The following is a 72,089-nucleotide window of genomic DNA, read 5'->3' as shown; positions in this document are numbered from 1 at the left end:
AATAAAATAGTAAAACGTTTTGTATTTGGTCCTATATTCCTGACACGCATTGACTATGTCAAGCTTGTGACTATACAAACTTGTTGGATTCATTTGCAGTTTGTTTTGGTTGTATTTCAGATAAGATTTTTGTGCCCAATAGATATGAATGGTGAATAATGTATTGTGTCATTTTGGAGTCACCTTTAATGCAAATAAGAAAAGAATATATTTCTGAACATTTCTATAATAATGTGGATGCTACTATGATTTCGGATAATTCTGAATGAATCGTGAATAATGATGAGTGAGAAAGTTACAGAGGGTTAAAAATCATACCCCCAAGCGCATTTCATGTCTTTATTGAAGATAATTGTAACACTGATTTGTGATTGGTTGAAAAGGGTACAGTCCAAGGTGAGGCATGATGGGATTATACTTAAATCCTGTCATTTCATGCTGCTGTTATTTGGCGGATTGTTTGATTTATTGAGCTCAACCTTAATTTGATTTATTTTCAGTTATTACCAGTTTAGGTACCTGTCTACATTCTTTTTGTCATTTTGTTTGTATATATATGTTCAGTTTTTATTTCTTTAACCTTTATTTACAATGACGGCCTACCAGGGAACAGTGGGTTAACTGCCTTGTTCAGGGGCAGAACGACAGATTTTTACCTTGTCAGCTCGGGGATTTGATCCAGCAACCATTTACAGTGGGGCAAAAAAGTATTTAGTCAGCCACCAATTGTGCAAGTTCTCCCACTTAAAAAGATGAGAGAGGCCTGTAATTTTCATCATAGGTACACTTCAACTATGACAGACAAATAAAATTAAAAAATCCAGAAAATCACATTGTAGGATTTTAAATTTATTTATTTGCAAATTATGGTGGGAAATAAGTATTTGGTCACCTACAAACAAGCAAGATTTCTGGCTCTCACAGACCTGTAACTTATTTAAGAGGATCCTCTGTCCTCCACTCATTACCTGTATTAATGGCACCTGTTTGAACTTGTTATCAGTATAAAAGACACCTGTCCACAACCTCAAACAGTCACACTCCAAACTCCACTATGGCCAAGACCAAAGAGCTGTCAAAAGACACCATAATCAAAATTGTAGACCTGCACCAGGCTGGGAAGACTGAATCTGCAATAGGTAAGCAGCTTGGTTTGAAGAAATCAACTGTGGGAGCAATTATTAGGAAATGGAAGACATACAAGACCACTGATAATCTCCCTCGATCTCGGGCTCCACGCAAGATCTCACCCCGTGGGGCCAAAATGATCACAGGAACGGTGAGCAAAAATCCCACAACCACATGGGGGGACCTAGTGAATGACCTGCAGAGAGCTGGGACCAAAGTAACAAAGCCTACCATCAGCATGGGCATTGAAGATGAAACGTGGCTGGGTCTTTCAGCATGACAATGAAAGTCCATGTTGCCCAGCAACAGCCCCAAAACATCACTGCTCTAGAGGAGATCTGCATGAAGGAATGGGCCAAAATACCAGCAACAGTGTGTGAAAACCTCGTGAAGACTTACAGATGACAGAGGTCATTGTTGGCAATGACCTCTGTCATTGCCAACAAACGGTATATAACAAAGTATTGAGATAAACTTTTGTTATTTACCAAATACTTATTTTCCACCATAATTTGCAAATAAATTCATTAAAAATAGGATTTTATGGATTTTTCTTCTCATTTTGTCTGTCATAGTTGAAGTGTACCTATGATGAAAATTACAGGCCTCTCATCTTTTTAAGTGGGAGAACTCGCACAATTGGTGGCTGACTAAATACTTTTTTGCCCCACTGTAGTTACTGGCCCAGTGCTCCAACCACTACCTGCCACCCCAGTTAGTTACTCCTGTGCTGTAAATAAACATCCAACCTGGACTTTGCACTTCCAGTTCTTGTTGCCTCCTCACCAAAGGCTCACACACATGGCACTAGACATTTTCCCCCGATTCTACATGGAAATTCGGTGCGCAGTAGGTTTGCAAACTACGTTCAGAGGTGCAAATTACACCAGTAAATGCTATTGGTGTGTCTTAGTCATAACCGCCACCAATAGGGAGGCTTCCGTTACAGTTGGAAGCAAGGATAGAGGAAACCATGTGTGCTATATCTGATGCTCTTACCTTTTCATCTTTGTTTTAGTCTTTTAGCTCTTAGCCTGATTTTAATAAGCTGTTGTATTTATCTATTTATTGACAATACATTTTTGGAGTAAAACTGTTCCTGACGTTTTTATGTGCCCAGTAACGGCCAACTTCACCACGGTACTGCAAATCAATTACAGTAACATTATTGGATACTGTCAAATACGCTATGGTAACATACTATTCCTTCCTAACTTACTGGCTAAAAGTAAGTTACTGTAAAAACAGTTGTTTTTTTACAGTGTGTTGCCTACAGAGTAGAACATGCCTGTGTGTCACTCTTTCGTCACTAAGTTACAAGTGATGCCAACCTCTATCCGGGGGTGGCATGTAGCCTTGTGGTCAGAGTGTTGGGCTAGTAATGGAAAGGTTGCTAGATCAAATCCCCAAGGTAAAAATCTGTCCTTCTGCTCCTGGACAAAGCAGTTGTTCAGTGGTTGTCATTGTTGTAATGGCTGTTGGATGAAGGAGAGGACCAAAGCACAGCATGGTAAGTGTTTCTCTTATTTAATGAAGAAACTAAACAACAAAGCAACAACCAAAACAGTTCTGTCTTGTGCAGACACACAAAGACTGAAAATAACCACCCACAAAACACAATGGAAAACAGCCTACCTAAATATGGTTCTCAATCAGGGACAACGATTGACAGCTGCCTCTGATTGAGAACCATACCAGGCCAAACACAGAAATAGAATATCATAGACAAACTAGCATAGACAACCCACCCAACTCACGCCCTGACCATACTAAAACAAAAGACAAAACAAAGGAACTAAGGTCAGAACGTGACAATTGTAAATAAGAATTTGTTCTTAACTGACTTGTGTAGCTAAATAAAAGATCTGCTCAACTTTTGATGATATTATTGATCTCTGTGGTTTCACTTTGCCATTGATGTGACATAGTCTGTGGCTGACCGGGCCTGCTCGTGTGTACTACCAATGTTTTAATCTTTCTTTTCTGTTTGTGTTGCACTCCATGATCAGAGATGAAAGGCTTTTAGAGAGGGGTGGAAGGCGCCCTTCACAGTGGAGTAATATTGAGGGGTATCCTGCAGCAGCCTTAATGGAGCAGAAAGGCCCCCTTCCCTCCCTCCCTCCCCTAACCTCCTACCCTGCCACTACCAACCCTGAGACGCCATGGGGCCCCTTCATCAGATAACGCCAGCAGTGACAAGCCCTGCTCTGTCTACTGCCTGTCACACACTGAGGGGGGCCATTCCTCCTCCTCAGCTTTGCACAGCAAACACACAAACATGCATGAATGCACACACACACACACGCATGCATGAGCACACACACAATTGTACTGGACAGGTTTAGGGACTAACACAACTAATTATGTATTGTACACAGTTGAGCTCGTCCACCTTCAAAATCCTGCAGCACAAGGTTTTTATCTGTAAATCAACAATTGCAGTCTTTATGCTTCAAGTTCAACTAATCAAATCTGAATGGAGATTATCTTCGTTTTTTTTTCATAAACCCTCTACATCCTTCAGATACAATCTTGTTCTGGCACAAATGTTATTCCCTGAGCATATGTTTTCAATTTATGACTAAGAACAAAGTACAAGAATGACTGTTTCCCAAGAAATGTAGGTGGCTTTAAATTCAAAGGTATCTCTTCCTAGAAAAAATATCATGTTCTGACACCATCCTCTCTGACACCTGTTGCTGTGCAAAAAAAAAATGAAGTGCAAATGAGACCATGTACAGTAACGTCCTCCTTTTCCCGGGAATAATGGGGTTGATATGCATGTAGCTGTTATTATGATCAGAGTATGTAATACTTCTATGTTTTGGTCATAATCCTCGTTATTGCCCACACTATGGACCCAAAAAGAAAAAGACCACAATTGATGAGGGATATACACTACAGTTCAAAAATTTGGGGTCACTTAGAAATGTCCTTGTATTTAAAAGAAGTGCACATTTTTAATCTATTAATATAACATCAAATTGATCAGAAATACAGCGTAGACATTGTCAATGTTGTAAAGGACTGTTGTAGCTGGAAACGGCAGATTTTTAATGGAATATCTACAGAGGCACATTATCAGCAACCATCACTCCTGTGTTCCAATGGCACGTTGTGTTAGCTAATCCAAGTTTATAATTTTAAAAGGCTAATTGATCATTAGAAAACCCTTTTGAAATTATGTTAGCACAGCTGAAAACTGTTGTACTGATTAAAGAAGCAATAAAACGTGCCATTGGAACACAGGAGGGATGGTTTCTGATAATGGGCCTCTGTACGCCTATGTAGGTATTCCATTAAAAAAAATCTGCTGTTTCCAGCTACAACAGTCATTTACAACATTAACAATGTCTACACTGTATTTTCGATCAATTTGATGTTATTTTAATGGATGAAAAATGTGCTTTACTTTCAAAAACATGGTGATTGCTAAGTGACCCCAAACTTTTGAACGGTAGTGTATGTCCAAGTACTTACTCTCTGCATGCAGAGATTGTGGTGCACCAAATAGTAGGTCTAACTAGTGAAATACCACCCAGGTAGCAACCATTATTGTGCAGAACTATTACTGCAAATGGAGAAATCCATCGTGTTTCACAGTCCTATCAGATATCATCGTGGGCTGGTTATGTTTACACAGCAGTATCCACATTCATGGACTCTGAAGTGGGTCACATATACAATAGAGTATGTATTACAGGAAAAGAGCTGCTCTAAAAACAAAAAAAGTGAAATTCAGCCTATTGTAAACCAATCACTATACCGCCAGACGTTGGCTCTTTATGTGCCCCTCAATAGCATCATTAAACATAAAACCTGGCCACATAATGCCCTCACAATAAAAGAAGGACGGACGGACAAAAGACAGACAAAAAGACAAAACAGTATTTGCTACAAATCCCTGCTGCCTCATGACAGTATCAGTATTTACCATAGATGCTATACTAAAACAGAGCAGTCATCAATGACCTGTCCTGAGATGAAGTACCTTGTGTTTATTCCCCCGCCATTATGAATTCACTGGTGTGTATTGACCCCTGTCATCCCATCAAGGCTTTTCATCACAAAGCTGTGTTTCTGCTTCCTGAACAGGCAAAGGGCTATTATGTTATATAACCAGCTTCAACCAGAGGCTAATCTGCATTCCTGGGACAATATTTTTCTAAAAAGTTGAAAGCGCTTCAGCTCAGCTTTAGTACATTATGCAGTTCACCAGCCCTGTGGAATCTCTTCTGGCTCTAAGTACAGATGCAGTAGAGAGGAGAGAAGCTGAATTGTAAGTGACTTGTTTTTAGAGCAGGTATGACCTCCAAGTTAGCTATAGACAACAAGAAAGGATGCTTGACAAGCCGTTTGTTAAAGCCTACTGACCATGGCTGTGAAAAGCCGTTTTGGGGGGCATTGTGCTCAAACTAAAAAAAGAGCACCCCAAAAACAAAAATCCCAATTGCGGTCACAGACTTGTTGAGCAAATATTAGGCTACTTTGATTATTTAGTTACATTAAATGGTCACATCTTAATGGAAAATTAAATGACATAAATAAATAACCCTTAGTCTCAAAGTAATTTCATAACTCAAATAACTTGGGGGGGGGGGGGGGTTCTTATATTTGTCCTGTTCATACAAATGTATAATACAAATACATTTTTTTGCATATGCCAACCCCCCCTGAGACACCGACAGGGAGTGGGTGTTATGAACTTGAGTGAAGACCCAAAAGCGGTTTTAACAGAAAACAGAGTTCTTTAATGAAAATACAGGAATGGCATAAATCCTCTTCCAACGTTGTCAGGGGAACAAAAAGAACGTTAGTATAGTGCAGGATGCTTCAGCCAGGCAGACTCCGACAGGACAGGACAAGGTGGAAGCAAACGAGACGACAGCTTGCTTCTGGCATCAAAAAACACAAACAAGAATCAGACACTGAAAGTAGCAGGAACAGAGAAAGAAATAGAGACCTAATCAGAGGGGGAAGAGAGAACAGGTGTGAAGAGTGAAAGAGCTAGTTAGGGCAGATGTAGAACAGCTGAGGAATGAGAGACAGAGAAGGTAACCTAAAAAGACCAGCAGAGAGAGAGAATCAAGAGAAAGGACAGGAACAGACATAACAAGACATGACAGTACCCCCCCACTCACCGAGCGCCTCCTGGCGCACTCGAGGAGGAAACCTGGCGGCAACGGAGGAAATCATCGATCAGCGAACGGTCCAGCACGTCCCGAGAGGGAACCCAACTCCTCTCCTCAGGACCGTACCCCTCCCAATCCACTAGGTACTGATGACCACGGCCCCGAGGGCGCATGTCCAAAATCTTACGAACCCTGTAGATGGGTGCGCCCTCGACAAGGATGGGGGGGGAGGGACGAGCGGGGCGCGAAGAACAGGCTTAACACAGGAGACATGGAAGACCGGGTGAACGCGACGAAGATAGCGCGGGAGAAGAAGTCGCACTGCGACAGGATTAATGACCTGGGAAATACGGAACGGACCAATGAACCGTGGGGCCAACTTGCGAGAAGCTGTCTTAAGGGGAAGGTTCTGAGTGGAGAGCCATACTCTCTGACCGCAACAATATCTAGGACTCTTGGTCCTACGCTTATTAGCGGCCCTCACAGTCTGCGCCCTATTACGGCAAAGTGCCGACCTGACCCCCTTCCAGGTGCGCTCGCAACGCTGGACAAAAGCCTGAGCGGAGGGGACGCAGGACTCGGCGAGCTGAGATGAGAACAGCGGAGGCTGGTACCCGAGGCTACACTGAAAAGGGGATAGACCGGTAGCAGACGAGGGAAGCGAGTTGTGGGCGTACTCTGCCCAGGGGAGCTGTTCTGACCAAGACGCAGGGTTACGAAAAGAAAGACTGCGTAAAATGCGACCAACAGTCTGATTGGCCCGTTCGGCTTGACCGTTAGACTGGGGATGAAAGCCGGACGAGAGACTGACGGAAGCCCCAATCAAACGGCAAAACTCCCTCCAAAATTGAGACGTGAACTGCGGACCTCTGTCGGAAACGACGTCAGACGGAAGGCCATGAATTCGGAAAACATTCTCGATAATGATCTGAGCCGTCTCCTTAGCAGAAGGGAGCTTATCGAGAGGAATGAAATGAGCCGCCTTAGAGAATCTATCGACAACCGTAAGAATAACTGTCTTCCCCGCTGATGAAGGCAGTCCGGTGATAAAATCTAAAGCGATGTGAGACCACGGTCGAGAGGGAATGGGAAGCGGTCTGAGACGGCCGGCAGGAGGAGAGTTCCCAGATTTAGTCTGCGCGCAGACCGAACAAGCGGCGACAAATCGACGCGCGTCACGTTCCCGAGTGGGCCACCAGAAACGCTGGCGAATGGAAGCGGCGTACCCCGAACGCCGGGGTGGCCGGCTAACTTGGCAGAGTGGGCCCACTGAAGAACGGCCGGACGAGTAGGAACGGGAACGAACAGAAGGTTCCTAGGACAAGCTCGCGGCGACGGAGTGTGAGCGAGTGCTTGCTTTACCTGCCTCTCAATTCCCCAGACAGTCAACCCGACAACACGCCCCTCAGGGAGAATCCCATCGGGGTCGGTGGAGACCTCAGAAGAACTGAAGAGACGAGATAAAGCATCAGGTTTGGTGCTTTTTGAGCCCGGACGATAAGAAATAACAAACTCGAAACGAGCGAAAAACAGAGCCCAACGAGCCTGACGCGCATTAAGTCGTTTGGCTGAACGGATGTACTCAAGGTTCCTATGGTCAGTCCAAACGACAAAAGGAACGGTCGCCCCCTCCAACCACTGTCGCCATTCGCCTAGGGCTAAGCGGATGGCGAGCAGTTCGCGATTACCAACATCATAGTTACGTTCTGACGGCGATAAGCGATGAGAGAAAAACGCGCAAGGATGGACCTTGCCGTCAGAGAGAGCGCTGAGAAAGAATGGCTCCCACGCCCACCTCTGACGCGTCAACCTCAACAACAAACTGTCTAGAGATGTCAGGTGTAACAAGAATAGGTGCGGATGTAAAACGATTCTTAAGAAGATCAAAAGCTCCCTGGGCGGAAACGGACCACTTAAAGCACGTCTTAACAGAAGTAAGGGCTGTGAGAGGAGCTGCCACCTGACCGAAATTACGGATGAAACGACGGTAGAAATTAGCGAAGCCCAGAAAGCGCTGCAGCTCGACGCGTGACTTAGGAACGGGCCAATCAATGACAGCCTGGACTTTAGCGGGATCCATCTTAATGCCCTCAGCGGAAATAACGGAACCGAGAAAAGGGACAGAGGTGGCATGAAAAGTGCACTTCTCAGCCTTCACATAAAGACAGTTCTCCAAAAGGCGCTGGAGGACGCGTCGCACGTGCTGAACATGAATCGAGAGAGACGGTGAAAAAATCAGGATATCGTCCATGTAAACGAAAACAAAAATGTTCAGCATGTCTCTCAGGACGTCGTTAACTAGTGCCTGAAAGACAGCTGGAGCGTTAACGAGGCCGAAAGGAAGAACCCGGTATTCAAAGTGCCCTAACGGAGTGTTAAACGCCGTCTTCCACTCGTCCCCCTCCCTGATGCGCACGAGATGGTAGGCGTTACGAAGGTCCAATTTGGTGAAAAACCTGGCTCCCTGCAGGATCTCGAAGGCTGAAGACATAAGAGGAAGCGGATAACGATTCTTAACTGTTATGTCATTCAGCCCTCGATAATCCACGCATGGGCGCAGGGACCCGTCCTTCTTCTGAACAAAAAAAAATCCCCGCTCCGGCGGGGGAGGAGGAGGAGACTATGGTACCGGCGTCGAGCGAAACCGACAAATAATCCTCGAGAGCCTTACGTTCGGGAGCCGACAGAGAATATAATCTACCCCGGGGGAGTAGTTCCCGGAAGGAGATCAATACTACAGTCATACGACCGGTGTGGAGGGAGAGAAGTGGCCTTGGAACGACTGAACACCGTGCGCAGATCGTGATACTCCTCCGGCACCCCTGTCAAATCGCCAGGCTCCTCCTGTGAAGAAGAGACAGAGGAAACAGGAGGGATAGCAGACATTAAACAGGTTACATGACAAGAAACATTCCAGGATAGGATAGTATTACTAGACCAATTAATAGAAGGGTTATGGCGCACTAGCCAGGGATGACCCAAAACAACAGGTGTAAAAAGTGAACGAAAAATTAAAAAAGAAATGGTTTCGCTATGATTACCAGAGACAGTGAGGGTTAAAGGCAGCGTCTCACGCTGAATCTTGGGGAGAGAACTACCATCTAAAGCGAACAAGGCCCTGGGCTCCCTAACTGTCTGAGAGGAATATCATGTTCCCGAGCCCAGGTCTCGTCCATAAAACAGCCCTCCGCCCCAGAGTCTATCAAGGCACTGCAGGAAGCAGATGAACCGGGCCAGCGGAGATGGACCGGAAAGGTAGTGCGTGATCCAGAAGGAGAGGCCTGAGTAGTTGCGCTCACCAGTAGCCCTCCTCTTACTGATGAGCTCTGGCTTTTACTGGACATGAGGTGACAAAATGACCAGCGGAGCCGCAGTAGAGACAGAGGCGATTGGTGATTCTCCGTTCCCTCTCCTTGGCCGAGATGCGAATACCCCCAGCTGCATAGGCTCAGCATCCGAGCCGGCGGAGGAGGGTGGCAGTGAAGCGGCAGGTGGCAGTGATGTGGAGAGGGGAGCAACGGAGAACGTGAGCTCCTTTCCACGAGCTCGGCGACGAAGATCAAACCGTCGCTCTATGCGAATAGCGAGAGCTATTAAGGAGTCCAGACTGGAAGGAACCTCCCGGGAGAGGATCTCATCCTTAACCTCGACGTGGAGACCCTCCAGAAAACGAGCGAGCAAAGCCGGCTCGTTCCAGTCACTAGAGGCAGCGAGAGTGCGAAACTCAATAGAATAATCCGTTATGGATCTATTCCCCTGACATAGGGAAGACAGGGCCCTGGAAGCCTCCTCGCCAAAAACAGAACGGTCAAAAACCCGTATCATCTCCTCCTTAAAGTTCTGATACTGGTTAATACACTCAGCCCTCGCCTCCCAGACTGCCGTGCCCCACTCACGCGCCCGTCCGGTAAGGAGAGAAATGACGTAGGCGATGCGGGCTGCGCTCCTGGAGTAGGTGTTGGGCTGGAGAGAGAACACCACATCACACTGAGTGAGGAATGAGCGGCACTCAGTGGGCTCCCCAGAGTAACACGGCGGGTTGTTGATCCTGGGCTCCGGAGACTCGGAAACCCTGGAAGTGGGCGGTGGATCGAGGTGGAGTTGGTGAACCTGTCTTGTGAGGTCGGAGACTTGGACGGCCAGGGTCTCAACGGCATGTTGAGCAGCAGACAATTCCTCCTCATGTCTGCCTAGCATCGCTCCCTGGATCTCGACGGCGGAGTGAAAAGGGTCCGGAGCCGCTGGGTCCATTCTTGGTCTGATTCTTCTGTTATGAACTTGAGTGAAGACCCAAAAGCGGTTTTAACAGAAAACAGAGTTCTTTAATGAAAATACAGGAATGGCATAAATCCTCTTCCAACGTTGTCAGGGGAACAAAAAGAACGTTAGTATAGTGCAGGATGCTTCAGCCAGGCAGACTCCGACAGGACAGGACAAGGTGGAAGCAAACGAGACGACAGCTTGCTTCTGGCATCAAAAAACACAAACAAGAATCAGACACTGAAAGTAGCAGGAACAGAGAAAGAAATAGAGACCTAATCAGAGGGGGAAGAGAGAACAGGTGTGAAGAGTGAAAGAGCTAGTTAGGGCAGATGTAGAACAGCTGAGGAATGAGAGACAGAGAAGGTAACCTAAAAAGACCAGCAGAGAGAGAGAATCAAGAGAAAGGACAGGAACAGACATAACAAGACATGACAGTGGGGCTACCATTGTACAGCATCCCTGGAGCAATTAGGATTAAGTGCCTTGCTCAAGGGCACAGCAACAAATGTATGGCGCTTATCAATGACCAAATCTGCCATTTTCAACAACTTTAACCACGAACTGCAGGCAGTGAATTCAGAACAACAAAAACACCAACAACAAAGACTTTGGGGGGAAATATTACTACCACCCAAAAGTCCACATTGGGGACTGGAAGGGCAAAGGGGCATGTGCTCTGCTCAGGTAGAGCCCTATCTGAGCACGTGCCTGCTGCTGACTCTGAGCCTTACTGCAAGGTCACTCAAATGTGCTTAAGTCATGGAAGATGATATCCCCCTTCAAATAAGGCTTGCAGATAAGATAAAGTGGATGTGAGAGGGAGTAGAGGAGGGAGAGGTAGGAGGGAGACCACTGAGTACACATCCTGTCACCAGTGTGTGGTGTGGGCAGTTCTCCTCTAATGGTTCCTGCACAGCTTAATCATTAGACTACCACACACACACACACACACACACACACACACACACACACACACACACACACACACACACACACACACACACACACACACACACACACACACACACACACACACACACACACACACACACACACACACACACACACACACACACACACACACACACACACACACCATGCACCGGAACAGCCCTGAGCTCTCTGCCTCTCCTCTCTCACACGGCCATGCAAAACAGATGGGGCCGAAGGAGAAGTAAAAAAACAAAACAAAAAACAGCACCACTGGTCTCTGTTCAACCTCAAGGGGATGCATTTATCACTGGGCACACTATTAAAGCAAACGACTGGCTGACGTTCTTCAACAATGGCCATTTTGTCTCAGCCACATGGTGTTCAACTTCAGTTCAACCAAAGTGTTATACGCTGCATGTTGCTGAAAACCAAAAAATATTAAGAAACCAACGTATGACTTGACAGATTTTAGCCCCATTACCTCCCTATGGCATAGCAGATTATAAGACAGTTGGCTGTTTGTTTGTCATCTGTTGCATCTCAATAAATAAACTCAGAACAGGGCATGTCTATGTTGTCTATGCGGTGAGTAAAGGTCAGGAATCCCATTGGTTCGTCTGTGTGGGAGTGGTGGTGTACTTTTAGCAGTACACCACCTCCTCCCCCTCTCCTCCCTCTCCCCATCCCGCTGGGTTTTGGACCGTACTGCCGCCCCTCTATGGGCCCCCACTGAAGCCATCCTAATCTCCATTGTTCTTGTGGTGGCTGCCTCCCTGTGAGGCAAGTCTCTATCAACAGCATAGCCTGCTCCCTCCCTATAGTCCCCCTTACTTCTCTCCTCACTGCTTTTTCCTAGATCCCTCTCCCTAAAGCAAACAGATATCAACTATGACACCAAACAGGGCTGAACAGGGTCGGCCTCCGTTCAAACCTCCCGTAGCCCTCCCAGTGCAACCCAACCTGGTTCTGTGTGTGGTGTGTGTGTGTGTGTCTCTGTGTATGTATGTGCCAGTGTGTTTTGCATGTGTGTATGTACTGTTCAGCTCCACTGGTTCCAATGGGAGAGGGATGAGCTGCGTGAGTGAGTCTGGTGATGTCATGTTGAGGTGGGTGAGGAACAGCACACACATGTTTATAGTGAACACATGGAAGGGATTGGATGGTATCTGGATCTGTGGCCTCCTGAAGTATCATATACTGAGAGAGAGAGAGAAAGGTTGTTTTTACACATCAGCCACAACATTCCCTTGACAGCCAAAACATGTGACTAAACTAAATACACTGGATGTGCTTCAGTTAAAATCATTAGAGAAAAATATACAGACTGTCAATGTAACTGGAAATGTACACAAACCATGTCTATCCATATACGGCTATAAATTCCCTTTGACATAGTAGCTTGGATTCTGTAGTGGCCCTAACTAGTGCTAAGAGATTAACCCAAATGTCTGTTATTTTCCATTCGATTATTTGAATTCCATTGTGTTTTCTTTCTTGAGAGATAAATCAGATCAAGCCCGAACTGTGCGATGTAGGCGGGTTGTTGTTTCCAACAGGCCAATATTTTTTTTTAGCACAGAAAACATGGTAATTAACTACAACGCCCATAATCCATTGCATGCGTACTTGTCTGGTCTGTGTCTCTACCTGAGGTATCTCTACCTGAAAATACCTGATCTAAGTGATTGACAGTTGGTATTCAACAGTCATAAAAGTTTGTCTTCTTTACTTCTAAAATAGTGATTTTGTCAGGCAACATAGGCAGAAGCTCTATAGAGATGAGATGATTATTTGGAATGAAATAATAAAGTCATCAAATAAAAAAATGCAACATTCACAAGAAATATTTATTAAAGTAAAGTAATGTGAATAAATGATGGTGATAAGCTGTAAGTGATAAGCAATACGTGATAAGCTGTAATGGACAGTCACTACCATCAATGGACTTGTATTATTTATGTGTATTTTATGTTGTTACAGCATTCAACCCACATAATGCATGGTGCATTTAAAGTCTAAAAAAACAATCAAACCAAAATCAAAAACTGTGATAAAAAAATAATGTTTTAACCGAAACCGAACAGACCTCAAAAAGCACCCTACTAGACGTGTAGGCTTCTTTTAAAGAGACAAATTAGAGACCTAGGCCTTTCCACTCTATCAGATAAGGATAAACCTAGAAAACAGGCCTGGTGTGAGGCTGAGCATTCCACCGCTGCTGCCTGCTACACACAAGGCTGCCTTTGTCTGCCCACTCCATCTCCACATGGTGGGTTCTCTTCCTTTGGGCTGTGGTGTGCTGGAGGATGTATGTGGTGTGCTGGAGGATGTATGTGGTGTGCTGGAGGATGTATGTGGTGTGTTGGAGGATGTATGTGGTGTGCTGGAGGATGTATGTGGTGTGTTGGAGGATGTATGTGGTGTGTTGGAGGATGTATGTGGTGTGTTGGGGGATGTATGTGGTGTGTTGGGGGATGTATGTGGTGTGTTGGGGGATGTATGTGGTGTGGGGACCACCCAGTTGTGGTATCCAGAAGCAGAGAGAGGTTTGGCAGGGAGATAGTGGGGACTGGAGGCATACACTGTTCCACCACCACTCACCATATCCACAAACCTCTGATGACATTTAAGTGCATTTATACTAGAGTGGTTTGGAAAGGGCTGTTACAGGCCGTGAATTCTCTTTGTTGTGATTCCGTTATTAAAGATGTTTATTGAGAGTGTGATGGAATCATTTTAAATTATAGGTACAGACTAAAGCGGGATTTTGCTTAGATTAAGTTTTATTCTGTGGGACTTAAGCCCTTGACTGAGGACAAGTGCGTTACATTGAACTCTAAACATTGATAAAATGTCGTTCCCTGCTGCATGTGTGCATTAAAAACAATATCCAAACCAACTCCTCTCTCTCTCTCCCTCCTTCTTTCTCCCTCTTTCTGAGTAAACATATTCTTATTAGCTTTCAGTCTCCAGAATAGAATGCAATGCTCAAATTCACTATCAAATCTGTATGCATATGTGACTGGAACTGTCATGTCTTGTTATGTCTGTTCCTGTCCTTTCTCTTCACTCTGTCTCTCTCTGCTGGTCTTTTTAGGTTACCTTCTCTGTCTCTCATTCTTCAGCTGTTCTACATCTCCCCTAACTAGCTCATTCACTCTTTCCCACCTGTTCTCTCTTCCCCCTCTGATTAGGTCTCTATTTCTCTCTCTGTTCCTGCTACTTTCAGGGTCTGATTCTTGTTTGTGTTTTTGATGCCAGAAGCAAGCTGTCGTCTCGTTTGCTTCCACCTTGTCCTATCCTGTCGGAGTCTGCCTGGCAGGTGCATCCTGCACTATACTAACGTTCTTTTTGTTCCGTTGACAACGTTGGAAGAGGATTTATGCCATTCCTGTTTTTCATTAAAGAACTCTGTTTTCTGTTAAAACCGCTTTTGGGTCTTCACTCAAGTACATAACAGAAGAATCTGACCAAGAATGGACCCAGCGGCTCCGGACCCTTTTCACTCCGCCGTCGAGATCCAGGGAGCGATGCTAGGCAGACACGAGGAGGAATTGTCTGCTGCTCGACATGCCGTTGAGACCCTGGCCGTCCAAGTCTCCGACCTCACAAGACAGGTTCACCAACTCCACCTCGATCCACCGCCCACTTCCAGGGTTTCCGAGTCTCCGGAGCCCAGGATCAACAACCCGCCGTGTTACTCTGGGGAGCCCACTGAGTGTCGCTCATTCCTCACTCAGTGTGATGTGGTGTTCTCTCTCCAGCCCAACACTTAATCCAGGAGCGCAGCCCGCATCGCCTACGTCATTTCTCTCCTTACCGGACGGGCGCGTGAGTGGGGCACGGCAATCTGGGAGGCGAGGGCTGAGTGTATTAACCAGTATCAGGACTTTAAGGAGGAGATGATACGGGTTTTTGACCGTTCTGTTTTTGGGGAGGAGGCTTCCAGGGCCCTGTCTTCCCTATGTCAGGGGAATCGATCCATAACGGATTATTCTATTGAGTTTCGCACTCTCGCTGCCTCTAGTGACTGGAACGAGCCGGCTTTGCTCGCTCGTTTTCTGGAGGGTCTACTCGTCGAGGTTAAGGATGAGATCCTCTCCCGGGAGGTTCCTTCCAGTCTGGACTCCTTAATAGCTCTCGCTATTCGCATAGAGCGACGGTTTGATCTTCGTCGCCGAGCTCGTGGAAAGGAGCTCGCGTTCTCCGTTGCTCCCCTCTCCACATCACTGCCACCTGCCGCATCACTGCCACCCTCCTCCGCCGGCTCGGATGCTGAGCCTATGCAGCTGGGGGTATCCGCATCTCGGCCAAGGAGAAGGAACGGAGAATCACCAATCGCCTCTGTCTCTACTGCGGCTCCGCTGGTCATTTTGTCACCTCATGTCCAGTAAAAGCCAGAGCTCATCAGTAAGAGGAGGGCTACTGGTGAGCGCAACTACTCAGGCCTCTCCTTCTGGATCACGCACTACCTTTCCGGTCCATCTCTGCTGGCCCGGTTCATCTGCTTCCTGCAGTGCCTTGATAGACTCTGGGGCGGAGGGCTGTTTTATGGACGAGACCTGGGCTCGGGAACATGACATTCCTCTCAGACAGTTAGGGGAGCCCACGGCCTTGTTCGCTTTAGATGGTAGTTCTCTCCCCAAGATTCAGCGTGAGACGCTGCCTTTAACCCTCACTGTCTCTGGTAATCATAGCGAAACCATTTCTTTTTTAATTTTTCGTTCACCTTTTACACCTGTTGTTTTGGGTCATCCCTGGCTAGTGCGCCATAACCCTTCTATTAATTGGTCTAGTAATACTATCCTATCCTGGAATGTTTCTTGTCATGTGACCTGTTTAATGTCTGCTATCCCTCCTGTTTCCTCTGTCTCTTCTTCACAGGAGGAGCCTGGCGATTTGACAGGGGTGCCGGAGGAGTATCACGATCTGCGCACGGTGTTCAGTCGTTCCAAGGCCACTTCTCTCCCTCCACACCGGTCGTATGACTGTAGTATTGATCTCCTTCCGGGAACTACTCCCCCGGGGTAGATTATACTCTCTGTCGGCTCCCGAACGTAAGGCTCTCGAGGATTATTTGTCTGTTTCGCTCGACGCCGGTACCATAGTCTCCTCCTCCTCTCCCGCCGGAGCGGGGTTTTTTTTTTTCAGAAGAAGGACGGGTCCCTGCGCCCATGCGTGGATTATCGAGGGCTGAATGACATAACAGTTAAGAATCGTTATCCGCTTCCTCTTATGTCTTCGGCCTTCGAGATCCTGCAGGGAGCCAGGTTTTTCACCAAATTGGACCTTCGTAACGCCTACCATCTCGTGCGCATCAGGGAGGGGACGAGTGGAAGACGGCGTTTAACACTCCGTTAGGGCACTTTGAATACCGGGTTCTTCCTTTCGGCCTCGTTAACGCTCCAGCTGTCTTTCAGGCACTAGTTAACGACGTCCTGAGAGACATGCTGAACATTTTTGTTTTCGTTTACATGGACGATATCCTGATTTTTTCACCGTCTCTCTCGATTCATGTTCAGCACGTGCGACGCGTCCTCCAGCGCCTTTTGGAGAACTGTCTTTATGTGAAGGCTGAGAAGTGCATTTTTCATGCCGCCTCTGTCCCTTTTCTCGGTTCCGTTATTTCCGCTGAGGGCATTAAGATGGATCCCGCTAAGGTCCAGGCTGTCATTGATTGGCCCGTTCCTAAGTCACGCGTCGAGCTGCAGCGCTTTCTGGGCTTCGCTAATTTCTATCGTCGTTTCATCCGTAATTTCGGTCAGGTGGCAGCTCCCCTCACAGCCCTTACTTCTGTTAAGACGTGCTTTAAGTGGTCCGTTTCCGCCCAGGGAGCTTTTGATCTTCTTAAGAATCGTTTTACATCCGCTCCTATTCTTGTTACACCTGACATCTCTAGACAGTTTGTTGTTCAGGTTGACGCGTCAGAGGTGGGCGTGGGAGCCATTCTTTCTCAGCGCTCTCTCTCTGACGGCAAGGTCCATCCTTGCGCGTTTTCTCTCATCGCTTATCGCCGTCAGAACGTAACTATGATGTTGGTAATCGCGAACTGCTCGCCATCCGCTTAGCCCTAGGCGAATGGCGACAGTGGTTGGAGGGGCGACCGTTCCTTTTGTCGTTTGGACTGACCATAGGAACCTTGAGTACATCCGTTCAGCCAAACGACTTAATGCGCGTCAGGCTCGTTGGGCTCTGTTTTTCGCTCGTTTCGAGTTTGTTATTTCTTATCGTCCGGGCTCAAAAACACCAAGCCTGATGCTTTATCTCGTCTCTTCAGTTCTTCTGAGGTCTCCTCCGACCCCGAGGGGATTCTCCCTGAGGGGCGTGTTGTCGGGTTGACTGTCTGGGGAATTGAGAGGCAGGTAAAGCAAGCACTCGCTCACACTCCGTCGCCGCGAGCTTGTCCTAGGAACCTTCTGTTCGTTCCCGTTCCTACTCGTCCGGCCGTTCTTCAGTGGGCCCACTCTGCCAAGTTAGCCGGCCACCCCGGCGTTCGGGGTACGCTTCGCTTCCATTCGCCAGCGTTTCTGGTGGCCCACTCGGGAACGTGACGCGCGTCGATTTGTCGCCGCTTGTTCGGTCTGCGCGCAGACTAAATCTGGGAACTCTCCTCCTGCCGGCCGTCTCAGACCGCTTCCCATTCCCTCTCGACCGTGGTCTCACATCGCTTTAGATTTTATCACCGGACTGCCTTCATCAGCGGGGAAGACAGTTATTCTTACGGTTGTCGATAGATTCTCTAAGGCGGCTCATTTCATTCCTCTCGCTAAGCTCCCTTCTGCTAAGGAGACGGCTCAGATCATTATCGAGAATGTTTTTCGAATTCATGGCCTTCCGTCTGACGTCGTTTCCGACAGAGGCCCGCAGTTCACGTCTCAATTTTGGAGGGAGTTTTGCCGTTTGATTGGGGCTTCCGTCAGTCTCTCGTCCGGCTTTCATCCCCAGTCTAACGGTCAAGCCGAACGGGCCAATCAGACTGTTGGTCGCATTTTACGCAGTCTTTCTTTTCGTAACCCTGCGTCTTGGTCAGAACAGCTCCCCTGGGCAGAGTACGCCCACAACTCGCTTCCTTCGTCTGCTACCGGTCTATCTCCTTTTCAGAGTAGCCTCGGGTACCAGCCTCCGCTGTTCTCATCTCAGCTCGCCGAGTCCTGCGTCCCCTCCGCTCAGGCTTTTGTCCAGCGTTGCGAGCGCACCTGGAAGGGGGTCAGGTCGGCACTTTGCCGTAATAGGGCGCAGACTGTGAGGGCCGCTAATAAGCGTAGGACCAAGAGTCCTAGATATTGTTGCGGTCAGAGAGTATGGCTCTCCACTCAGAACCTTCCCCTTAAGACAGCTTCTCGCAAGTTGGCTCCGCGGTTCATTGGTCCGTTCCATATTTCTCAGGTCATTAATCCTGTCGCAGTGCGACTTCTTCTCCCGCGCTATCTTCGTCGCGTTCACCCGGTCTTCCATGTCTCCTGTGTTAAGCCCGTTCTTCGCGCCCCCGCTCGTCCCTCCCCCCCATCCTTGTCGAGGGCGCACCCATCTACAGGGTTCGTAAGATTTTGGACATGCGCCCTCGGGGCCGTGGTCATCAGTACCTAGTGGATTGGGAGGGGTACGGTCCTGAGGAGAGGAGTTGGGTTCCCTCTCGGGACGTGCTGGACCGTTCGCTGATCGATGATTTCCTCCGTTGCCGCCAGGTTTCCTCCTCGAGTGCGCCAGGAGGCGCTCGGTGAGTGGGGGGGGGTACTGTCATGTCTTGTTATGTCTGTTCCTGTCCTTTCTCTTCACTCTGTCTCTCTCTGCTGGTCTTTTTAGGTTACCTTCTCTGTCTCTCATTCTTCAGCTGTTCTACATCTCCCCTAACTAGCTCATTCACTCTTTCCCACCTGTTCTCTCTTCCCCCTCTGATTAGGTCTCTATTTCTCTCTCTGTTCCTGCTACTTTCAGGGTCTGATTCTTGTTTGTGTTTTTGATGCCAGAAGCAAGCTGTCGTCTCGTTTGCTTCCACCTTGTCCTATCCTGTCGGAGTCTGCCTGGCAGGTGCATCCTGCACTATACTAACGTTCTTTTTGTTCCGTTGACAACGTTGGAAGAGGGTTTATGCCATTCCTGTTTTTCATTAAAGACTCTGTTTTCTGTTAAAACCGCTTTTGGGTCTTCACTCAAGTACATAACAGGAACAGAACCAGCCTTACATAACGCTCTGCTTCCTGTCAGGAGATGCTTTACTGTAATTACTTACAGAAAATAAATGCCTTTAGTTTCTTCATCTGATTCCTAAAGGCCCTCAAATCCATCTGTTGGATTCAAACCACGAAATGCCAGTTGAACTTGTCTTGCTCCATTGTTCAAGAGAAAACATATAAGCACTCCAACCCCCTTCTTTGTTGCAGTTCACATCATCCTAATGTTCATGATTATGTAGTTTGACTATTGAAGTCCGGCCAAAACAATAAATCATTGTGCATGTTCTTGTCCATCGATGCAAGATGTCATGGCATCATTGTATTTCCAGATTTCGCGTAAATAATATGGCGTCATTATGTGTAATGATTGTCTTACTGTTACGGTTTCCAAGTCTTGTGGGGGTTCATATCATATAAGCCTTTTGTGCCAACCTCCCATAGTACTATACAGGCAGACAGACTGAGGACTGTTTCATTAGAATTGATTTAACCTCATGCCTCTGAACGTGACAATGATTATTAAAAAAATGGCGTCACCATGTCTGTCTATATCACATCTCTCATAATCCTCATTGTATCCTCCCCAGTCTTTCAGATGATGTAAGTGCCAAAGGGTATAATGACTGCATGTTTATTATTTGAATGAATGGGCATTCTTGGCCTTTCATTTTGATGTAATTACAGTGTTCTGCCACAATGAACAGGGAGCAGACAGGTTGTAAAGTCCCATCAGAAACAAAGCAATGTGACAGTCCTTTTATTTCTATGTAGTTGGCTGCTGCATCCAGCTGAATCTCCCCTGCCAAGAAAACACAGATAAATAAAATGCTGAGAGGGCTTGTGTGTGTGTGTGGGGGGGGGGGGGGAGTGTGTATTATTATGTACAGCAGGGACTCTCAGAGAAATGCCGTGGCTCCTTACCCTCCATGCTTCCCCGCTTCTTCAAACAGAGAAAACACACCATGAAATGAGGCACACTGCAGACCTTGGGCAATAATACATCATGGTTTTCTAAGACTGCTCACCAGGGGCCTGCCTTTTCATGGATCGATTCCAGAAAGTAGAATAACCTTCCTCGTAATAATGACAAATTCCACATTTTAAATATATTTTTGCATTCATTTAAATAGGCAAATCAGTTAAGAACAAATTCTTATGTTCAATGACAGCCTAGGAACAGTGGGTTAACTGCCTTGTTCAGGGGGAGTACAACAGATTTGTACCTTGTCAGCTCGGGGATTTGATCTTGCAACCATCCGGTTACAAGTCCAACGCTCTAACCACTAAGCTACCCTGTCGCCCCATGGTTCATGTTCTGTCTCATGAAAAGTCCTGAAGTGCATGGTATTAAAGCAGACTTTCTTCCCATGTTTTTGACCAGATAATTTCAAGTATCGTTCTAATTATTTTGAACCGTGAGGAGTCGCCTCACCCTAAAAACACACACATATGGGCTCACTGAACAACCACAGAACACAGCCTACATGAAGATGAACAGGGCACAGGAAAGTACTTCAGACTTCTGTGGAGCGACACAGATCGGCTACTAAAAGCACCAGAGAGGAGCATGGGATGGGACCGGACAGCACTGGCTTGCGTTGCCAATTAACAGGCATCTGGATGTAGTTGCTCCACCCGGGCCAGCGGGGCTGGATCCCCAACAAGGCCAGGCAGGGATCTGCTCACTAAACAAACAGCCAGACCTGCCATGATTAGAACCAGAGGTCCAGCCTCTCTCTCTTAGATACACTCCTGTGCTTGTCAAAGGAGCAGTTTTAATAACACTTCCTGCAGAGGGGAGAGTTTCTTTTCTGCCCAGGCAGCTCTCTGTGGTCAGAGTAGAGAGGGAGGGCTCCGTAGAAGAGAGACGGATCTGGTAATCCAACCTTGAGTTGGTTTGAACATTTTTGTGAATGAGGAATAAAAACAGTGCGTGTTTGGGCCTGGGTTTGGGCCTTCTGATTCAAGGCTGAATAATTATTCTGTGGGCTTTTAGATTCACTCTGCGAAGGAAGTCATAACACAGTAGTTCCTGCTAATTGCAATTATCATAAAATGTTGTATTTACACTTGGGAAAATATATCAACCATCCAATATGGACTCTGAGCTGTTATTCAGGGATTGAGGCCAGATGGCTGTAGTAAACAGATCCATTAAAACCGATCCTCTCTCTCCTATAAAGTCTGTTGTCAACAGGAACAAATTGTGGGAATATAACAGGACCCTATTAAGCAACATATGAGGGTAAATGATGTAGGTCTCAAAGCCTTGGCTCAATGACACACAACATTTCCCCCTCCTTTTCATCCCAACTTAGTGCACGCTAGATTTGACCAGCATTAGCATTAGGGAGCCCGTGCCAGGGAGCGGGAGGAGGGGAGCGTACAGCACCGTGCCACACTGGCGATGGAGGTTTAGCATTAGATGGCAGGTCCTTCAGGAAAGCCGAGCTCTCCACATGCCATTCACATGACAGAGGAACAGAGTTCAGCGCTGAACGGCGAAGCCACAATTCCACACAGCCTGCCGCAGTGGTTGTGGGGGCTGATGAGAGCAGATCGTGAGTGTTGGCAGCAGCCTCGGTGGTCCCTTATGAGTCAACGATGACATCCATCAGGCTGAGGAGAGCCTACGATGTGGGATTTAGGCTAAATCCATGGCTGGACGGACGGATACACACAAACGCTTGGCATGTTGGGGACATGTTGCCGTGTGCTTTAGAGTACAATGTTGGTCCAAATGTGTTTTCTCTCCCAGCCATGTTGTTCCACTCTGCCAGTGTCTCTATGGTCTGCCTTTGGCACACTGCAAATGCACAAAGTTGGAACACATGGAAATTCTGTTCAATTATTGCTAATGAGGATAACTTGATGTGGAGTTTGTATACTGTACCAATGTGACAGCATGTTGTGCAGAGCGTGATAAGCTGAATCCCCAAGAACATGTGACTTCATTTTGTTATGGAATAAGCTCAACTCACATACATCAGGCCATGGATTTGGATACCTGTCAAATCCTACCAATCGTTCTGCAGCAGGCAGCAGTAGGAGGGATTGAAGACAGGGCCCTTTTCCCTGACAGGAAACCAACCCCAAAGACTGTATACAGCATGTCATGTCGGAATGTTCTTCTCTCACTGCACATATCATCCCTAATGTCGATATGGACTGTCATTCAGTCATGAACTACATGTTGAGGTCCTACAGTTAGTTCTCATCTGTAGCGCTCATGTGGGATGTTCATTTCCAACAAGAAAAACATCAGGTTCACAGGACTTTGGGACAAAAGTGGACAGCTGAGCGAGTTGAGACACATGGTTTCTCTATGTGCTTTGAGAGAATGTTAGGATAACATTTTAACAGCTGTTTCTGCCTTAATCAAAACCTTCCACCCCACCTCCCCTTTGCCACACCCTCATCCCTCTGCTGTTGAACCGCCCATTCAATCCCCCTACCCTGGATGAGTTGGAGGTTGGGCTGGATGGTGGATGGGTGTCACGATCCTCGTATTGAGGAGACCAAGGCGCACCGTGATATGAATACATGGTCTATATTTAATGAAGAAAGAACAACCAAAAAAACTTACAAAACAACAAACTTGACGCTATATAATCTAAATGTGCAGACACAGGCAACTAAACATAGACAGCATCACATCCGTTTGTTGTTTTGTACGTTTGTTTCAGTGTTCTTTCTTCATTAAATATAGAACATGTATTCATATCACGCTGCGCCTTGGTCTCCTCACTACGACGATCGTGACAGAATAACCCACGAAATACCCAAAGAAGATGGCTGCCTAAATATGGTTCCCAATCAGAGACAACGATAAACAGCAGCATCTAATTGAGAACCGATCTAGGCAACCATAGACATACATAAACACCTAGATGGTAAACAACCCCATAAACCTACAAAACCCCTAGACAGTACAAAACACATACATCACCCGTGTCACACCCTGACCTAACCAAAATATATAAAGAAAACAAAGAATACTCAGGTCAGGGCGTGACAGTACCCCCCCACAAAGGTGAGGACTCCGGCCGCAAAACCTAATCAGAAGGGGAGGGTCTTTTTCACGGCGGCGTGGTAACACAAGACTCCTGAATTTAGGAGGAGATTATGGATGGTAAAGGACCCTCGGCACAGCCGGGGGAATATCGCCGTCCCAAGGCAGAGCTGTGGAGGCAGCGAAGGCAGAGAGGCACTTATATGAGGAGGCAGCACGGCAGCGCGGCTGGAAGCCGGAGCACACGGGGAGTGTGGTGCAGCCAGGTAGGAGACCTACGCCAACTTGCCGTGCTTACCGGAGAGAGAGAGAGGGACAGGGCAGGCACCGTGGAGCGCACAGTCTCCCCAGTGCGTGTGCATAGCCCGGTGCGGTACATTCCAGCTCCTCGTATCGGCCAAGCGAAAGTGGGCATCGAGCCAGGTGCCATGAAGCCGGCTTTACGCATCTGGTCTCCAGTGCGTCTCCTCGGGCCGGCGTACATGGCACCAGCCTTACGCATGGTGTCCCCGGTTCGCCAGCACAGCCCAGTGCGGGCTATTCCACCTTGAACTGGCCTGGCTACCGGGAGCATTCAACCAGGTAAGGTTGGGCAGGCTCGGTGCTCAAGAGCTCCAGTGTGCCTGCACGGTCCGGTCTATCCAGTGCCACCTCCATGCACCTGTGGCAGCCCCCCGCACCAGGCTGTCTCTCCGTCTTCTGCCTGCAGGTGCTCCCGTCTGTCCTGAGCTGCTAGAGTCTCCCGTCTGTCCTGAGCTGCTAGAGCCGCCAGTCTGTCCTGAGCCACCAGAGCCCCCAGTCAGCCAGGAGCCGCCAGAGCCCCCAGTCAGCCAGCAGCCGCCAGAGCCGCCAGTCAGCCAGGAGCCACCAGAGCCGCCAGCCAGCCAGGACCTGCCAGAGCCGTCAGCCAGCCAGGAGCTGCCAGAGCCGCCTGTCACGTCGGTGATGCCAGAATTGCCCTTCACTCCGGAGCTCTTCACTCCGGAGCTGCCTGCCTCCCGCCTGTCCGGCACTGCCGGAGTCTCCCGCCTGTCCGGCGCTGCCGTAGTCTCCCGTCCATTCAGGACCTGTGGCGTGGGTCCCCAGTCCAAGGTCGGCGGGTAGGGTCGCCGCTCTAAAGAGGTCACAGAGGCGGGCTAAGAGGCGCACTAAAACTATGGTGAAGTGGAGTCCACGTCCCGCGCCAGGGCCGCCACCGCCAGAGCCGCCCACCCAGGCCCTCTCCTATAGGTTCAGGTTTTGCGGCCGGAGTCTGGGGGGGGGGGGTACTGTCACGTTCTGACCTTTATTTCCTTTGTTTTGTCTTTATTTAGTATGGTCAGGGCATGAGTTGGGGTGGGAAGTCTATGTTTGTTTTTCTATGTTGGTTTTTGTGTTCAGCCTAGTATGGTTCTCAATCAGAGGCAGGTGTCGTTAGTTGTCTCTGATTGAGAATCATACTTAGGTAGCCTGGGTTTCACTGTTGGTTTGTGGGTGTTTGTTTCCGTGTGAGTGTTTGTCGCCACACGGTACTGTTTCGTTTTTCTTTTTCATCACATCGTTTATTGTTTTGTATTTCAGTGTTCAGTTTGTTTTTTAATAAATCATCATGAACACTTACCACTCTGCATCTTGGTCCGATTCTTACTCCTCTTCAGACGAAGAGGAAATCTGATGTTACAATGGGTGTCATCCAAGCCTGGAGAGATCTGGGTCTTGAGTCCCGGGGTCTTGTTTCTCTGTGGTCTGATGGAGGTCTGAGAGAGAGTGAAGTTGACATAATTAACTGTTCCTCGGACACACATACTGTACCCACTACAGCCCCCTCGTGACCATGGCACTAGAGAGAGAGGCTGTGTGTGTTGGAATCTGTGTTTCTCACTCACACTGAGGTCCCTAGTGGGAAGGCTCCCTGAGTACATTCCCACAGCCTCCATGTCCTGGCCCCACCAGGAGTCAGCGGGGTCACAGGAGGAGAAGAAAGGGCTCTTTCTAGGCCCACGTCTCCCTCACGCCACAGGACATTTTACTGGGGGACATTTCATGGTACTTTTAATGAACTGGAGGAGCATTTCCTTCAGGTTCAGACTTGACCTTTTTGAACCCCACAGCCAGATCTCAGACAGACAGACTGACAGTCAGGCCTCAGACAGACAGACTGACTTAAGGGTCGCACAATTCCGGTAAGTATCACAAAATTCAACTCAAAACTCTGAGACATTTGGAGACCGTTGCTTTTGCATTACTTTTGTCTCCACTTGTCCTGAAATGTGTATCTCGCCCTCTCAGTGTTGTGCGACAGTGTTGTGCGTCAGTGTTAGCGGTGTGATGGAGGCATGTGAGGCCCTTCACATGCACTGACTGGTACTTGTCCAACAGGATTGAATGACTGGCTTTATACTAACATAATGTACTCCACTTGTTTCCCCCCCTGCATTTCAATCTTTACATTCATCCAATACTGATTAGGCTACACTGTTCAACAAGGAATGATGTAATCTGATCAACAGTATGCAGTGTCATTTAATCAAGAAGGTTTGGAAACTATTACTGTCTGTTTAGTGTTTCCACATCTTCATTGTTTTAATTCTATGTTCCAGTTTGTGTATATTAGCAAAACTAGCAAGATTGTTTTTCCATGTTAGGGAAGTCAAGGCAGTCTGCTGACCTTGACATGAACCAGGAGATTACATCTATGGCAACTGGTTGCATTCTTTCTCATTCACTGCTGGTGGTCATGGATACGGTTGTCTTTGTTACTCGCTGGTCATCAAAGACATCAAAGAGGGACTTGTGAAAACTTTGGCTTGGGGACTGACCACTTGACCCTCGGATGCCCTCTTTGTGGAGAACTGTAGTAGGAAATGAACTGAAGATTACTACCACCACAGTGTCAACGGATGATTGTGGGCTTTACATCATAGGGCTAATGCCGATTCAGAGAGGAGAAAAGAGAAGGGGGGGGGGCATCCAGAGACAAATACGAGGGTGGTGGTCCTTCAAATTCAATTAATACTGACTTTGGTGGTGACTGGACTGCTCATTCATTTTTCTCTTTGTTTTGTTTTTTAGTAAGATATATGATTTATTTTTTTACAATACAAAAAATCCTGCTCTTTCTATACTCGTTCATTAGACAGACATGGAAACCCGAGACAGACTGTGAGATAGAAAGAAGGGAGACCAATAAGGTGCTCTGGTCAAAGTGTCATCTCTGAAGTCACCTCGATGGTGTGGTTTAGATTTGCGTAAGTTTCGACTCATTCAGTCCAGTTCCATGTGAGTTCATCACCATGCAACCACCCCAGACGAATCCTCACACTGTGAAATTCTGCACCCGGCCAATAAATGATTAAATAACAAACTCATGCGATGTAAATGACACGGATGCATTAAGCTCAAAACAAATCTGAAGTTACAACAAACTGGAAAATATGGTAAATAGACAAGTACTCTGGAAGTCCCTTTGATTTCTAACCTCTGATTATGTTTGTGAGGTTTGTGAGGTTTGAGCTAGATGTAAAGTTACAGATTGCTCAGCGCGGAGGCTGAGTCTAACTGTTTGGGATGTATGAGCTGTAGCAGGAAGCCTGAGCGCTGATGTGTGTGCAAGGGGCCAGTGGAGGGAACCACAGTGTCTGTGAAAAGCAGAGCTGAATAGGTAAGCAGAGGATTCATGTGGACAGGCCACACCACAACATTGTGTACTGCTCTACAGATCGCCCCCAGACCAGTCCAAAGAGAGGAAAACTCAGGCTGCTTTCATTCCGGTACTAAAAATGAATGTCTCCCAGCACTTCAAAAGATTTTCTGGGATTAGTTGAGCAGCTTCACTTTCAAAATGTTCTCATCTTTATTTTGGAGACTTTGTTTTTGCAGTTTTGTCACTCTCGTCACAGTGAACGGACCAGCAATTGGCTGCAGGCAGAGTTGTGATTTGATTGCCTATATAAGGATGGGAGCCAACATTGATCAGGCCAGCTGAAGACCCTAGAGTCAATAGGAATTGTGAGGCAAAACATGTTTCCCACTGCTGGCTTCCGTCCATTAGATTTCTGAGAAAGTGCCAGCCACAGAAACACAAGGACCAGGGGAGAATCAGATGCAGCTCATGTGATGCCTTCCTTGTATTTTTCTGGCTGGGATTATGCGGAAACAGATCCTGTGGCTGAACTGGAGGGAGCACTCATATAGAGCTCTATTCAGAAAGGCCGCAATAAAAAATGGTTATGTGCTCATTGTAAACAACTCAGTGCATATATCTTCAGTTATGATTTTTAACCTTGGGGTGCTTTCTACGTTCTATAAAATGTCATGTTTTATTACCTAGAACTCATTCACTGCTTACAGTGTGCTGTTAGGACAATAGTGTCTTCTGATGATTGTTTACCACGTGTATAGCTAGTGTAATCATCGGTCTGTACATGAACACCAGCTTTATGATACACACCTAGATAATGAGACACTTCATCCCTCCACAGTTTCCCTCTTCCTCTTTGATTCCCTCATGCATTCCTTCCTTCCGTCCTTCCTCCCTCCCTCCTTTTCTCTGAGCTGTTGTGGTTGTGCCCGGGCGTCCTGTGTGGAGCCATAGGGGTGACTCTGCAGTTTTGTGGCCCCATGCCAAGTGGTTGGGAGCAACGGGCCCATTTTAAGCGGCTCAGTGGAGGCGAGGCGTTGGGCTCGGCCCTGTCCAGCCCTGTCCCAGTTGCATTCCCCCGGGTGAGCTGTCCAATATCATTTCTGCTCTCTCTGCCAGGGACCCCCGAAACCACAAAGGACCCGCTGTGTTTGCCTCTCCTCACCCTGGCCCCTCCAGGCCACCATCTCCACTGGAGAGGAGAGGCTGGAGCTCTGAAGTATGTAACTATCCCGACGCCACGGGCCAAACCATCTCCCTTCTGCAGACCACAACCAAAGAGTCTTTCAACAGGTGTCTGGGCCCACGTTGTGTGTGACGGGCCAGAGAGGACGCTATTTGTGGGAAACTCATTAGGCCCTGTCAGTTCAAAGCACAGTGTTTCTGACACATTGGTCACATTTTCAATCACTAATAAGAATATTTCTTGGCTGGGTGGATTTTCCCCTCAGTGGCATTACATTATTCATTGCTCCAGTAACTTCTTGTTTAGAAGATACATATTAAGTGAGGAGGGGGTTCTTTCTACTGTAAGTTTCAGTTTTTTTGATACAGCTGCACTGTATCAAAGACCCACACACACACAGCAGACTGGAAGTTCCCAGTGAGTCGGGCTTTGCTATCACGATACAGGTCTGAACACGAACAGAGTAAAGTGCGCCCTGGCATTAATGACAGCCCTCTGCCTATAAATCCCAGATGTAAATATATCTTCTATGATATCATGACTAAGCATGCAGAGGAACAGGCTTCCCAGGAAGCCCAGACAGCTTGGGACGCTGCAGGTGTGTGTGTGTGTGTGTGTGTGTGTGTGTGTGTGTGTGTGTGTGTGTGTGTGTGTGTGTGTGTGTGTGTGTGTGTGTGTGTGTGTGTGTGTGTGTGTGTGAGAGAGAGAGAGAGAGAGAGAGAGAGAGAGCGATAGAGAGCGAGAGAGACTCTGGGTTGGCCTGAGTTCCAGAGCAGGGATCTATAGTGTTACATTTCTGTGGGGGAATTAGGGTTGTCTGATATGAGATAGGCATGTGAGATCACAGTGTTGTTAAACGTACCTGCCAGAGACAGAGACCCAGCCAGGGCCAGGACCCAGTGGAGGAGAAGCAGCAGTCATCCCGAAGCTCACAACTCTGCCAACATTCTTAGGGATCAACACCAGTCCTATTCTTCCCACTCACTCGAAACCCACTCTCTCTCTCTCTCTCTCACCCCCCACTGCCTAAACTTACACAATACATTACACAGGCGGTTGGCGGCACCTTCATTTGGGAGGATGGGTCCATAGAAATGGCTTGAACGGAATAAATGGAATGGTATTAAACATATCAAACAAATGTTTTCAGTGTGTTTGATATAATTCCATTCACTTCATTCCTTCAGTTATTATGAGCCATCCTCCCCTCACCAGCGTCCTGTGATACAGTCCCTGATGAAGTCAACTCAATATATTCAAAAACGAGAGAATGTTTAACTTACTGTATATAGATATTTGACTCACTTGGTTTCCAATATGTTTCCATATTTACATAACGGTATGTACTCTACTAGCCTAGCTACCCAGTGGGCAAAGCTGGTTTTAATGACGTCATGGCAACAAGTTTTCCAAGTGGGGGAATCATAGCCTACATGTAGAACATTCAAATCAATCCCTCCACTGTGATTTGTTTGTTCCTGTGTTTCAACTGCTTAATTTGTGCAGCTATCAGAGGAAGCTCCTCAGAGGAGGAAGGGGAGGACCTCTGTGAATTTCATAAAAATAAAAATAGTGAAACATTATAAAAGTTGTCATTTTCAGATAAAACTATACAAAATATAGTCACGTCACTAAATAATTGATTAAAACACAATGTTTTGCAATGAAGGTCAACAGTAGTCTCAATAGCACTCTGTAGGGCAGTACCACGGTGTAGCCGGAGGACAGCTAGTTTCCGTCCTCCTCTGGGTACATTGACTTCTATACAAAACCTAGGAGGCTCACTGTTCTCACCTCCTTCAATAGACTTACACAAAAACTATGACAACTTCCAGAGAACGTCCTCCAACCTTTTAGAAATCCTGCAGCATGAACTGAGATGTTGTTCACCCAATCAAAGGATCAGAGAATGAATCTAGTACTGAAAGCATAAGCTACAGCTAGCTAGCACTGCAGTGCATTACATGTGGTGAATAGTTGACTAAAAGATAGGGAAAGACAATAGTTGGACAGTTTTCAATAAATGAATTTCTTCAAAAATGAAGAAGAAGCAAGAGAGAGGGAGAGAGAGCTAACTATATTTATTTGTATTTTTTGTTCACTTTCACTTAGCTTGTGAATGCAGCTAGTTTAGCCTACTCAAACACCCAGCTCAAATAGAGAGGGATGCTATGTTAGCTAGCTGGCTATGTAATATTTTGTTTTTATTATTTTATTGCCACCGGGGCCTGCTGGTGTAACTGCTAAACTGCTTTCTGACTGTATGCTGTGCTTCATGATTGTAGCGGGTTTACTAATGTGTTAGTTCTAGTAGCTAGAACGACGTAGGTAGGCTGTGTGTAGTGATTAGTCATTATGATAGGAAGGTTTTGCTTGGAAAAGTTTTTCCGCCAGGTCACAGACAGCTGATGTGTTGTGCACTGAAGTCCACAAGCAAAGGGAAAAGGTGGAGAGTGCGTAGATGCAAGAAGGAATTCTACAACGAGCAAAACGATCATGCTGTTTGGATGTGGCTGCTATGAAAGTGAACTGTGTTTGGGTCTGGGGTGTATTCATTCTGCGGATTTGTTTCTTAAACTGAAGCAAATGGAACGAAACTGGGATAAACATACCTGAATTTGTCCAATAGAAACTCTCGTTTGCAACTGTTGGACTCATTTTCATGTTTTAATTGTTTTTATTTCACCTTTATTTAACCAGGTAGACAAGTTGAGAAGAAGTTCCTGGCCAAGAAGGACCTGGCCAAGATAAAGCAAAGCAGTTCGACACATATAACAACACAGAGTTACACATGGAGTAAAACAAACATACAGTCGATAATACAGTAGAAAAATAAGTCTATATACAATGTGAGCAAATGAGGTGAGATAAGGGAGGAAAAGGCAATATATAGGCCATGGTGGCTAAGTAAATACAATATAGCAATTAAACACTGGAATGGTAGATATGACAGTAGATGAGTGTGCAAAGTAGAGATACTGGGGTGCAAAGGAGCAAAATAAATAAATAAATACAGTAGGGGAAGAGGTAGTTGTTTGGGCTATTTATAGATGGGTTATGTGCAGGTGCAGTGATCTGTGAGCTGCTCTGACAGCTGGTGCTTAAAGATAGTGAGGGAGATAAGTGTTTCCAGTTTCAGAGATTTTTGTAGTTCGTTCCAGTCATTGGTAGCAGAGAACTGGAAAGAGAGGCGGCCAAAGGAGGAATTGACTTTGGGGGAGACAAGTGAGATATACCTGCTGGAACGCGTGCTACAGGAGGGTGCAGCTATGGTGACCAGCGAGCAGAGATAAGGCTGGACTTCACCTAGCAGGGTCTTGTAGATGACCTGGAGCCAGTGGGTTTGGCGACGAGTATGAAGTGAGGGCCAGCCAACGAGAGCGTACAGGTCGCAGTGGTGGGTAGTATATGGAGCTTTGGTGACAAAACGGATGGCATAGACTGCATCCAATTTGTTGAGTAGGGTGTTGGAGGCTATTTTGTAAATGACATCGCCAAAGTCGAGGATCGGTAAGATGGTCAGTTTTACAAGGATATGTTTGGCAGCATGAGTGAAGGATGCTTTGTTGCGAAATAGGAAGCCAATTCTAGATTTAATTTTGGATTGGATATGTTTTATGCGGGTTTGGGAGGAGAGTTTACAGTCTAACCAGACACCTAGGTATTTGTAGTTGTCCACATATTCTAAGTCAGAACCGTCCAGTGTAGTGATGCTGGATGGGCGTACAGATGCAGGCAGCGATCGGTTGAAGAGCATGTATTTAGTTTTACTTCTATTTAAGAGCAATTGGAGGCCACGGAAGGAGAGTTGTATGGCATTGAAGCTCACCCTGGAGGTTTGTTAACACAGTGTCCAAAGAAGGGCCTGAAGTATACAGAATGGTGTCGTCTGCGTTGAGGTGGATCAGAGACTCACCAGCAGCAAGAGCGACATCATTGATGTATACAGAGAAGAGAGTCAGCCCAAGAATTGAACCCTGTGGCACCCCCATAGAGACTACCAGAGGTCCGGACAACAGGCCCTCCGATTTGACACACCGAACTCTATCAGAGAAGTAGTTGGTGAACCAGGCGAGGCAATCATTTGAGTAGCCAAGGCTGTTGAGTCTGCCGATGAGGATGTGGTGATTGACAGAGTCGAAAGCCTTGGCCAGGTCAATGAATACGGCTGCACAGTATTGTTTCTTATCAATGGCGGTTAAGATATCGTTTAGAACTTTGAGCGTGGCTGAGGTGCACCCACGACCAGCTCTGAAATCAGATTGTATAGCGAAGAAGGTATGGTGGGATTCGAAATGGTCAGTGATCTGTTTGCTAACTTGGCTAACTAACTTTTGAAGACCTTAGAAAGGCAGGGTAGGATATATATAGGTCTGTAGTAGTTTGGGTCAATAGTGTCCTCCCCTTTGAAGAGAGGGATGACCGCAGCTGCTTTCCAATCGTTGGGAATCTCAGATGACACGAAAGAGAGGTTGAACAGGCTAGTAATAGGGGTTGCAACAATTTCGGCAGATGATTTTTAGAAAGAGAGAGTCCAGATTGTCTAGCCTGGCTGATTTGTGGGGGTCCAGATTTTGCAGCTCTTTCAGAACATCAGCCGACTGGATTTGGGAGAAGGAGAAATGGGGAAGGCTTGGGCGGGTTGCTGTGGGGGGTGCAGTGCTGTTGACCGGGGTAGGGGTGGCCAGGTGGAAAGCATGGCCAGCCGTAAAATGCTTATTGAAATTCTCAATTACAGTGGATTTATCTGTGGTGACAGAGTTTCCTATCATTAGTGCAGTGGGCAGCTGGGAGGAGGTGTTCTTATTCTCCATGGACTTTACAATGTCCCAGAACTTTTTTGAGTTTGTGTTGCAGGAAGCACATTTCTGCTTGAACAAGCTAGCCTTGGATTTTCTAACTGCCTCTGTATATTGGTTTCTAACTTCCCTAAAAAGTTGCATTTCACGGGGGCTTTACGACACTAATGCAGAATGCCACAGGATGTTTTTGTGTTGGTCAAGGGCAGTCAAGTCTGGAGAGAACCAAGGGCTGTATCTGTTCCTGGTTCTAAATTTCTTGAATGGGGCATGCTTGTTTAAGATGGCGAGGAAGGTATTTAAAAAAAATAACCAGGCATCCTCTACTGACAGGATGAGGTCGATATCCGGGCCAGGTCGATTAGAAAGGCCTGCTCGCTGAAGTGTTTCAGGGAGCGTTTGATAGTGATGAGTGGAGGTTGTTTGACCACTGACCCATTACGGATGCAGGCAATGAGGCAGTGATCGCTGAGATCTTGGTTGAAAACAGCAGAGGTGTATTTAGAGGGCAAGTTGGTTAGGATGATATCTATGAGGGTGCCCATGTTTACGTCTTTGGGATAGTACCTGGTAGGTTCATTGATAATTTGTGTGAGATTGACGGCATCAAGCTTAGATTGTAGGATGGTCGAGGTGTTAAGCATGTCACAGTTTAGGTCACCTTGCAGCACGAGCTCTGAAGATAGATGGGTGGCAATCAGTTCACATATGGTATCCAGAGCACAGCTGGGGGCAGAGGGTGGTCTATAGCAGGCAGCAACAGTGAGAAACTTGTTTTTAGAGAGGTGGATTTTTAAAAGTAGAGGTTCAAATTGTTTGGGTACAGACCTGGATAGAAAGACAGAACTCAACAGGCTATCTCTTCAGTAGATTGCAACACCGCCCCCTTTGGCCGTTTTGTCTTGTCTGAAAATGTTGTAGTTAGGGATGGAGATTTCAGAGTTATTGGTGGTCTTCCTGAGCCAGGATTCAGACACGGCTAAGACATCCGGGTTGGCAGAGTGCTAAAGCAGTGACTTAAACAAACTTAGGGAGGAGGCTTCTAATGTTATCATGCATGTAATGATTACACCCTAGATCAGTTTGATGCAGGCAAGAGTGTGCAAGATGGTATTGAATGTGTCACTGTCACCTTGATTACTTAAATGTTTCTATGTTGTAAACATTCATTCATAGTCTGAGGTCCTGAGCGCTCTGGAGCAGGATCTGTCTGTACTTTGCTCTGTTCATCTTTCCCTCAATCCGGACTAGTCTCCCAGTCCCTGCCACTGAAACACATCCCCTCAGCATGATGCTGCCACCACCATGCTTCACCATAGGGATGGTGCGAGGTTTCCTCCAGACATGACGCTTGGCATTCAGGCCAAAGAGTTCAATCTTGGTTTCATCAGACCAGAGAATCTTGTTTTGATGGTCTGAGAGTCCATTAAGTGTCTTTTGGCAAACTCCAAGCAGGCTGTCATGTGCCTTTTACTGAGGAGTGGCTTCTGTCTGGCCACTGTACCATAAAGGCCTGATAGGTGGAGTGCTGCAGAGATGGTTGTCCTTTTAGAAGCCTCTCACATCTCCACAGAGGAACTCTGGAGCTCTGTCAGAGTGACCATCGGGTTCTTGGTCACCTCCCTGACCAAGGCCTTTCTCCCCCAATTGCTCAGTTTGGTGGTTCTAAACTTCTTCCATTTAAGAATGATGGAGGCCACTGTGTTCTGTGGGGACCTTCAATGCTGCAGAAATGTTTTGGTACCCTTCTCCAGATCCTGTCATGAGCTCTATGGATAATTCATGGCTTATTTTTATGCTCTGACATGCACTGTCAACTGTGGGACCTTATATAGAGAGGTATGTGCCTTTCCAAATCATGTCCAATCAATTGCATTCACCACAGGTGGACTCCAATCAAGTTGTGGAAACATCTCAAGGATGATCAATGGAAACAGGATGCACCTGAGCTCATTTTCGAGTCTCATAGCGAAGGGTCTGAATACTTATGTAAATAAGGTATTTCTGTTTGTTTTTTTAATACATTTGCTAACATTTCTAAAAACCTGTTTTCCCTTTGTCATTATGGGGAATTATGTGTAAATTGATGAGGGGAAAAAATAATTTAATCCATTTTAGAACACGGCTGTAACGTAACAAAATGTTGAAAAAGTCAAGGGGTCTGAATACTTTCCCAAGGCACTGTATTTGTATGACAGGTTACACAATGATAGCAATGATAGGATAGCACAATGTACAGTAATTCATGTGTGTGCTACTGTATCCACATCTCTCCTTCTTCTCTGGTTCCATCTGTTCTGTATTACTGTGGCCTCAGGAGGAGTCCTCTCCATGGAGCTGTCTGTCCCTGACACACGTAGAGAGGGGGCCATGACCCACAGCAGGCCCACTGTGGTCCCTCTCTCTCCCATCATACGTGTGCTCTGCGGAGGGTCAGAGCCCTGTGAAGGGCTGGGCCAGCAGAAACAAGGATACGACACAGTCCTCCTGGTTTGCCCTCAAAGACCTCAACCTCCACTGAGTTTGAGCCCCTGAAGAGGCCCATATAGACCATGCCAGGAAGGGCACAATAGAAGTGGATAGAATCCAACTTATATCCTACAAGTAGGGTAAATGCTATCCCTACCCAGATGGGAAGTGGGTTTGTCACCAGCATGAGACACTGCCTGAGGGGAGAGACAGCTCTTCCCCCTCAGGAGGCTGAAAATATTTGGCATGGGACCTCAGATCCTCAAAATGATTTATACAGCGGCACCATTGAGAGCATCTTGACTGGCTGCATCACCCCTTGGCATGGCAATTGCTTGGCATCCGACCACAAAGTGCTATAGAGGGTAGTGCACATGGCCAAGTACATCACTGGGGCCGAGCCCCCTGCCATCCAGGACCTCTATATAAGGCGGTGTCAGAGGATGGCCCTGAAAATCGTCAAAGACTTCCGTCACCCAAGTCATAGACTGTTCTCTCTGCTACCGCAAGGAAAGCTGTACCGATGCACCAAGTCTGGAACCAACAGGACTCTGAACAGCTTCTACCCCCAAACCATAAGACTGTCAAATAGTTAGTCAACTCATTGTGTATCTATTATTAATTTATTATTATGTGTTTTAATTTACTTTATTTCTCTCTGCACTGTTGGGAAGGGCCCATAAGTAAGCATTTCACTGTTAGTCCACACCTGTTGTTTAGGAAGCATGTGATGAATACAATTTGATTTGATAGCACCAAAACATACTTGGTAAATCAACATGATTTACTGTATCAACATTTGACTGCTAAATGTTTTAGACTTGTTCCTCCCCCACTCTAGTTCCACCTCCAGCTGTAGTTCGTCTCTCTGCAAGGCCTTGAGTCAGGGGCCGTGGGACGATGAGGCTGTGTTACCATGGTGCCTGATGACCTTGGAGCTCCCAGCAGGATGGTTCAGCGAGCCTGTCACTCAGCACAGATGTAGAGTGACACAAGGATGACCAGAGACATACTGTTATTGTGACTTAGTAATGAGTTCAACCAATAGAGATCCAGCGTGGATCACCAAGTATAGTGCCATGTGCCACCTAACGTCAGAATATTGAACTGATTAAAAAGTGTTTTGTGAAACTATGGGGACACCTAGTGGTTAAATCTCATACTGTCTGGGTATTAAAGCAAATGCTGTTTTGAGCATCCTCTCACCCAACCCAATAATCCTTATCTCCACTGAAAAATAGATTAGCCTAATTTACTTTTTGCGATACGGCCACCACATGTGCAGCATTCCTTGAATGGCAATAGCCTTTAGCTCATTGTGGCGGCAGGGTAGTCTAGTGGTTAGAGCTTTGGACTAGTAACCGAAAGGTTGCAAATTTATATCCCCGAGCTGACAAAGTACAAATCTGTTGTTCTGCTGTCTAGGCCGTCATTGAAAATAAGGATTTGTTCTTAACTGACTTGCCTGGTTAGGTAAACAATTGTGTGAATGTTACATTGATATCTACCTAAATTACCTCATACCCCTGCACATCGACTCCGTACTGGTACCCCTTGTATAGAATTTTGCACACCAGTATCTCTACCTGTACATGACCATCTGATCATGTATCACTCCAGTGCTAATCTGCAAAATTGTAATTATTCGCCTACCTCCTCATGCCTTTTGCACACAATGTATATAGACTCGCCTTTTTTTGTACTGTGTTATTGACTTGTTAATTGTTTACTCCATGTGTAACTCTGTGTTGTCTGTTCACACTGCTAAGCTTTATCTTGGCCAGGTCGCAGTTGCAAATGAGAACTTGTTCTCAACTAGCCTACCTGGTTAAATAAAGGTGAAATAAAATAAATAAATAAATGATGTTCTTATTTATTTAACTAGGCAAGTCAGTTAGGAACAAATTCTTATTTACAATGACGGCCTAGGAACAGTGGGTTAACTGCCTTGTTCAGGGGCAAAATGGCAGATTTTACCTTGTCAGCTCGGAGATTTCATATAGCAACCTTTCGGTTACTGGCCCATTGCTCTAACCACTAGGCTACCTGCCATGTATAATCTACAGAAATGTATTTGGTCATACTATATATCTAATTCCCTCATTTTGCTTCTCTGTGTTGCTGCATCAACAAACGACAAAATACAAGCATGCCTGTTGGTTTGGAGCTGTAGTGTAGATTCCTGTTGCAGTACAGTGAACCAATCAGAGGGTGGGAGAGTGAGGCTGTGGAATGGAATGGTAATGAAGCTGAATGGAATGGTAAGGAAGTTGAAGCTGTCAGATGGCATGATAGCTACATTAAACAGGTTCTGACCACAGGGCATGACGTCTGGGTTACAGAACCATGAAATGTCTGCTCCCCATCACACCTGAGACACCACAGCACTGGCCACACTCAATCCAATACCAGTATTGGGCTTGGTGATTTTTTTTTCTGGGCGGTGGGGTGTTGTTTGATTGATATTACCAAATAAACACTCCCTCTCTCTGTAAAACATCCCAACATATCCATCAAAACAATACCGATCTATATCTATCAATCTATCTATCTATCTAACTTAGCCCATATTAGTACAGAAGTCCATCAGTCACCAACACGTCAGGCTGTGTGTAGGCGGATGGGGATGTAACCGGGTCATTGTGGTTCAGACTTCTATGATTTGATAGATTGGACATAATCAACATAACCTTGCTGCCCTTATTACTGGAGTGTTTCTCTTTGGGGTCACTGTGGTCGTGCAGCAGCGTGTTTTCCATCCAAGGTGGCTCTCTTGAGGTGAGTGAAGGTCTGAAAGGTCAAGAGGGGAACCGGAAGAGGACTATGATAGAGGGAACACTATGGAGGAAGAGGGAGAGTGGAAGGATAATGGAGGTAGAGGTGGTGGGAGCAGACAGGCCTGCATCTGAGAATGACATTCGGAGGGAAGTGAGGAGAGAGAGAGAGAGTGAGAATGACATTCGGAGGGAAGTGAGGAGAGAGAGAGAGAGAGAGAGAGTGAGAATGAGTGCCTGTAAACAGACATCTGCTGTTTCCTTTTGTGAGCCTTGAAACTAAGTGACAAGAGACAAACGAGAGAGCGAGAGCTAGAGAGGGGGGAGGGCAGAGATAGACAGAGTGAGAAAAGCAAAACAAAGAGACAGAGAAGGGAGAGAACATGCAGACACAAGACCGACAGAGACGGAATCTTTCGGTCTGGAAGAAATCAAAATGAATCCTGGCATTTAGAACTAAACACAAAGGACTGTTTTTTTCCCAGATGTCTAGTGCTACTATATGTCCGTTTAGTTTCCATTTAGAAGAAGACTCATGCAACATGAAGAGCAACATGTTGATGTCATATGGGCAAGTCCACTACAAAGAAGGAAACATATTTTTCTAAGGAGAACAACATGTGATAAGAGCGAGTGAATCATATCCAAATACAAGCTTTATTAATAGACATTTTCATTTGAATGGTACAATGAACAGCAGCACAATCCATTACAATCCAAGGACAAGTAGTTCACATTTACAATATAACAAATAGAGGACTAACACTCTTTTCTTCGGGGATATGGTTCATAATCTGAAGAGATATAAACATCCAATCATCAATGAGCACAGATGGTGTCACATAGGCTGCGTTTACACAGGCAGCCAAATTGTGATCTCTTTTCCCTAACTTATTTTTCTTTCGACTAATCAGATCAGCTCTGAAAAAGAGCTGGCGTGAAAAGATCTGAAACATTTCAGAATTGGGCTGCCTGTGTAAACGCAGCCATACGTGACACTACTCCTTCTGATGACTTACAAAACCTGGCTACAGATGGCTTTTCCTTGCAGTGTTACATCCTTGTGCTACTTCGCCACATACTCAGAAACGGTAGTTCGAGTATATTTGTTTTCAACGATTGATCCACCCACATGATTCGACTGAATACATATCAGTTGCAAATGAGTTTTTGATTCAGTTAAGCATTAGCGATGTAATACAACAAAGATAATATAACAGAGATAATATGACAAAGATAACATTCAATGAGCTCCTTCGGTAACAAAATATTCACTGTAGGATAAGCTGTTCCTCAGATTTCTCAGATAGGACCCTTGGATATTTCTTACTCTTTAACTCCACAATGTTGGGAAAGGGCTTGTAAGTAAGCACTTCACGGTAAAGTCTACACCTGTTGTATTCGGCGCACGTGACAAATAGCATTTGATTTGAGGCATAAAAATACAGCAGAGAGACAGGACATTCGTATTCCAATTTAAAAAGTCATGCCTCACTGTGTTTTGTTCGGCATGACATTTTCAGTGCGCGTACAAGAGGATTTGAAAACTGTAAACATTGTAAACATACGGGTAGTACGACAAGTACAAGAGCACATGTGGCAAAGACGTAGTCAGAATACACCAATACACCAGACCAGTGCTCACAGCTTCACTCTTCTTCCATGGATTTCTCAATCTCCTTTAGCTTCCTCACAAACTCCTGAGCCTCTCCGTCTCCCGTCCGTGCGTCCAAAATCCTCATGATTGGCTTCTCTGGATGGAGAGATCAAACAGAGACATAAGTGCATCCATCCAACGCCACAATTCCCTTTAGATTGAACGGGTCGCTAGGTTGGATGACAGGAGTAATAGGAAACCTTTCCCAGACTTAACAGGCCCTCCTCCCTGGGGACCCGTTCCCTCTCAGTGAGGAGTAGAGGGGTGGGTTTATGTACTGTAGTCTATCTGGTGGACTGTCCTTCCAGGGTTGGGGTCAATTCCTTTCAATTCAGGAAATTCAGGAAGTAAACTGAAATTACAATTCAAATGTTCCTAAATTCTTTTCAATGAGGAAAACGTGGAATTAGAATAGGGGTTTACTTCATTAATTGACTGAATTGAAATCAAATTGACCCTAACCCTGCTCCCTACCGCTGGGTTTGTTCCGGGCCAGGTGCAGAATGGTCGGCTGGATGGTCTTTCCGGCCGCTGAGGCGTTGGGTCTCCCTGGCCAACAGAAGTCACTGAGTGGGGCCAAGGCCTCCCCGGCAAAATCGTTGGTGGACAGCCAATCATAGTCCATCACAGTAAACGTCAGACAGGCAAACCTGTGCCTGTACTGCTCTGGGCTGACATGGCTGTGGGACAGCAGATAGAGGAAAATGAGTCAAACTGAAGTCTACATCTCCATGTTTTGCTTTTCAATCTAGCTGCTGTCAAGAGGGAATTATCATATCATCCACCAATCCCAACATTTCCTTCTCTGTTAGTGCATACAGAAGGCAGATTAGACACTCACAAATAGAAGAGCTCATCAAATACTGGGTGCAGAGTCTTGAGCTTCACTTGGGTGCGCTGGCTCTTGGCCATGGGGAAGAGGTGGTGGGGACAGAGCTCCACGATGACAAAGGGGTCACTCAGCCCTGTGTGGCACCAGAGAGAGAGAGAGGAACAGGAACGAATGAGGGGCTCATACAGAAGATTGGATTGGCATTCTTTCTGCATAAGGAGCTGCATGCCAATGGAACTCTGATATTTACCATTGGCGTCCAAGGCAATGAGATCGGCGGCATGCAGGATCTCCACCGTGAGCCTCTGCTCAGAAGCATCATAGTAACACTTCACACTGACGCGGCCAAAGCGGGTGTGCTTCAGTGTTCTCTGAAAGGCAGATCCATATTATAACTCATACATGAACAGATAATTGATTGATTGGATTGTTATACATCCATTCAGTATGATGAATCCTGGACATCCAATCAAATGTTATTTGTCACATACACATGGTTACCAGATGTTAATGCGAGTGTAGCAAAATGCTTGTAGTAAGTGGACATGCCTGTAAAGTTGTTCTGGCGTTCTAAAATAAACCGCTGTTACAGAAAACAGCTAGCGACCACATTAGCATTGAAGAGATAAAGAAAAAGAAAATGTGTTGTGATCTTTCAGCCTCTAATCAACACTCCCCCACTACACTAGCCTGGGGGTCAGAGTCACATGTGGCAGCCCAGCAGGCTGCAGACTACCTGCTGAGAGATCTTCTCCAGGAAGTACTGCTCGATCAGCTCAAAGGACGAACACTTGTTCAGCCTCAGCTCCTCGTCAAGAGCCTATAGGAACAGCAGTGGGGAGGGGGCTCGTCAGGAACCAGCTGAACAACCCCCACTAAAAAAGGCTAGATGGTACATAAACCCTTGGTACTCTCACCTTGTAGTCGACATGGTTCTTCAGATCTTCTATGGCAAGTCCCTTTCCATCAGCACAGAAGAACTGCACCAGGGCCTGAAAGGAGCATTGTGGCGGGGAAAGTTTCAGTTTTCAGGTTACATGTTCTGATACTCCGCTCTGTTCGACTGGCATGACTAGCTAATTAGCTGCGGTAACTATAAGTAACGCCTTTGGTTGGAGCATATGTCAGAGGATATTAGCAGACCGGTATGTATCCTCGCTGACAGCGTGAATCCCCCAGTAGAAGGAGATCACCATGGAACACACCACATGTTCTACCCACGCAGCTTTGCATTTTCACGACTTTTCATCCAAATCTGTCGTGTGTCCCTTGCCAGCTCTATGCTCCATTAGAATACAGGAACTGTCACATTGCCATTCTGGTGGGGACTCTCCTCAGCAGGGACTGAGCAGCCGGGAGACCTGATGAATATCAGTGGTATGGAAATTATACCACACAAGTAATTAGCAAGGATACAGTAGCTGATGATGGAGAAAATGAGGAGGAAGATGGGGAAATAGGCCCCTACTGTTGATTCTCCCTGTCTCTGTGGTTAACTGAGAGAGAGAGACAGACACAGAGAGAGAGAGAGAGAGAGAGAGAGAGAGAGGAGACCACTGACCTCCACAGTGTACTGGAAGCGGTTGTAGAACTCCACCTGGACTCCCATGTTCTCCGCCACCGTGTCTAGGATCATTCTGAGGAGCAGCTCCCACATGCCGAGGAGAACTCTGTGTAGAAGACAGGAGAACACAGTTAGACAACAATCCGCTGTAGGTCAAGTGATCATAATGGCTAGATAGGAGTAGGAGTACAGCATAATGTGTCAGAGGGGTATCGTTATTATGTGCATGTCTAAGATGCTCATCTAGATAAAGACGTGACACAGCAGGTAATTACCTAGCCAGATTCTCCTTCACCAGAGACTCGCTGAGGATGACTAAAGTGTCACGTAAGTACTTCATGAGGGGGGACACGGCCTGAAACAGAACAATGTCACAGAACAGTGTCCCATTTTAGGGGGAAGCTTATTGAGGAAATGTCTTCCAACCCAGAAAGGACAAAGAAAGAAAGCAGAGAGGTTGCTGCTCCATGACAGAAGCGGAGCACAATTTACTGTTCAGTCTTACATCATCGTTGTGGATGGAGTCAGGGGACAGGCTGATGTGTTGGAGGTACCTCTTCAGCTCTGAAAGCATCTAGAAACACACCATATCACAATATCACAATTACCTCTCTGTTCAAGGCATTGTGACAACGGTTACCAGGCAAGACCTCATTTTAGTATACTATATCATACAGTATTATGTAACCAAACCTGGGTTCACATAGTATTTGTTTTCTTTGAAATACTTTAGCTGTGCTGGATTAAGGTTGCCTGACGCAATGGAACCAATGTGAAACCCCCGACCGTCTTGCAATCTAAACAAGCTCCATCAAACGCCCCCAAAAAACATAATTTACGTAACCCGTTCTCATAGAAACTGATATTGACATGCATGCCTGTGTCCCTTGCCTGTGTCAACATTCACAAGGCCACAGGGCAAGATTGATTACCAGGACGTGTACTGCGAGCATGAGCTGACCAACTGGCGAGTGTCTTCACTGACCCTTTCCAGTTGGTCAGCTAACACTGTCGTAGCTCATGTGGGGTCAAACGACATAAGGAGGACTAGCTCGGAACATTTGAATATTGATTTTAAAGAACTGATTTTAACATTAAAAGACTCCAAAAAACGGCCAATAATTTCAGGTCCAATACCATCGTTGCTCAGTGGGTGTGAAAGATTCGGCAGACGGCTGGCATTACACCTCTGGCTAAAAGACTACTGCAGCTCTGCTGGAGTCACTTTTATTGATAACTTTGACACCTTCTTGAAACAGAAGATACTCTACAGTAATGACGGAGTCCATCCAAATCATCTTGGCTCCTGAACTCTGTCCACGCATTTCAAGGCTGTGATGAAACAATGACTGGTAAATGATCCAGGACCAGCTCAGTTAATCCCTAGCATTGTAGGTATAATGCTGCATCATAATGCTGCATCAAATGTACATGATCTTAGGGGCATTGGCAAACACAATGTAAGTCATTAAATGTATGTACCCCTAATTGCACCGAACACATCTGTTTGTCCTACAGCTATTGTAAGCAGTAATCATGAGCCTATAAAACAGTTACACTGTTAGCACTGAGGCGGTGTGCAATAGTAGCAAGACCACTTTATGCAGCTCACCCTGCACTATCAGCTCCAATGTAAATAACATGAGTAAGTCTACCTCTGATAAGCTCCCAGTAAAACATTAAAAACAATCAAGCAACCCAGAAAAGTGCTAAAAAATAGCCCATATTAACATATGTATCCTAAGAATGAAGTCAATAACTTGCTTGTAACAGATGACATTCATATTCTGACTATCTCTGAAACTCACTTAGATAATTCCTTTGATGATACAGTAGTAGCAATACATGGTTATAACATCTACCGAAAAGACAGAAACGCCAACGGAGGAGGTGTTGCTGTTTATATTCAGAACCACATTCCTGTAAAGCTTAGAGAGGATGTAATGTTACTAATATGGCTACAGGTTCATCTGCCTCACCTCAAGCCCATTCTTGTGGGAAGCTGCTATAGACCACCAAGTGCTAACAGTCAGTATCTGGATAATATGTGTGAAATGCTTGATAATGTATGTGATATCATCAGAGAATAATATTTTCTGGGTTATTTAATTTAATGTATTCAATTTATTGACTGGCTTTCATCAAGCTGCTCACTCAGGAAAAAACTTCCAACTGTAACCAGTGTGTCTTGGTCTTAGTATTGGTCTTAGTATTTTGTGTTTTCGTTAATTAGTTGGTCAGGCCAGGGTGTGACATGGGTTTATGTTGTTGTATTTCGTAGTGGTTTTTTTTTGTTATTGGGATTGCGGCTGAGTAGGGGTGTTGCATAGGTTTGGCTGCCTGAGGCGGTTCTCAATCAGAGTCAGGTGATTCTCGTTGTCTCTGATTGGGAACCGTATTTAGGTAGCCTGGGTTTCACTTTGTATTTCGTGGGTGATTGTTCCTGTCTCTGTGTAGTTTCACCAGATAGGCTATAATTAGGTTTCACGTTCCGTTTTGTTGTTTTGTATTTATTAGTTATTTCATGTATAGTTCCGTTTTTTCTTCATTAAAAACATGAGTAACCAACACGCTGCATTTCGGTCCGACTCTCTTTTGACAAACGAAGAACGCCGTTACACAGTGCCTGCAACCTGGATCAGGTTGTCAGTCAACCTACCAGGGTGGTTACAAACAGCACAGGAATTAAATCATCAAAATGTATTGCTTTAAAGCAATATCCAAATCCATAGGATATAGTGATCACAATATAATAGCCATATCTAGGAAAATCAAAGTTCCAAAGGCTGGGCCTAATATAGTGTATAAGAGGTCATACAATAAGTTTTGTCGTCATTCATATGTTGATGTAAATCATAATTGCTGGTCTGTGGTGTGTAATGAGGAGCAAACAGATGCTGCACTTGACGCATTTATGAAAATACTTATTCCAGTTAGTAATAAGCATGCCCCCATTAAGAAAATGACTGTAAAACTGTTAAATCCTCTTGGATTGATGAGGAATTGAAAGGGTGTATGGTTGAGGGGGTTGAGGCAAAAGGTATGGCAATTAAGTCTGGTAGCCCAACTGACTGGCAAATGTACTTCAAATTAAGAAATCATGTGACTAAACTAAAGAAAAAAGAAAAATAAACTACACTATGAAACAAAGAAAAATTATATAAAAAATGATAGTAAAAAGCTTTGGGGCACCTTCAATTTTTTGGGGGAAAAAAGCCAACTCAGCTCCTTCATTTATTGAATCAGATGTCGCATTCATCACAAAGCCCACTGATATTGCAAACTACTTGAATTACTTTTTCATTGGCAAGATAGGCAAACTTAGAGATGACATGCCAGCAACAAAAGCTGACGCTACACATCCAAATATATCAGACCAAATTATGAAAGACAAGAATTGTACTTTTGAATTCCGTACAGTCAGTGTGGAAGAGGTGAAAAGATGATTGTTGTCTATCAACAATGACAAGACACCAGGGTCTGACAATCTAGATGGAAAATTACTGAGGATAATAGCAGACAATATTGCCACATCTTCAATTTAAGCCTACTAAAAAGTGTGTGCCCTCAGGCCTGGAGGGAAGCTAAAGTCATTCCACTACCCAAGAATAGCAAAGCCCCCTTTACTGGCTCAAATAGTCAACTAATCAGCCTGTTAGCATCCCTTAGTAGACTTCCTGAAAAAAATAGCTTTTGACCAGATACAATGCTATTTTAGAGTAAACAAATTGACAACAGAATTTCAGAATGCTTATAGGGAAGGACACTCAACAAGCACAGCACTTACACAAATGACTGATGATTATCTGAGAGAAATCGATGATAAAATGATTGTGCGGGCTGTCTTGTTAGACTTCAGTGCAGCTTTTTACATGACCGATCATAATCTACTGCTGGAAAAACACATGTGTTATGGCTTTACACCCCCTGTTATAATGTGGATAAAGAGTTACTTGTCTAACAGAACACAGAGGGTGTTCTTTAATGGAAGTCTATCAAATATAATCCAGTTAGAATCAGGAATTCACCAGGGTAGCTGTTTAGGCCCCTTTTTTCAATTGTTACTCATGACATGCCACTGACTTTGAGTAAAGCCGGAGTTTCTATGTATGCGGATGACTCAACACTATACACGTCAGCTACTACAGCGACTGAAATGACTGCAGCACTCAACAAAGAGCTGCAGTTATTTTCAGAGTGGGTGGCAAGGAATAAGTTTGTCACGTCCTGACCTTAGTTCCTTTTTTATGTCTTTGTTTTAGTTTGGTCAGGGCGTGAGTTGGGGTGGGCATTCTAGGTTTTGTATTCTAGGTTTTGTATTTCTGTGTTTGGCCTGGCATGGTTCCCAATCAGAGGCAGCTGTCAATCGTTGTCTCTGATTGAGAACCATACTTAGGCAGCCTGTTTTCCCAGTATGATTTGTGGGTATTTTTTTTCTGTGTTTTGACCATTCAGAACTGTTTCGATTTTCATTGTTTCACATTTGTTATTTTGTGTTCAGTTGTAATCAATTTAACATGGACACATACCAAGCTGCATATTGGTCTGAGCCTTTCTATTCCTGTTCCTCAGATGAAGAAGATCGTTACAAAGTTAGCCCTAAATATTCAAAAAACTAAAATAATTGTATTTGGAACATAAACACTAATACCCTAAACCTCAACTAAATATTGTAATAAATAATGTGGAAATTAAGCAAGTTGAAATGACTAAACTGCTTAGAGTAACACTAGATTGTAAACTGTCCTGGTCAAAACATATTGATGCAGAAGTAGCTAAGATGGGGAAAAGTCTGTCTAAAATAAAGTGATGCTCTGCCTTCTTAACAACACTATCAACAAGGCAGGTCCTACAGGCCCTAGTTTTGTCGCACCTTGACTACTGTTCAGTCGTGTGGTCAGGTGCCACAAAAAAGGACTTTGCAATTGCAATTAGCTCAGAACAGGGCAGCACGGCTGGCCCTTGGATGTACACAGAACAGAGAGCTAATATTAATAATATGCATGTCAATCTCTCCTGGCTGAAAGTGGAGAGATTGACTTCATCACTACTTTTATTTATGAGAGGTATTGACATGTTGAATGCACTGATCTGTCTGTCGAAACTACTGGCACACAGCTCGGACACTCATGCATACCCCACAAGATATGCGGCAAGAGGTCTCTTCACAGTCCCCAAGTCCAGAACAGACTATGGGAGGCACACAGTACTACATAGACCATGACTACATGGAACTCTATTCCACATCAAGTAACTGACGCAAGCAGTAAAATTAGATTTAAAAAACAGATTAAAAAAACACCTTATGAAACAGCGGGGGCTGTGAAGCAACACAAACATTGGCACAGACACACACACACACACACACACACACACACACACACACACACACACACACACACACACACACACACGGATTTAGTAATGTAGATATGTGGTATTGGTGGAGTCGGGGCCTGAGGACACACAGTGTGTTGTGAAATCTGTGAATGTATTGTAATGTTTTAAAATTGTATAAACTGCCTTAATTTTGCTGCACCCCAGGAAGAGTAGCTGCTGCTTTGGCAGCAGCTAATGGGGATGCATAATAAATACAAATACAAAAATACTGACATTTTCAGCCTCTCCCTGTCTGAGTCCGTAATACCAACATGTTTTAAGCAGACAACCATAGTTCCTGTGCCCAAGAACACTAAGGTAACCTGCCTAAATGACACGTCTGTAGCCATGAAGTGCTTTTAAAGGCTGGCCATGGCTCACACCAACACCATTATCCCAGAAACCCTAGACCCACTCCAATTTGCCCTAACAGATCTACAGATGATGCAATGTCTATTGCACTCTACACTGCCCTTTCCCACCTGGGAAAAAGGAACACCTATGTGAGAATGCTGTTCATTGACTACAGCTCCGCGTTCAACACCATAGTGCCATCAAAGCTCATCACTAAGCTCAGGACCCTGGGACTAAACACCTCCCTATGGAACTGGATCCTGGACTTCCTGACGGGCCGCCCCCAGGTGGTAAGGTTAGGTAACAACACATCCACCATGCTGATCCTCAACACAGGGGCCCGCTCTGGCATGCGTGCTCAGTCCCATCCTGTACTCCCTGTTCACTCATGACTGCAAGGCCAGACACAACTCCAACACCATCAATAAGTTTGCCGATCACACAACAGTGGTAGGCCTGATCACCGACAACTACAAGACAGCCTATAGGGAGGAGGTCAGAGACCTGGCTGTGTGGTGCAAGGACAACAACCTCTACCTCAATGTGATCAAAATAAAGGAGATGATTGGGGACTACAGGAAAAAGAGGACTGAGCACACCCCCATTCTCATCGACGGGGTTGTAGTGGAGCAGGTTGAGAGCTTCAAGTTCCTTGGTGTCCACATCACCAACAAACTAACATGGTCCAAGCACACCAAGACAGTCGCTACCCAGACTATTTGCATTGCCCCCCCCCCCCCTTTTTACACCACTGCTACTCTCTGTTGTTATCATCTATGCATAGTCACTTTAATAACTTTACCTACAGGTACATATTACCTCAATTACCACGACTAACCGGTGCCCCTGCACATTGACTCTGCTCTGCACCGGTACTCCTCTGTATATAGTCTCACTATTGTTATTTTACTGCTGCTCTTTAATTTACTTGTTCCTTTTATTTCTTATTCTTATTCAATAATGTTTATTTTTATTTATTTTTTAAACTGCATTGTTGGTTTGGGGCTCGTAAGTAAGCATTTCACTGTAAGGTTGTATTCGGCGCATGTGACGAATTTGATTTGATGACTGGTTACTAAGTATGACTGACAGAGAGGACAGTTTAGTGAGATGGAGGAACCTTGTCTGTGAGGTGGGTGATGAGGCGCTTGGCCTCCCTCTGTAGGTCCGCATCCACGTTGTAGAGCTGTCCGTTCAGGGCCTTGTTGACCTGCTCCTTCCCCTCTGCCCCGCAAGACTCCTCCATGGCCTGCTCCACGCCCTGCCAGTCCAGGTCCCGAGGCAGGTGGCCCAGGAACACACGCACATGCTCTGTGTTGTTCAGGGCGATGCACAGCTAGCCCACACCAAGATCCAGGAAGTACATTAGTAGAGGGAAGAAGAGAAAGCCAGAGGAAAGGTCGAGGGTGTTTGAAGGAAACAAAGGACGAAAAAGAGGCAGGGCTAAAACAAAAGAGGCAGGTAGGGGATTGGGGGAGAGAGTAAATGATTGACAATGAAAAGAGTCAGGTAGGGGATTGGGGGAGAGAGTAAATGATTGACAATGAAAAGAGGCAGGTAGGGGATTGGGGGAGAGAGTAAATGATTGACAATGAAAAGAGTCAGGTAGGGGATTGGGGGAGAGAGTAAATGATTGACAATGAAAAGAGTCAGGTAGGGGATTGGAGGAGAGAGTAAATGATTGACAATGAAAAGAGTCAGGTAGGGGATTGGGGGAGAGAGTAAATGATTGACAATGAAAAGAGTCAGGTAGGGGATTGGGGGAGAGAGTAAATGATTGACAATGAAAAGAGTCAGGTAGGGGATTGGGGGAGAGAGTAAATGATTGACAATGAAAAGAGTCAGGTAGGGGATTGGGGGAGAGAGTAAATGATTGACAATGAAAAGAGTCAGGTAGGGGATTGGGGGAGAGAGTAAATGATTGACAATGAAAAGAGTCAGGTAGGGGATTGGGGGAGAGAGTAAATGATTGACAATGAAAAGAGTCAGGTAGGGGATTGGGGGAGAGAGTAAATGATTGACAATGAAAAGAGTCAGGTAGGGGATTGGGGGAGAGAGTAAATGATTGACAATGAAAAGAGTCAGGTAGGGGATTGGGGGAGAGAGTAAATGATTGACAATGAAAAGAGGCAGGTAGGGGATTGGGGGAGAGAGTAAATGATTGACAATGAAAAGAGGCAGGTAGGGGATTGGGGGAGAGAGTAAATGATTGACAATGAAAAGAGGCAAGACGGTAAGTAGACTAGTGGAGGCTGCTGAGGGCTCATAATAGTGGCTGGAATGGATTCTAATGGACGGAATGGAGTGAATGGAATGGGATCAAACCCATGAAAACCATGTTTATGATACCATTCCATTTACTCTATTCCAACCATTATTATGATCCGTTCTCCTCTAAGCAGCTTCCACTGAAGTAGACCAAACATATTATGCTGCGGACAACCCGCTGACGTCTTTGTGTTGCCAGGGAAAGAACGCTCGCTGACATTTACTTCCCACATCATCCTGAAGCCCCCCTTCCTTCCTGCCTTCCCACAGGCGTTACCTGCACTGTCAGGCTCTTGATGTCTCGACCCTGCTGGCTCCTCTCAATCTTGCGCTTTATCATCTCTGAGTAACACACGGCCTCGCTGCAGAAATTCTGCAACACAGACAACATCTCACTCACCATCATCATCATCGAGAGTGAAACCCTCAATTTGCATTATTTTCTTTCTGCTCTGGTTGTTTGTGATTGTAGAGCTTCTTACACTGTCTCTGAACGTGTAGCGTGTGTGAAAGCATGCACTTGTGTGTGTGTGTGTGTGTGTGTGTGTGTGTGTGTGTGTGTGTGTGTGTGTGTGTGTGTGTGTGTGTGTGTGTGTGTGTGTGTGTGTGTGTGTGTGTGTGTGTGTGTGTGTGTGTGTGTGTGTGGCGATGGCACTCACGTCTGTCAGGCGGGTGACAAAGATGAAGGCCCCTGCAGAGTCTGGCCAGGACATCTGTTTCCAGAACTCCCGCACCTGGCTGAAACACGCTGTCACATCCACCGCCGAGGAGCTGTGTTTGGCCTGCTGTACTGGCTCCAGCTGCTCAGTACACACACACACACACACACACACACACACACACACACACACACACACACACACACTATGAACAACAGTTTATAGAAGGTCATGCACATGTACTGTACTAGAAATACACTGACACACAGGTACAGCACACAGAAGCTAACTCATATTCCGAGTACATTAGATAGAAACATCATGGTGGGTTACAGATCACCAATGGGTTCTGCTGTAGAAGTGTAATGGATATCCTGATTGCCGTTTGTTCCATGTTTTCAACCTCTACAGAGACTTCCATAAAACGCCTTTCTCACCTGGTCCATGTCTACTGCTCTGCGGATCCTGTCACAAGCCTTGTCATGGACTATCTGCAGCCACTTGTGGATAGACGTCTTAAACCAGTTGTGATAGCCAGTCAAGGCCATCATCTTAGCGTCCCTGAGAGAGAAATACTCATTAACCACCTGACATTTAGCTAATCTACTGTATGTTCAAGCACATGGAGAAGTTCAAAGCAAGATCAAATCACAAAGCATTTACAACATCAAATCAATATTTCTGTTTTCTAAAAGTTCAATGCAACCAAGCTGAACATCCACCATCCACCAGTCTGACCGGGTGGCAGGGTGTTCACAAACTCACCTGAGAGGGAGGAACTCTCTGAAGCGTTTGAGTATTTTCAGAGACATGTAGAGCTCTAACAGAGTCTCTCCCATGGTCTGAGTTAGCCTGGAGCTCTCCTGCTCCAGAGTGCCACACACCTTCTCCATGGCAACGCTCACGTCGTCCGCGACCTGGGGGAGCACAGGGGTCAGTCACCCCATCTCAGAGGTCAAGGGTCAACGGTGAGGATACATGCATGCGGAACATACAGGAACACTATATGCATCAGTATACTGTATATCATCATGTATGGATAAAGATGTTGGCAGGTTCTATTCCTTTTGGTTTCAAAGGATTTCTCACCAGTTTCTCCAGTTGTCGATACGCGATGCTGAAGAAATCCACTTTCACAGCACTGGGGGGGTTTAAAAAGACAAAACAAAGAACAGGATTCACTTGCTATTTGACATAATCTACTTAAAAGTCAAGTTTGCCCTGTCACCGTCCTTGATTAACACAATAAACTGCAGGGACTGTTTGTGTACCTGTAGAAGAGCTTGTTGTAGACGTTCTGTCCCCTCTGTACATCTGCACACACTGCATCCACCACCTGGACCAGTTTCCTCAGCTGCTCCTCTAGAGCCTATAGAATCGACACACTACAGCTCACACACAACCCCGACAGGCCCATCCATGTGTTACCCAATAAATGACTGGGAGTTTATATATAGAATGCGCGACTCTCTTTATTTGTATGACTTTGTGTGTTATCAATTCTTATGGTGTCAACTTACCCCGTCCTCTGGTTTGAATTGTGAAATTGTGCTCTTGTACCACTCCACTGTACCTTTCTGTTGAAATCAAAGATTGCAGTCATTCGAATTAGTCAGGCAACAGTGGTAACGCTAACAGGTCTTCCTTATATTTATGTTGTACCTTGACAACAGTGGCAATTTCCAAATGCAGTTCATTTCGAAGGGGGCACGCAGTCTTGAAGGCCGGCATGGTCTGCATGTGTCCTACACCCCTGAGTCACAAACACAAAGGGAGAGAAACATGGGCCTGTTATTGTAGCCCAACAACTCATTACTGAGTAAAAGACAAAAAGGCACAATTGCAAGGTGATATGTAGGTAATCAAAACGATTGACGGACACAAATGTTCCAAATGATTGCTGGAACAGACAACCCTGACTGGCCTAGCCTGTCATCCCTGTCAGCCGTCTTAGGTCAAGGTGACTGACAGCAAGAACGATTAGTATGTGTTTGAGTACATCTTTTTTTTGTGTGTCGTCTGTGTCCACAATACACAGAGATCTCTGTAGGAGTGTCAATCACTGGGCAGACTTTGAAATCTCATTGGAAAAGGCCCTGCAGGATCCCCATTCATCTGGTCTGTGCGACACAGAAGTACAGTGCCCCGTTGGGCTGCTCACAGAGAAAGAGCATAGCAACATGAGCCTCAACATGAGCCTGCTTTTATTGGCACAGTCACCACTATTCAAGTAGAAAACCCTCCCAATAGGCTTATGACTTAGTCACCCTGCCCTCCTATTGGCTTGACTGTTCTAGGTACTCTGTCTGTGGTTTTATTCTAGTGACTTGGTTGAGTGTTTGGTCTGGTATGACAGCGCTGGCGAGTGTTTGATGCCGTGATGTGTTGATAGAGAGAAAGGGTGGTGGAGTCACAGGTGGCTGGTGGCACCTTAATTGAGGAGCACGTGCTCATAGTAATGGCTGGAACGGAATGGTATCAAACACATGAAACGCATTTTCCATATGGTTTAATGTGATTCCACGCATTCCATTCCAGCCATTACTATGAGACTTCCTCCCCTCACCAGCCTCCTGTGGTATGAGTTTACCTCAGCATGAGCTCGCAGCGTGTGACGGCGGCTGGACTGGCGCAGGGGAACACCTGGCGCATGCTCTTCATCAGACACAGACAGTGGTCCGTGTACAGCCTGAAGCTGTCCGACAGCTGCCGCTCCTGAACACAGGAAGTACATCATCATCACATCACTCAACCTCGCAATGATCGATCTAGCCAATAACAGCACTTTCAGACAGACTTCTGGGCTTCAGTCTAGCTTCCAGAAAAACTACCGCACCGAAACAACCAGGTTTTGATTGAATAACAGACCCCTAGGTCATAGGATGATGGATGTTGAGTGGTGAGTTAATGAGGTGTCCTAATGCCAGACGAAAGGTGATTGCGAGCCAGAGGGGAGCTGTGAGGAGACAGTAGGCCTACCAGGTCTCCCTGCACAGCTTGGGGATCCCACTCTGCATCGATGGTCCTCAGGAGCCTCAGCAGCAGAGTGTAGCACATCCTCTGGGACCGGTGGTGGCTGCTATAGCACTGCCAGCGACTGAAGACCAGAGCAATACATACTACTATACATCTACTGTACATAACATGACCTTCACCTCTCAGCTGAGATGGATGGTTTCAGACCTAAAAGGACTAGGAAGGAAAAGGTGCAACTCATAATTAAAAATGTGGTACTTTATTGGCACAGGCTCCACCAGCTTGGCATAACTTATATTTTCTCATTTGGACCACCGCAATACCTTTGGCATATGATCTACATTGAAGTGTTACTATTGTAGCTACTTACATGATGGCCTGTTGCAGGGGAGAGAGGTCCGTTTGCACAGCATGATGGGACAGCACAGTCCATGCTGGAGGACTCACCTGCCCATTCCAGTTATAAGGCTCTTTCTGGAGAGAAAAAACAGATGATTTACATGGATAGCATAGGGAAACCATCCATAGCCATCGCTGTCATTTCACTTGATAATAGAATGCACTGTATAGTAGAATTTCACCTGAATATGAGCATGCTCGTACTCCAGAATCTGACTCAGCATCTTCTTATGAATGAGTTCTTTGGATTCCCTCTTACTCAGTGTAGTGTCTCTCTGGGGAACAAAGTGGAATGATCAAGTGACTTGGGTAGACTACACAGGTACTGTGTAGCAGAGAGAGTGTAGCAGCTACCTGGGTAGTGAAGAGCCTCAGAATCAGGTGACATTCTCCCTGGACCTTGGAGGCACTGGATCGGGGCTCCAGCTTAAACCACTTGTCATATCCCATCACAGGAACCTCCTACAGGCGAAAAACGAACAGGCTAAACCAGGGATGGGCAACTTTGATGAGGGTGGGGACAACAAAAAGTCTGAACTCATCATGAGGGGCTGCAGTTGCTCGCTGGTCTGCGAACCCACATCCTGTTTCACAGCTAATTTCCTGCAATTCTACACATTCTTCCATGGGGTGGAGAGATACGTTAGCAGTTTTTAATATGATATCTGAGGGAGACTGATACAAAGTTTAGATAGCTGGCCGCTAAGCTAATTTAGTAATCTACATTTTTTTTAGCTGAAATGGGATAATTGACTGACTATCAGTGACTGACATAACAAGAGGAAAAACTGCCAAAGTTTGAAATTCCACTTTTTCTATTCTACTATTCTAACTCTCAACAGTAAGTTGAGACGCCAACTGAATTCCTAAATATATATATATAGAGATTTTTTTATATTGATCCGAGGGCCTGCCCATGGGCTAGACACTAAGCCAGGAAAAAAAAGGTGTTGTGCTCAAACAACTGAAATAGAGGGGCTGCCTTAAATAATAGTGGATGTCTTTAGAGGTGGAGGCGCGACACTCTCATACATTATAAAACTTTAATTTACTCAATATCCATTCAAACCGAGTGTCGTTCCGGTCTGATGAAGGTGAAGGCCGAAACTTCACACTCTTTTGATGGATTTACAATAAATGAATAACGGGTGTTTGCACGTCTCTGATAGACAGTGAGCCAGGAACCAAATTTGGAGGAGTATAATCAATAAAATGTTAGTTAACACTTATAATAGCTAATAGATACAAATATTAGAATAAACTGCATCAAGTAAGACGTATTACTACTGTATAAGAGAAGAAACATTACCAGTAGACAGCAGTTGGGAAGTGAAAGCACTGTAACTTTAAAGAATTACATTCAGTGGAATGTTGATGCAGCCCAGAAAGTCATCAGCATTGTCCTCAGATGATCCTGATGACGACGTTCCATTGGACCGCACCGATTTGGCAATCTGCTTAAAATACCTGGTGGGATAAGGCACTGATGAATACAATCTGCTTAGAATACCTGGTGGGATAAGGCACTGATATAACACAGAGCAATCAACCAGCACTGCGTCTCAATGACCTGACAGTCAAGACCTCCATTCACTATATTAAAGGGCCTATTTCCCCCGACTTTATCACGAGCAAACAGAAGCCTGTTCTACCTGCCCATTCCTCTAAGTCCACTGACTTCATTCAGTTTTTTGCAGGCCTCTGCGACAGAGACGTCATCGTCGTGGTCCCTGAGAAGAAAAGCAAAGGTTATTAGGACCGTTGGTTAGTAGGACGTTTTCAGGAACCTGGAATTTGGACTGAGAGTGGAAAGGCCCCACACTGTGTTTAATCTTACCATATGTCCATATGCAGTAGATCACTGTGGACATCATCAATGTCACTATTGGAAGAAGGAAATATAATAATTGAACATTGTGTAAACAAACATTGTTACCATTAGGCTCTGAGACGCATAGAAATGTCAAGCATTCTGCCAACAACTTCCAGAATTGGTGTACTGTCAGCACTGTACTTACAAAACAAAGTGCTCATTCCAGACTGGGTTGAGAGTCTCTGGCTTAACCTCAGTCACCTGGATGCACGTGGCTGCTAGAACCTCCTTGGTACTGGACCTCTTCTCCAGCTTCTCCTTCCTCTTCCTGAAGCTGAACTTCCTCTCCTTCTTCTCCTCTGTCTCCCGGGGGCTCTGGCCCAGGAGGATTCCCAGCATGCAATAGGGGTCGCTGTACCCTACCCAGGCACAGTAAGGGTTAAACTAATACAGAGACACACTGAGATTATACTGTTAGAATGACAGCGATGTACCTTATTGAGGTTCAGGAATCAAAAGCAATTGGTCTGCTAGTAATAGCGGCCTGTGTACTTTTAGACAAAGTGGTCCAGTGTTGTCTAAAGTGGACAGTGACGTGATGATGGTTCTAGTGTCTTGGTTGAACCACTGTATCATGAGTGAGAGGTTTTTATTTTTCTTCCAGACAGAAAGAACAATGTGTCTCACTCAATATAGTTGATCTGAAAATGTTCTGATCTCATTTCAATAATAAACAATTGCATTCATTGTCAATGGGGAGTTGGAGTTGGCAAATGGACACAATGACATTTCATATCCACGCACAGAAAACAAATGCTGCTTCCCATCAATAGCAGAAAACGAACACAAACACCCCTCACCATTTGCATCCTTTGCCATTAGATTTTTCCCTTTCATGACAGACACTCTCATGGTGAAACTGGCTCTCTGCAAAACAAAGTGCACAAAGGAACAGTAACAAAAGTAACAGTAGTACACAAGCTACGAGTCATTCAGTCATCTCTGTCATGTCTTGTTATGTCTGTTCCTGTCCTTTCTCTTCATTCTCTCTCTCTGCTGGTCTTTTTAGGTTACCTTCTCTGTCTCTCATTCCTCAGCTGTTCTACATCTGCCCTAACTAGCTCATTCTCTCTTTCCCCACCTGTTCTCTCTTCCCCCTCTGATTAGGTCTCTATTTCTTTCTCTGTTCCTGCTACTTTCAGTGTCTGATTCTTGTTTGTGTTTTTTGATGCCAGAAGCAAGCTGTCGTCTCGTTTGCTTCCACCTTGTCCTGTCCTGTCGGAGTCTGCATGCATGGCAGGTGCAACCTGCATTATACTACGTTCTTTTGTTCCATTGACTACGTTGGAAGAGGATTTATGCCATTCCTGTTTTTTATTAAAGAACTCTGTTTTCTGTTAAAACCGCGTTTGGGTCTTCACTCAAGTTCATAACACATCTCACTGAAACGATCCATAAGCACGCTGCATTCCAAAACCGGGCCTTGAACATGGCATAGGGTGCACGTTGAAAACAACAGCTAGTCTGTGAACTTTGATTCTTTAACTCGACAAATACACTTTCATCAGTGGTAAACAAAATACCAGCAATCACTGCAGTGTGAGACTTGAGTCTGTCAAGAGAGAATAATCCATGTGTGTTTTCTTTGTCTGGTGTATAATGTTAGGGCTTTGTGTGTCCCTATAGTGGAAAGACACTGCTGTGCCGGCGAGAAACAGAGATCATTGTAGGATGGAACAGTTGAATGGCACAATATGTTCTTCTCTGCACACAACCTTTCAAGGAGTCTTGCAGAAGAGCCCAGCATCTCTTTCAAACTGACATTTGAAAGGCTGCTGGTAGTCAAGGGCATCATACAAAGTGGGCTTTCAGAGATCATTATGTCTCCTGGTGCACAGTGAGCCTCACTATGTCTCCTGGTGCACAGTGAGCCTCACTATGGCTCCTGGTGCACAGTGAGCCTCACTATGGCTCCTGGTGCACAGTGAGCCTCACTATGGCCATCAATACACTCCATCAGCTCAGTCTCCCCAGGTACATAGTGCTAGTTAGTGCTTTCCATGCATTTTACTTTAACCTTGTGAATGCAACATGCTATACACTGAGTATAGCAAACATTAGGAACAACTTCCTTATATTGAGTTACCTACCCCCCCCCCCCCCCCGCCTTCAGAACAGTCTCAATTTATCGGGGCATGGACTCTACAAGGTGTCGAAAGCGTTTCACAGGGATGCTGGCCCATGTTGACTGGCTGGATGTCTTTATATACATGGTACACATGACAAACTGTTGAGTGTGAAAAACCCAGCAGCGTTTCAGTTCTTGACACAAACCGGTGCACCTGGCACCGGCTACCATGCCACGTTCAAAGGCACTTAAATATGTTGTCTTGCCCACTCACCCTCTGAATGGCACACATACACAATTCAGTTCTCAATTGTCTCAAGGCTTCAAAATCCTTCTTTAATCTGTCTCCTCCCCTTCACCTACACTGATTGAATTGAATTGAACAAGTGACATCAATATGGATCATAGCTTTCACCTGGATTCACCTGGTCAGTCTATGTCATGGAAAGAGCAGTTTTGTAAACTCAGTGTATAGCTAAACACAAAAGAAAGGCACATTATATGGTGCAGACAGGAAGATCCTCACAGTGACAACTCAGCGGTGGTATCTTGTTCATACAGCTTACATGGCGTGTGTCTGTAGATGGGAGATACAGGAAGTGGCAGGAGAGGAGACAGGATATGGAAATTGACAAGATGGGAAGTGGAACAAAGCATCTCACCTTGGATTCTTGGACTCTCTGCAGAATGATGTCATGTTCCTCCTGACCCATATCAAATACCTAGGAGAGGGACGACAGTGGAAAAGGGTGCTCTTTGCAAGAGATCCTCATAGGTCTGTGAGCATATTTGCAATACACATCCAACTGTACTCCTGCCTGAATTTTGACCTGCATGCTTTATAAACCACAGCATAACTTTAAAACTATTTGAAACAATAATACAATGGTGATAAGCATTACATCCCTTGCCAATGATTTGCGTTCTCATAAGCCCAACACAAGATGGCTGTACAGGTTCAATCTCACTATCTTCAAAAGGCCAAAGAGAACCAGGGGTCACTTCTAAGCATGGGGACATGTGCCCTGGTCCACCACCTCAAGCAGAGAGCGACAGAGGAAGCAAGGATGCAGCTTTGGAGTGACAGAGTCTGAATGGATGTAATATTACAGCTGAACATCAATACTCAGTGGGCCTGGGCTTTGATGTTTAATCAGCTCTAAGCCAAAGCACATCTGCTTAGTCTCCTACAGATGTCTCAAAGCAAACATGGCTCTCTACCGCCGGAATGAACCTCTAGGATCAGTTGGTGAGGACAGAGATTAGAGGAGGGGTTTACAACAGGAGTCACATGACGAGACAATCTGATTTCTGCTGTTGGTTTTCCAGCAGTAATTATTTCAGCTTACTTGGCTCTTTCTGGTCTTGTCTATTTTATTGGTCAGTATTTGAAGTGTAAATTACAGCACACTAGGGTGCATTCATAAGTGTGTGTGTGCTTATCTGTATGAAAGTAAGTGTTTGTTGGTCTCTGCCGTGTGTGTGTGTGTGTGTGTGTGAGAGAGAGAGTTTGGCCAGGTGGGCTGTTTAGCCGATCAAAGGAGTGTGTGTACCTTCAGCAGATAACTGAAGATGTCACCTTCATTGGTGACGTACTCTGGCGAGGGCACGCCCACCCTGTTGACTACCGTGTAAACAGCCTCTTCATACAGGAGGTCCAGCTGGAAGAAAACAACCTCAGTGAATGCCTTAAACCACCATTTTTCTTTCTTAAAGCAGGGTCACTGCTAAATAAGAGCTGGGAAACAAGTCTCTGTCAATAGAATGATGTGACCTTACTGTAGCTAACCATGTGTGAGGTTTACGCAACAGTGTAGCTAGCTACAGCCGTGTGAGGATAGAGGCAAACTGGGTCAGAACACTAGATTCTAGTTGGGGAGCTAGATATGTGTCACGTTCTGACCTTAGTTCCTTTATTATGTATTTGTGTTAGTTTGGTCAGGCCGTGAGTTGGGATGGGTAGTCTATGTTCTTTTTTCAATGTAGTATTTATGTGTTTGGCCTGGTATGGTTCTCAATCAGAGGCAGGTGTCGTTCGTTGTCTCTGATTGAGAATCATACTTAGGTAGCCTGTTTTCCCCATTTTAGTTGTGGGTGATTGTTTTCTGTCTCTGTGTCATCACCAGACAGAACTGTTTTGTTTTCTTTTGTTCTCCTTGTTATTTTTTGTTTGTTTGTGTTCAGTGTTAGTAAACATCAACGTACCACGCTGCATATTGGTCCGATCCGTCATACTCCTCGTCAGAGGAAGACGAATCGCGTTGCAATATGAGAAAAGGCCACTAACAAGTAAAATACCCCTCCATCGCTAGAGCTTAATGTTCTACCCTAGGGAGCCCAGGCTACTCACCTCTCTCCTGCTGGACCTCTCTGGAACGAATGCCTGGTCTACGTGCTCTGCTGGTGGTGCGGCTGTGTTACCTTCCCCTTCGCACTGCGGAGACACACAGAGAGATAACTTTAAACCTCAGAGCCACACAATCTCCCTTAAGCAGGCTCCATCACCATGACTGCTTCAATAAGGCTTGGAAAGGGTTGTGAGGTTAAGTCACAATGAGCTGTTATCGCCAACCAAACACTTTCGCCTTCAGACGCGGCACACAATCAGACAGAGGCAATGAATGCATCATTGATTTTCTTTTTGTTCCCCTTTCACCACTTTAATAGCTGAAGAGGGTGGAAAACAAGTGGTCTCGGATAAACATCTTAATAGCACCCCATTCTGTCCCAGTCTATTTCCTCTTGTGTGGGAAGTGAGGGGGTAGAGAGCCATGGAGAGCAGCTTCTTGTGACAGCTGAGCCTCCGTCCTTTTGAGCGTCCTTCTCAACCTTGTCCGTCTGTCCCCACAGCCCACTGTGTAACACAGAGTTACGAACGTATCGTAAGCTAGCTCCATAAATAGCTTGAAATGTACCCGACCGAGGGATCCAGCCAGTACGTTTCAGGTGGAACGTTGTTAAGGAGGGCGTTCACGTGTGTTGCGAAACAGAGGATCGCTGGTTCGAGCCCAGTGTGGGGCAGTCGGACAATGGAGGAAGTTAAGCTGTTGGCAGCACATTGACCCCCGTTACATAGGCATAGCAGAGGGGACCGGCGAGAGCAAAGTATGTGTATACTACCCAAGACCTTTCCTCTATAGTCTCCTTAAAAAAAGGATTTTCATTTCAAGGAACTTCCTGCTTAAATCCCCCATGCAGTCTTTTTTTTCATCACTGTCTAAAAAAATCCCTGTGTGTGGTTAATACATGAAAATAACTCTACATATACTTTTTTATCATTGCTCAATCTGATTTTGTGGGCGTGTTGACACAAATGTTAATATATTTATATGCACAGCCCTGACTGGCAGATAGGATCGTCTCGACTCTAGAGCCTACCCCTTCAAAGTAAGAGAATACATATGCAAATAAAAGATGACTGGTCAGAATAATCAGATCAGATTGTGATGTCATGCAATGGGCCAAAAACTCCATCCCACCTGAACAGGCTGAAATTCCAGTCATTTTTTGTTGTTCGTTTTTTAAAGCTCCAAAACTAAAAGGGCATTATCCTACTTTAAAAAAAAAAAAAAACATTTTTTTTACAAGAAAATCATATTTTTGACTGCACTGCCCCTTTAAATAAACATAAGGAGGTTTTGGGTTTACCTCAGCCTGGGCAGCACGCAGCAGATTCTCTTGTTTCTGTAGGATGCCATTCATACGCACAAAGAACTCTCCATTCCCCTCAGACAGCCTGCAAAACATACAGAGGGATAACACTGTCAATTAAATTCTCATTTGACACGTTCTGTTAAATATGATTTAGGAATTTTCTGTTAAGATTATAGAAACAAAACTGTCCTAAAGGGTCTATATAGAGAAATGCTTTCTTAATGCCTGGTTTCCATTTAGCAAAAGACTAAAGGAGACCTAATGCTGAGCTGTATAAACCAACATTTGCAACATTGTTTCAATGTTCATCCAACTGTCCCATAGTAATGAACGTGTAGGGGTCGGGACGAGAGAGAGAGGCATGCAGCGTTTTTTATGCATATTTACAAAGAAATGTCATTTGAAAAAAGGTCAAACTAAATTAAGTGCAGCTAGTTTGCAGTCTTTCCAGCTTCAGTTTCAAGTTATTGTGTTAGCTGTGTTGTTGGCTAGCTCCTCTAAACAACAGTGTCCTAACGAGAGAGCACATTTTCTATGCCAGCGAAATCATGCCTCATTAGCTCATTGTTAAATGTCACTAGAAAGCAGTATAAACAAATTGCTATTGTTATTCTGTCTGCACTGTTTGACGTGACAGTAAGTTAGTCATAGTTGGCTAGCTAGCAAACAAGGGATAAGAACGTTGCCAGCCAGTATGGCAATGGAACATTTAGAACGAACGACTGGGTCACGTCCATAGATACAGAACAAAAATACTGAATGACTGGGTCGCGTCTCTGGCAACCGAACGGATAGAACGAACGACCAGCCGGCTTGGGCAGCAACCCTAGATTTGTTTCGGGACTATATCTTGTGGAAGGATGAAATAGTATGAATAAATTCATTTTAATGAAAATATGTTAAGCATTATTTGAATATGTTGAGATCCCGTTGTATAAACGTGATATTGCCCTCGAAGCCGGTGGTTGGAGGATATATTGCTACAGTTTGCCAGCCCCGAACTTCGTCTCGGGCCTAACAACACCCGTGCCAATACATCCTCCAAATAACGGCTTATCTGGCATTATCACTTAAATAACGTGTGTGTCTGGGAATTTATAGTAGCCTAAAACCAGTATAAACAGACAGTGGATAGAAGGTGAGACAGCAGACCATCTGTGGTGAATCATTCAATAAGAATCATCTCACTGCACTACACTTAATATGAAGCTCAACAAAGATTCAAAGCCATCCTACAATGTCTGCCATCGAACGTTACGTTATTCTAATCCAGGGAAGATACAAAATACATTATATTTTTTTCTCTCTGAGCTGGTGAATTCCTGGACTCCTGCCATTTGCTAATTTCATATCCCCAGTCGCCATGGTGATGAGGCACATTCGTGGTTGGAGGGATTCACTGGCACAACACCTTGGGAATACCCCCTCCCCCTCCCCTCTTTTCATTCCCTCCCCAGAATAGAGGAGTGTTCTAGAATGAGTTGTATGGCAGAGCACCAGGAGCAACAATACAGGCCTGACCCCCCCCCCCCACCCCCACCACCACCACCACCTGTCTCCTAGCCCAGACCCCCTGTCTCATTATGCAGAGAGAGGACAGAGGAGCTGTCCACATGGCCCCCTCTCAGTCACGCACCTTTATTAGCGCTGCCTGTCACATCACAGCGGGTGTGTGGCAGTCTGCTGGCAGCCGACACAGCGCCCACTGATCTCCCCATGCATTGCATTCCACGCCCCTGTCTGAGACACTGTCTCCAGGGAGCAGGGGGTGGTGGTTGGTAACACCCCTGATTATTTGTGGCCAGGGTACGTTTAGTACAGGACAAGGATGACAGAGGAATGAGAATGCCCGTCTGTCTTTACAATGGAAGCTTGACAGAATCCCCAAAGAGCTAAAATACCTCATTTCTGTAGACATCTAATTAATGAGCATGAAAACATTCCTTCAATACAGTGACAGAATTCAAGGTACAGATATTTTATTTGTTGGAAAATGGTAGTCTTGTAACGTGTCAGCCCCATTAAATAGGTACTTTCATATCTGACAGCTAACCTGACATTTTTGTGAAGGCATGCCAAGCTTGTCTGCTTTGTTACCAGGTTGGTTACATCATGAGTCATATGATGATTAAATAGGTTATTTGAGTCTATCAACATTTAACACCATGTATCCAAAACAAGACTTTGGCTCAATGTTCAGTGTACCACCGGCACCTTTCGCTTTTAATCTTTGTAATTGTGTTTTCTGACATCTGGGTTCTCTTTGCAGATTTGTGATTAAGAAAAACCCACAATCACAAATTATAGGGGTCTGTGTGAGTCAGTCAATCTCTTTCTCTCTCCCTCTCTGTCTCCCTCCTCTCTCTCTCTCCCTCTGTCTCACTCGCTCTCTCTAGCTCTCTCTCTGTATTTATCTCTCTCTCACACACACACACACACACACACACACACACACACACACACACACACACACACACACACACACACACACACACACACACACACACACACACACACACACAAGCACGCACACACAAGCACGCACGCACACGCAATTGTATGTTGCTAGGAAACAGCTTCTTCCAATACAGTTTATTATTAATATTCCATTTTATTTTGAACATTTATTCAAAAGCTTTGCTCGTGTTTCGCTGTCTAAAAGGTGAATTATGAGCTGAAACAGGCAACTAGACATGCAGACTCAGACGAACATATACAGAGGAATACTTCGTGTTTTTGGGTATATACTGAAACATGACAGAAAAAAACCAAAACTATTTAACAAAATAAATGTTTTCTCTTACATGTATCTTCCATGAATAGTCATCCTGAGGGTTATGGGGATGCAGCTTCAAAGATTCAGAAAGTATTTCCCAAAACACCACATCGAGAATGTTTGCTAGGTGTGAGTGTTCTGGTCTTTCCTGCATTCTTTAATATTAATGATAATGAACTAAGACGTTCAAATCCCTCTAATGGTGTTACAAATCAATGAGCTGGGAATGATCCAGTAATGCCTGAATAATGATGGCGCGTGTTTAAGGTGAGGACAGGACTTTGAAAAGAGCAAGTCATAGTCATTCGAAAATGCAATCACCCTCAGGAAATGGCTGTCTATTGGTTAATAATCTCCTCTTCAGGGTACATTTCCTCACTGGGGATCTACAGTACTTCCTACATGTGATGTCTCTTTACGCACGACTAACATATAAGGACTTCCTTCCAACCATGGATGAGAACCTACATTGTGATTATTTAGTTCTGACTGAAGAAACAACTGCTTATAATCTTTTCCCCCATGTGTGTTTGTCTCTGACCTGGAACTGACGTTACGTCAGACGCCCATCTGGGTAATTTACACCCTGGGTCGTCTACACTGGGCCGGACACCGGTGCTTTAGCCATGCCTCATTTGCATCCTTAAGAATGAGCGCCAGTGTGGATAATAGGTGTCGGCTCTCTCTCGATCCCTCTCTATGGCTAATGATGGACACAAACAGGCTTTCGTGCAACCTAATGATGAGCGTCCAGCGACTCAGTCAGACTTCACTCAGGGTTCACTCTAGCAGTCTTCAGTGGGAGACGACGACCATGGTTGCTGCCTGCCTGGCAGAGGAAGACAAGTCTCTCTCTATCTCCTTCCTCCATCTCCCTCCTTCTTCTCTCCAAGTGGTGATAGAGTGAGTGATCGTTTAGAGCCATCATGGTGACACAGGGGCCAGGTCTAATTATAATCTCTCTCGTTGCAGTCCAGGAAGGTACAAAATGGATGGAGGGAGAATGATTTGCACTGAAAATGTGACAATGGGTCAGATTGATGTGATACTGATCCAATTCATCTCCCATAGCTGGGTTGATAAAGGGGAGACTGGGGTTGATTGTCACATTTATTTTTTTACTTGTGTTTCACAGCACCGGTACTGTTAAGGTGTCAGCATGCCTCGGTCGAACCAAACGAGTGTGCTTGCATACTCCCTTAAAAGACCTTTGCTTGAAAAAAGTGGCAATAGTACTGGTTGTTCATCTTGAGATGCCATAGCCAGAGTATACTCTTCCTCAAACTCACTCATGAAATGTGTCATACATTTTTTATTTTCTTTTTGTTGAGATTTTAGATCTAAGACGTTTGGTGCAGTATTTCTCAAGTGAAACAATTTGCATGAAAACGAGTCGTCTCTCATTGAATGACAAACACTTCATTGAAGAAACCTTAGGCTAGAATCCTTAGACTTAGGCTATTGACTTCGGCTTGCCTCGAGAGACATTTGTGTGCACGAACAGCCCCCCCCAAAAAAACGTGCAGATGACCAAACATCACAAAATATTGTCATAATATATAAACAAACTGTTCCCAACTGTTTCAGATGGGAAGCATTTACAAGACTTGTTTGAAAATTAGGAGAAAGAACAATGTCTTGGGTTGAAATGGGGAGCCTTTAAAAAAAATCTTATCCCAATATGGAGTTAAGCCATCAAACACACTCAGCCCCAACACGGGGTTGGATGTCACAGTATGAGTTTGGTTGTTCGCTACGAGCTCATTCCTTTAGTAACAGGAAATGAAGATATATAGGATACAGAGTCGAGTCTTATAAATAGCAAAGTCTTTCTTTGAATTAACAATATTCCGAACAAAATTCAGCTTTATATGCCGTGAGAATACCAATCCATACACAATACCCAATAATGACAAAGCAAAAACAGGTTTAGAAATTGTTGCTAATTTATTAAAAATAAAAAAAACTTAAATATTATATTTACATGGGCTCTGGCTGGGCCACTCAAGGACATTCAGAGACTTGTCCCAAAGCCACTCCTGCGTTGTCTTGGCTGTGTGCTCAGGGTTGTTGTCCTGTTGGAAGGTGAACCCTCGCCCCAGTCTGAGGTCCTGAGCGCTCTGGAGCAGGTTCTCATCAAGGATTTCTGTACTTTGCTTTGTTTATCTTTCCGCCCGATCCTGACTAGCCTCCCAGACACTTCCGCTGGAAAACATCCCCACAGCATGATGCTGCCACCACCATGCTTCACCGTAGGGATTGTGCTAGGTTTCTTCCAGACATGATGCTTGGCATTCAGGTCAAAGAGTTCAATCTTTGTTTCATCAGATCAGAGAATCTTGTTTCTCATGGTCTGAGAGTCTTTAGGTGCCTTTTGGCAAACTCCAAGCAGGCTGTCATGTGCCTTTTACTGAGGAGTGGCTTGTCTGACCACTCTTCCATAAAGGCCTGCTTGGTGGAGTGCTGCAGAGATGGTTATCCTTCTGGAAGGTTCTCACATCTCCACAGAGTAACTCTAAAGCTCTGTTAGAATGACCACTGGGTTCTTGGTCATCTCCCTGACCAAGGCCTTTCTCCCCCGAATTGCTCAGTTTGGCCGGATGGCCAGCTCTAGGAAGAGTCTCGATGGATTCAAACTTCTTACATTTAATAATGACGGAGGCCGCTTTGTTCTTGGGGACCTTCAATCCTGCAGCCATTTTTTGGTACCTTTCCCCAGATCTGTGTTTCGACACATTCCTGTCTCGGACCTCTATGGACAATTCCTTCAACCTCATGGCTTGTTTTATGCTCTGACATGCACTGTCAACTGTAGGACCTTATATAGACAGGTGTGTGCCTTTTCAAATCATGCCCAATCAATTGAATTTACCGCAGGTGAACTCCAATCAAGTTGCAGAAACATCTCAAGGATGATCAATGGAAACAGGATGCACCTGAGCTCAATTTCGAGTCTCATGGCATAGGGTCTGAATACTTATGTAAATAAGGTATTTCTGTTTTTCTTTTTTTTAAATAAATTAGCAAAAATGTCTAAAAAACGTTTTTGCTTTGTCATTATGGGGTATTGTGTGTAGATTGATGAGGAACACATTTTATTTAATCAATTTTAGAATTAGGCTGTAACGTAACAAAATGTGAAAAAAGTCAAGGGGTCTGAATACTTTACGAATGCAGGTCGATAGATTTACCTAGGAAAAATACACAAATTCCTCACCTCAATGTTTCGTTATGCTGACATAAATTGACATAAATTGACCAGGTGGGTGGATGAGTTATTTTATAAAATTCCCACGTTACCCTTAAAAATATTAGATTGGGAGTAACTAGCCATTTAAATTGGGAGTAATTAGCACTGTGACAACCAACTCATGATACAATCAACTCCTGAGACAACCAACCGTGATACAACCAACCCCTGAGACAACCCACCCCTGAGACAACCCACCTCTGAGACAAACCACCCCTGAGACAAACCACCCCTGAGACAAACCACCCGTGAGACAAACCACAAACCACCCCTGAGGCAACCCACCTCTGAGACAACCCACCTCTGAGACAACCCATCCCTGAGACAACCCACTCCTGAGACAACCCACCCCTGAGACAACCCACCCCTGAGACAACCCACCCCTGAGACAAACCACCCCTGAGACAAACCACCCCTGAGACAAACCACCCCTGAGACAAACCACCCCTGAGACAAACCACCCCTGAGACAAACCACAAACCACCCCTGAGACAACCCACCTCTGAGACAACCCACCTCTGAGACAACCCACCCCTGAGACAACCCACCCCTGAGACAAACCACAAACCACCCGAGACAACCCACATCTGAGACAACCCACCCCTGAGACAAACCACCCCTGAGACAAACCACCCCTGAGAGAACCCACCTCTGAGAGAACCCACCCCTGAGACAACCCACCCCTGAGACAACCCACCCCTGAGACAAACCACCCCTGAGACAAACCACCCCGGAGACAAACCACCCCTGAGAGACGAGAGAACCCACCCCTGAGACAACCCACCCCTGAGACAACCCACCCCTGAGACAACCCACCCCTGAGACAACCCACCCCTGAGACTACCCACCCCTGAGACTACCCACCCCTGAGACTACCCACCTCTGAAGGAACCCACCCCTGAGACAACCCACCCCTGAGACAACCCACCCCTGAGACAAACCACCCCGGAGACAAACCACCCCTGAGAGACGAGAGAACCCACCCCTGAGACAACCCACCCCTGAGACAACCCACCCCTGAGACAACCCACCCCTGAGACAACCCACCCCTGAGACTACCCACCCCTGAGACTACCCACCCCTGAGACTACCCACCTCTGAAGGAACCCACCCCTGAGACAACCCACCCCTGAGACAACCCACCCCTGAGACAACCCACCCCTGAGACAACCCACCCCTGAGACAACCCACCCCTGAGAGAACCCACCCCTGAGACAACCCACCCCTGAGACAACCCACCCCTGAGACAACCAACCCCAATCTCCCCTGTGTATCAATAGTGTTGGGTCGCTGTAGCTCCTCAAGTCTTTTAAAGAGCCAGTGTTTAATAATTCAACAGATCAAAGTAATAATTACAAAAGGTTCTGCTCAGAGCATCACAGGTGTTTTTCTCCCTCACAAATAAAATAGGCGCCGTCATTAACAATCTAGCTGTTCATATTTTAGGAGCAGGCTGTAACAAACAGACGTTGTTGGTTGCTATAGAAACCTCAAGGTTCACATGCCCATTACTTATGGCTTTGACATTCAGCTAAAGAGGAATCAAAACAGAAGACTTGCTCCAAAGGATGAATGGGAAAACATTTGATTTATTCACCTGCGCTTGTCAATTCTGCTGTGGACAATTCATCTGCCAATATTCTTAGGATGACAGCTCATCACAACCATCTCAGTTTGGGGTTAATCAATCAAATAAATGTGTTAGTCAATAACACAAGAAAATTCTGTTGACACATATTGGATTAATTTGGTTCGTTCTTTTTCGATAAAAGTTCTGAAAAGTTCTAGAGTTATATATTAAAGATAAATTATAGACCATTTAAGTATTTCTAAGTGTTGTTCCCCCCCCCCAAAAAAATGTTCCCCGTTCACTGAATGTCTGACTGTGCATGTAGCTGTTGGTATTTTGGGATGTTTGATGTCTCCTTGGGGAAGACCAGACTGATCGAGGCATTTTAGAAACAGGTCCCATCTCTGGAGTAGAGGAGAGGGAAACATTAAACATATTGGGTTTGTCCAGAATATTTATAGTCCCCAGCACCAGCCTAGGCCTTCTTCTCAGAGACAGAAGAACCTTTTCTTCATCCAGTCTGAATGCTTGTGTGTGTGCAGCTGTATCTGTCAGACTGAATTTCTCCCTGGCTAACCATCAATATCCCTCTCTCCACTCAAGCCACACCAGAGATTGACTGCCTTTTCAAACTGCCTGACGATTTTTAATAAATAGTTTCTTTGCAAGCGCTTTGAGATTCTATGTTGTAATGAAAAGTGCTATATTATTATTATTACTACCTGAGTGAATATCCGTGTTTACATGCATGTGAGCGATTATAACTGCTGTTGATTCTGTGTGCCATTGAGACTCACCCGTGAGGTAGTTGGTCAGGGCAGTGTGTGAGACTCACCCGTGAGGTAGTTGGTCAGGGCAGTGTGTGAGACTCACCCGTGAGATAGTTGGTCAGGGCAGTGTGTGAGACTCACCCGTGAGGTAGTTGGTCAGGGCAGTGTGTGAGACTCACCCGTGAGGTAGTTGGTCAGGGCAGTGTGTGAGACTCACCCGTGAGGTAGTTGGTCAGGGCAGTGTGTGAGACTCACCCGTGAGGTAGTTGGTCAGGGCAGTGTGTGAGACTCACCCGTGAGGTAGTTGGTCAGGGCAGTGTGTGAGACTCACCCGTGAGATAGTTGGTCAGGGCAGTGTGTGAGACTCACCCGTGAGGTAGTTGGTCAGGGCAGTGTGTGAGACTCACCCGTGAGGTAGTTGGTCAGGGCAGTGTGTGAGACTCACCCGTGAGGTAGTTGGTCAGGGCGGTGTGTGAGACTCACCCGTGAGGTAGTTGGTCAGGGCAGTGTGTGACGGGGAGGCTGCTGGCTGCTGAGGCTGATGGCTCCCTCCTCCCCCTCAGAGACTGGCTCCTCTGCACCTGCCTCAGAACACTGCTCTTCAGGTCCAGCAACGTCGTCATGCTCATTCACTGCCTGGGGTCACAAGGAGAATAATTCACATGAACATGAGCCTAAAAGATGTGTCAGGTTGTACAACAAAATGTCTGAAAATCCTTGTAATTGTTTATCCCAGTGTTTATTTGAACTATAGTTGGATATACAGTATCTACCACAGATGTGATATATCTACTTGAGGAGCTTCCCTTTGGCTACATAAACACAGGGCTAATCACAGTAATCACACCCTCTTAACTCAATTATGCTGAACCCATGGCAGAAGGTACGTGTTATTTCTGTCCAAGGCTGACTGATATCGTATGCTGTTTGATTTCATCATAGACTTGCTGGTTGGCCACTGTTGTGACAAGCCTACCTGCAATAACTCTCATTAAAGCAATGCTCTCTCAAATCCTCCTCCGCCGACCCCCATCTACTGTAGCAGAGAGAAGTGCTGCTAAGATAGAAGTATCATCACCACAGACATCTAATTCATCCCTGACTTTGTTCTTAAGGGTCCTAGTTAAACTGTGATACGATGTGAGATTTGTAAAGAACAAAGGCCATCGTTAGGTTCCACCTCAGTGAGTATGAGTCACTCTCCAGCCTCTGACCAGCTTGTATGGTGGCTGACACCAGTAGACGCAGCAACAGTACAATGCAGAGGTAGAGAAAAAACTAAAAGGCACTAAAAGACAAGAAATGACATGGATACAAGAGAGAGGGTTTGATTGATGGCAAAGTTTTTTTCAGGGGACAGATATACATTCTTTTCATCAGCTGACAGCAAATGTCTTTTTTTTGTCACATCTCTGAGGGAAGAGGAAGAGAGACAGACTGGCAGCTCTGTGTTCTGCCTTCTCTTAAAACAGTGAAAGTGACACATTAAATAACAGCTAGCTAGACAATATATTTGTAATAGGAATTAACTCAATGTAACTGGTCGAGACA

At 45.5% G+C, this 72,089-nt stretch overlaps 1 protein-coding gene across 1 annotated transcript; it reads right to left on the bottom strand.

Annotated features, from left to right (window-relative positions):
* Positions 1 to 39,123: 39,123 nt before the first annotated feature.
* LOC135554108 (BAI1-associated protein 3-like) lies at positions 39,124 to 71,161 on the bottom strand. The gene is made up of 33 exons (XM_064986166.1): positions 71,022 to 71,161; positions 62,167 to 62,254; positions 60,869 to 60,952; positions 60,072 to 60,179; positions 59,181 to 59,240; positions 57,251 to 57,317; positions 56,596 to 56,809; positions 56,415 to 56,459; positions 56,230 to 56,307; positions 55,936 to 56,044; positions 54,932 to 55,039; positions 54,760 to 54,852; positions 54,549 to 54,652; positions 54,182 to 54,299; positions 53,793 to 53,917; positions 52,865 to 52,955; positions 52,723 to 52,779; positions 52,474 to 52,571; positions 52,292 to 52,343; positions 51,968 to 52,119; positions 51,640 to 51,763; positions 51,203 to 51,343; positions 50,821 to 50,916; positions 49,396 to 49,611; positions 43,048 to 43,116; positions 42,818 to 42,897; positions 42,540 to 42,648; positions 41,896 to 41,970; positions 41,715 to 41,798; positions 41,229 to 41,349; positions 40,988 to 41,111; positions 40,621 to 40,826; positions 39,124 to 40,242 (listed from the first exon to the last, which is right to left on the bottom strand). Exons 1-33 carry the CDS (start codon positions 71,159 to 71,161, stop codon positions 40,139 to 40,141), a joined length of 3,540 nt encoding a protein of 1,179 aa, XP_064842238.1. The 3' UTR covers positions 39,124 to 40,138.
* Positions 71,162 to 72,089: the final 928 nt, after the last annotated feature.

Source organism: Oncorhynchus masou, chromosome 14, assembly GCF_036934945.1.
Source record: "Oncorhynchus masou masou isolate Uvic2021 chromosome 14, UVic_Omas_1.1, whole genome shotgun sequence".
In the NCBI taxonomy this organism is placed as follows: domain Eukaryota; kingdom Metazoa; phylum Chordata; class Actinopteri; order Salmoniformes; family Salmonidae; genus Oncorhynchus; species Oncorhynchus masou.
The sequence above is the reverse complement of the archived record's forward strand: the minus strand, read 5'-3'. Positions and strand labels throughout refer to the sequence as shown.

Coding starts and splice junctions, on each gene's coding strand:
- LOC135554108 (XM_064986166.1), bottom strand. CDS start 71,161: ATGACGACGTTGCTGGACCTGAAGAGCAGTGTTCTGAGGCAGGTGCAG. Junction 56,045..56,229: donor GGACTTAGAGGAATGGGCAG/GTAGAACAGGCT, acceptor TTATCCCACCAG/GTATTTTAAGCAGATTGCCA. Junction 52,956..53,792: donor CGCTGCGAGCTCATGCTGAG/GTAAACTCATAC, acceptor TTTGTGACTCAG/GGGTGTAGGACACATGCAGA.